The sequence below is a fragment of the Salmo salar genome, unplaced genomic scaffold, assembly GCF_965601325.2.
Source record: "Salmo salar unplaced genomic scaffold, fSalSal1 ptg000177l, whole genome shotgun sequence".
In the NCBI taxonomy this organism is placed as follows: Eukaryota; Metazoa; Chordata; class Actinopteri; order Salmoniformes; family Salmonidae; genus Salmo; species Salmo salar.
Genome location: NW_027675325.1, coordinates 52,271 through 113,218, shown reverse-complemented (window position 1 = coordinate 113,218; position 60,948 = coordinate 52,271). Strand labels below are relative to the sequence as shown.

Below are 60,948 nucleotides of genomic sequence, written 5' to 3'. Positions count from 1 at the left end.
TTTCAGGGTTCACTAGATAGGCATGTTGTTGGATCGGGGCCCAGTCCCCAATGTCATGCTCTGGTACATTTGGGTTGGCACATCTGAGAATGAACCCTGATATTTTAAAAGCAGGGCAACAATGTCAATATAATTGTACCAAAAATTGTCAGTTGGTTGCATGAATAAATATCATCAATAAGTCGATTACTAAATCTGATCATGAAATGTAAATATGAAATATTTGTTTGCATAGTCATATTTTCAACGTCTTATCAATGACATGTTGCTAGGTGGGATATCCCCAATGTCAAAACACAGTTTTAACGTGTCCTAATCAATAACCAATAAGCAGAAACAGTTGGGATATATTGAAAACCTAAACATAACATGTGCTATGAACACAAACATCTGCCACAATAATCATATTACTTAAACAAGCACCTTATAAACTGCACAAGCACCAAAAACACTGTTGTTTTGACAAGTAGCAATAAATCACTGATATCGATTAGGGGGGAAATCAGGTTGTTCGTGCTGTTGAAACTAACAACTAAAAAACACATGGAAATGGGAGATATATTTTACCTCACTGGTTAGAGGACAACCTGCAGAAGACAGTCAGCTACATTTTGGAGTGATGCATTTAAATGTAGGGGTCCCTAAACAAAGGAACACAACACTTATTTGTCATAACTCATCGATATCATGTTAAAATCATTTGTGTGACAGGAGGGCGATGAAGTTGCACGTCCTGTTAAAACGAACAGCTCAAAAAGCACACGGAATCTGGGAATAATGTGTACATCCCTGGTTAGAGGACAACTTGTAGAAAGCAGCTAGCTACATTTTGAAGTGTTGCATTTTGATTCAAGTGCGTCACCAACGTGGTAAGTGTAACACAGCTCTTTTTTTGTTAGTCACTTTTTGTTAAATCACATAAATAGTACTCTTCCATTTCAGAGTCTGGATTTTCCCCCTGAAACTAAAATCAATAGAACAAATATAATATTTAGGCAAATATTTAGGGTTCTACATTGTGACATCATTAAAATACTCCTACTACAATGTTCAAACATTCTACATTGTGACATTATTTCATTGATATCATGAAACAACTCCTTCATGTATTTTCTGATGTTTAATCAGAGATCTGTTATCAGAGTATCTCTTCCCACATTGATCACAGCTAGGAGATTTCTCTCCTGTGTGTGTTCTCTGATGTGATACTAGGCTGGTTAGCCAAGAAAATCTTGTCCCACATTGAGTACAGCTATATTGTTTCTCTCCTGTGTGTGTTCTCTGGTGTATAGTGAGATAGCTAGACGTAGAAAAACTCTTCCCACATTGAGTACAGCTATAAGGTTTCTCTCCTGTGTGTGTTCTCTGGTGTATAGTGAGATAGCTAGACGTAGAAAAACTCTTCCCACATTGAGTACAGCTATATGGTTTCTCTCCTGTATGAGTTCTCTGGTGTTTAGTGAGATAGCTAGACGTAGAAAAACTCTTCCCACATTGAGTACAGCTATATGGTTTCTCTCCTGTGTGTGTTCTCTGGTGTATAGTGAGATAGCTAGACGTAGAAAAACTCTTCCCACATTGAGTACAGCTATAAGGTTTCTCTCCTGTGTGTGTTCTCTGGTGTAATATCAGGCCGTCTGACCGAGTAAAACTATTCCCACATTGATTACAGCTATAAGGTTTCTCTCCTGTGTGTGTTTTCTGGTGCTTCTTCATATTGTGTGAAGTTGAGAATATTTTTCCACAATCTGAACAGTGGAAAGACTTCTCTCCTGTGTGTGTTTTCTGGTGTAGAGTCAGAGAGCCAGATGCAGCAAAACTCTTCCCACATTGGTTACAGCTATAAGGTTTCTCTCCTGTGTGTACTCGCTGGTGTTTAGTCAGATGGCAAGATGAAATATAAGTCTTCCCACATTGATCACAGCTATAAGGTTTCTCTCCTGTGTGTGTTCTCTGGTGTATTATCAGGCTGTCTGGCCGAGTAAAACTCTTCCCACATTGATTACAGCTATAAGGTTTCTCTCCTGTGTGTACTCGCTGGTGTCTACTCAGATGGCAAGATGAAATATAAGTCTTCCCACATTGATCACAGCTATAAGGTTTCTCTCCTGTGTGTGTTCTCTGGTGTGATAACAGGTTGCTTGACTGAGTAAAACTCTTACCACATTGATCACAGCTGTACGGTTTCTCTCCAGTGTGAATTCTCAGGTGTACTTTTAGTGCTTTTAAACTTGAGTAACTCTTCCCACAATCAAAACAGTGGTGAGATTTCTCTCCTGTGTGTGTTCGCTGGTGTATTTTAAGTTCTGATGAAGATTTGCAATGTTTTCCACAGTCAGAGCAGCAGATAGATTTCTTCCCTGTGGGTCTCTGCTGGTGTTTCTTGAGGTGATAGAATCTGGACAGACTCTTCTCTGACTCGTCAGCATCATGATGTTGAGGCTCCCCAGAGGATCCATGATAGTCACGTCTCTCTCCTGTGTGAACAAGTCAGACAGATAGTTAAAGGCTCACAACAGCAGAAATCCACTGAAAAAGGTGATGCCAACAGCGTAGCCATGATACTGTACAACAATTGACGTCTGTAATGAATGTTAAAATGACTTGACAATTGTCTTAAGACAGTCAAGTGAGCAACAATAGTCATATTTAGTCTTGTTTTCACATTAGTAGTAACTAGAAATAAGTAAAAGGTGTTGAACTCCTAAGCAGTGTGCCAGGCGACTTTTGTTCTCAAATATAGGCACCTTTCTGTGTTTGCTAAAATTGCGACAAGGGCGATGCTCACACAATTTGATTGCAGAAACACCTCCCTGCTAATGCAGAAACCGCTAGTTATGGATGTAGTATATCTGCCTGGAGCAAAAATGGTGAGCAAGTGGCCTAAGCTGTGCCATTAGAGATTCTGGGTTCGAGTCCAAGCTCTGTTGCAGCCGGCCGCGACCGGGAGGCCCATGGGGCGACGCACAATTGGCCCAGCGTCGTCCGGGTTAGGGGAGGGTTTGGCCGGCAGGGATATCCTTGTCTCATCGCGCACTAGCGACTCATGTGTCGGGCCGGGCGCAGTGCACACTGACCAGGTCGCCAGGTGTACGGTGTTTCCTCCGACACATTGGTGCTGCTGGCTTCCGGGTTGGATGGGCATTGTGTCAAGAAGCATCGCGGCTAGGTTGGGTTGTGTTTCGGAGGACGCATGGCTCTCGACCTTCGCCTCTCCAGAGTCCGTATGGGAGTTGCAGCAATGAGACAAGACTGTAAGTACCAATTGGGGAGAAAAAAGGGGTGAAAAAAAAAATATATTTAACAAATGGTGAGCAAAGATTAGTTTTCACAATGTATTCTGAATATTACAGCACTAGATCAGGAGTGTTACTCAAGGAAACTCACATTAAGCTCTGTGTCTATTCACTAATTCACCACCGTGGGGGAAACTCAGGGGAGTTCTCATAGGCTGACAGCAAAAATAGCCTCCATTTCCAGGTTGATTATGATTATTATTATCATCATTTGACACTACTTTGGATTATAATTGAAAGGCTCGTTTGAATGTCCTGATTTAATATAATATTTGTGTTATTGTCAAATGTACTACTTTATATTTAAAAACGACTTCAACCAGTAAAATGCTCATTGGCTAGTTTTCCATCAGCCTGACATCAGCCTGACAATGAGGTTTTGTCCACTAAGTGTATGCCAAAATGGTCTATAATCTCACCTAACAATAACATAGACCTACTGTAGGACCCATAACTTCACCTAACAACAACATAGACCTAGGACTATAAATCATTTAATATTTTAGGTGAAACAAGGAGACTAAAATGTCTTTGTCATGACAATTCATAACCTGATCACCAGATAATTTTGTGAATAATCCCACTAGGCTACTCTGTAATGTGTTGTCATTCTAAATGTCCTGAATAAAGGAAAATAGCTCTGTGTGTTGTACAATAGCCTATCCATCAAGGAACAGTTCTCTACACATTATGAGCTAAGTATCTCCGTTTCCAAACGGACTAACGAGACCCTACTGTAAATCAAGTAGACAATAACACATTATAAATATCGATTTGTTTGGGATGTTGGATCCAACGTGGAGCACGGCATAACTGTCTTTACCGGTGTAATGAATGAAGAACTACGTTTGACTGGCATGCAGAAAATGATTTCCTGGATCAGCTGATGATAGTTGAACATGTGACTGTAACTAAACAGCTACAGTATTAAGTATTATGTGTAATTATTGAAGAACCGCATTAATGACAGTATCCATTTGGGAGTTGTCAATAAAGTTAAGGTGACTCTCGGTTAGAACCATTGGATTTAGTAAACTGAAATGATTTAGGATTTCTGTGCCCATGAAAACTGTTTTCCCAGCGTAACATAAGGAGACACTAAATGTTACGTAGTTAGAGAGCATTTCGGAGATCTGAATATACAAAACAACTGTCCGACAGCAAGATCCAGTATTTAAGTTAAAGTTCATCATATGACAAGCATAACGTTATGACTATAACTACTGTTCCCTGAAGGAGGGAAACTAGGTACAACATACTATTAAATCCACACGTTATGACTATAACTACTGTTCCCTGAAGGAGGGAAACTAGGTACAACATACTATTAAATCCACTGGCTTACTGGTGTTCTTCCATGCCGTCCATGGGAGGGGTGCGTCACTTGAGTGGGTTGAGTCACTGACGTTGTCTTCCTGTCTGGGTTGGCGCCCCCCCTTGGGCTGTGCCGTGGCGGAGATCTTTGTGGGCTATACTCGGCATTGTCCCGGGATGGTATGTTGGTGGTTGGAGATATCCCTCTAGTGGTGTGGAGGCTGCGCTTTGGCAAAGTGGGTGGGGTAATATCCTACCTGTTTGGCCCTGTCCGGGGGTTTCATCAGATGGGGCCACAGTGTCTCCTGACCCCTCCTGTCTCAGCCTCCAGTATTTATGCTGCAGTAGTTTATGTGTTGGGGGGCTAGGGTCAGTCTGTCACATCTGGAGTATTTCTCTTGTCTTTTCCGGTGTCCTGTGTGAATTTAAATATGCTCTCTCTAATTCTCAGAGGACCTGAGCCCTAGGACCATGCCTCAGGACTACCTGGCTTGATGACTCCTTGCTGTCCCCAGTTCACCTGGCCGTGCTGCTGCTCCAGTTCAAACTATTCTGCCTGCAGCTATGGAACCCTGACCTGTTCACCGGAGGTGCTACCTGTCAAAGACCTGTTGTTTTCAACACTCTAGAGAGCAGGAGCGGTAGAGATACTCTCAAAGATCGGCTATGAAAAAGCCAACTGACACTTACTCTTGTGTTACTGACTTGTTGCACCCTCGACAACTACTATGATTATTATTATTTGACCATGCTGGTCATTTATGAACATTTGAACATCTTGGCCATGTGCTGTTATAATCTCCACCCGGCACAGCCAGAAGAGGACTGGCCACCCCTCATAGCCTGGTTCCTCTCTAGGTTTCTTCCTAGGTTTTGGCCTTTCTCTGGAGTTTTTGCTAGCCACCGTGCTTCTACACCTGCATTGCTTGCTGTTTGAGGTTTTAGGCTGGGTTTCTGTACAGCACTTTGTGATATCAGCTGATGTAAGAAATACATTTGATTTGATTTGTGACTATAATTACTGTTCCCTGAAGGAGGGAAACTAGGTACAACATACTATTAAATCCACACCTCGCTGGAAGCCCCGCATTCCACAGGTGATGAGCGTGAGACTCGGATATATTCCTTAACCTGTTAGGGCTAGGGGGCAGTATTGACACGGCTGGATAAAAAACATACCCGATTTAATCTGGTTACCACTCCTACCCAGTAACTAGAATATGCATATACTTATTACATATGGATAGAAAACACCCTAAATTTTCTAAAACTGTTTGAATGGTGTCTGTGAGTATAACAGAACTCAAATGGCAGGTCAAAACCTGAGAGATTCCTTTACAGGAAGTGGCCTGTCTGACCATTTGTTGAACTTCTTTTCCATCTCTATCATTTACTAAGGATCTCTGCTCTAACGTGACACTTCCCACGTCTTCCATAGGCTCTCAGAGCCCGGGAAAAAACAGAATGTCGTCATTCCAGCCCCAGGCTGAAACACATTATCGCCTTTCTCAAGTGGCCGATCAAGGGACACTGGGCTTATGCGCGTGACCCGACCGCCCCCGCCTTTGGGATTTTTTCCTCTGTTTGCCGAAAAGGAGATTCCCTGTCGGAATATTATCGCTTTTCTACGAGAAAAATGGCGTAAAAATTGATTTTAAACAGCGGTTGACATGCTTCGAAGTACGGTAATGGAATATTTAGAATTTTATTGTCACGAATTGCGCCATGCGCGCGACACTTCTTTACTATTTCGGATAGTGTCTGGAACGCACAAACAAAACGCCGCTATTCGGATATAACGATGGATTATTTTGGACCAAACCAACATTTGTTATTGAAGTAGCAGTCCTGGGTGTGCATTCTGACGAAGACAACAAAAGGTAATCAAACTTTTATAATAGTAAATATGATTATGGTGAGTGCTAAACTTGCCGGGTGTCTAAATAGCGAGCCCGTGATGCCTGGGCTATGTACTTAGAATATTGCAAAATGTGCTTTCACCAAAAAGCTATTTTAAAATCGGACATATCGAGTGCATAGAGGAGGTCTGTATCTATAATTATTAAAATAATTGTTATGCTTTTTGTGAACGTTTATCGTGAGTAATTTAGTAAAATGTTAGCGAATTCCCCGGAAGTTTGCGGGGGGTATGCTAGTTCTGAACGTCACATGCTAATGTAAAAAGCTGGTTTTTGATATAAATATGAACTTGATTGAACAAAACATGCATGTATTGTATAACATAATGTCCTAGGGTTGTCATCTGATGACGATCATCAAAGGTGAGTGCTGCATTTAGCTGTCTTCTGGGTTTTGGTGACATTATATGCTGGCTTGAAAAATGGGTGTCTGATTATTTCTGGCTTGGTACTCTGCTGACATAATCTAATGTTTTGCTTTCGTTGTAAAGCCTTTTTGAAATCGGACAGTGTGGTTAGATTAACGAGAGTCTTGTCTTTAAATAGCTGTAAAATAGTCATATGTTTGAGAAATTGAAGTAATAGGATTTTTAAGGTTTTGAAAATCGCGCCACAGGCTGCCAGTGGCTGTTACGTAGCGTCCCACCTAGCCCATAGAGGTTAAATGATTTAATCCTTAAATGTAATACCTCACTTCACCGACCCAGGAAGTGGAGGAGCCAAACAGGTGTTGTAACTCGTTCATAACTGGCACGCAGATCGGTAGAAATGGTAAGATAAATTGGCACTTCAAACGGAAATGGAAAAAGTTTGCCTATTTTACCGGAAACTTCAGGAGCATAACGTCAGAATTAACGAAGGCCAGCAGCAGGTGGGGAATTGGTTATTTTCTTCTGGTTATATTGACCTCTGGCTTCCTCAAGTAATTTGTTTGTGTTAATTATTTAATCAAATGCTTGAAGCATCAGTTCAATTCAAGTTCTGCACATACAGTTGATTTTATTAAACACATGGGGTGTGTCTATATGAACAAATACACGTCATAAAATTTCAACCAATCAATTGGTAGAAAGAATACAGTAGGTTGTATCTCTCTAGGTCATGCCAGTAGGTTACAGTAGGTTGTATCTCTCTAGGTCATGCCAGTAGGTTACAGTAGGTTGTAACGCTCTAGGTCATGCCAGTAGGTTACAGTAGGTTGTAACTCTCTAGGTCATGCCAGTAGGCTACAGTAGGTTGTATCTCTCTAGGTCATGCCAGTAGGTTACAGTAGGTTGTAACTCTCTAGGTCATGCCAGTAGGCTACAGTAGGTTGTATCTCTCTAGGTCATGCCAGTAGGTTACAGTAGGTTGAACCTCTCTAGGTCATGCCAGTAGGCTACAGTAGGTTGTATCTCTCTAGGTCATGCCAGTAGGTTACAGTAGGTTGTAACTCTCTAGGTCATGCCAGTAGGTTACAGTAGGTTGAACCTCTCTAGGTCATGCCAGTAGGTTACAGTAGGTTGTATCTCTCTAGGTCATGCCAGTAGGTTACAGTAGGTTGTATCTCTCTAGGTCATGCCAGTAGGCTACAGTAGGTTGTATCTCTCTAGGTCATGCCAGTAGGTTACAGTAGGTTGTATCTCTCTAGATCATGCCAGTAGGTTACAGTAGGTTGTAACTCTGTAGGTCATGCCAGTAGACTACAGTAGGTTGTATCTCTCTAGGTCATGCCAGTAGGTTACAGTAGGTTGTAACTCTCTAGATCATGCCAGTAGGTTACAGTAGGTTGTACCTCTCTAGATCATGCCAGTAGGTTACAGTAGGTTGTAACTGTCTAGGTCATGCCAGTAGGTTGTATCTCTCTAGGTCATGCCAGTAGGTTGTATCTCTCTAGGTCATGCCAGTAGGTTACAGTAGGTTGTAACTCTCTAGGTCATGCCAATAGGCTACAGTAGGTTGTATCTCTGTAGGTCATGCCAGTAGGTTGTATCTCTCTAGGTCATGCCAGTAGGTTACAGTAGGTTGTATCTCTCTAGATCATGCCAGTAGGCTACAGTAGGTTGTATCTCTCTAGGTCATGCCAGTAGGCTACAGTAGGTTGTATCTCTCTAGGTCATGCCAGTAGGCTACAGTAGGTTGTATCTCTCTAGGTCATGCCAGTAGGCTACAGTAAGTTGTAACTCTCTAGGTCATGCCAGTAGGTTACAGTAGGTTGTAACTCTCTAGGTCATGCCAGTAGGTTACAGTAGGTTGTAACTCTCTAGGTCATGCCAGTAGGTTGTATCTCTCTAGGTCATGCCAGTAGGTTACAGTAGGTTGTATCTCTGTAGGTCATGCCAGTAGGCTACAGTAGGTTGTATCTCTCTAGGTCATGCCAGTAGGCTACAGTAGGTTGTATCTCTCTAGGTCATGCCAGTAGGTTACAGTAGGTTGTATCTCTCTAGGTCATGCCAGTAGGTTGTATCTCTCTAGGTCATGCCAGTAGGTTACAGTAGGTTGTAACTCTCTAGGTCATGCCAGTAGGTTACAGTAGGTTGTACCTCTCTAGGTCATGCCAGTAGGCTACAGTAGGTTGTAACTCTCTAGGTCATGCCAGTAGATACAGTAGGTTGTATCTCTCAAGGTCATGCCAGTAGGTTACAGTAGGTTGTAACTCTCTAGGTCATGCCAGTAGGTTGTAACTCTCTAGGTCATGCCAGTAGGCTCCAGTAGGTTGTATCTCTCTAGGTCATGCCAGTAGGTTGTAACTCTCTAGGTCATGCCAGTAGGCTCCAGTAGGTTGTATCTCTCTAGGTCATGCCAGTAGGTTACAGTAGGTTGTATCTCTCTAGGTCATGCCAGTAGGTTGTAACTCTCTAGGTCATGCCAGTAGGCTCCAGTAGGTTGTATCTCTCTAGGTCATGCCAGTAGGTTACAGTAGGTTGTATCTCTCTAGGTCATGCCAGTAGGTTGTATCTCTCTAGGTCATGCCAGTAGGTTACAGTAGGTTGTAACTCTCTAGGTCATGCCAGTAGGTTACAGTAGGTTGTACCTCTCTAGGTCATGCCAGTAGGCTACAGTAGGTTGTAACTCTCTAGGTCATGCCAGTAGGTTACAGTAGGTTGTATCTCTCAAGGTCATGCCAGTAGGTTACAGTAGGTTGTAACTCTCTAGGTCATGCCAGTAGGTTGTAACTCTCTAGGTCATGCCAGTAGGCTCCAGTAGGTTGTATCTCTCTAGGTCATGCCAGTAGGTTACAGTAGGTTGTATCTCTCTAGGTCATGCCAGTAGGTTGTAACTCTCTAGGTCATGCCAGTAGGCTCCAGTAGGTTGGGTCTCTCTAGGTCATGCCAGTAGGCTACAGTATGTTGTAACTCTCTAGGTCATGCCAGTAGGTTACAGTAGGTTGTACCTCTCTAGGTCATGCCAGTAGGCTACAGTAGGTTGTATCCAAGTGGAAACAATTATCAACCCAATGTGGAAAGTGTTGAATTTGGTCAACAACAAAATGAATGGCTTATTTGCTACGTGAGGTTTACTTGATCTAACAGAAGTTTCGTAATGATTAAGTTGTTACGTGGACACGTGACATACCGACAACTTTGATAAAAACACTATAGGAGTTGTCTCCAGATTGCTATGCATATTCATGCTAGTAGCTTAGCATCTCTCTCCATTGAATACAGGTGGTTGACGACAACAACCCTCATAGAATATAAACAATAGATTACAATAATAAGATGTATCCACTAATCCAAAGACAGGATAGGTGGGAGATAGACAACCCACAGTGCAGCTTTGTGGACAACGACTCCCCTTGTCAGGACGGAGAGACATCTTGTCAGTATATCCATAATGTTTGGTGTAGCCAACCCAACTCTCACATGGCTCTATTGGGGGTCACGGTGTGTAGTAAAACATCACTACATTAAAAACACTACATGCCGTGGCCCCCAGTCTGCGGTCAGCAGATAGACCCTCCTCAAATATATATGTTAAGTCACTTTTTGGAAACGGAACGGAGAAAACAAGGGGTAGCTTGTCTCTACGTCGTCTGATTCTAGACATATCAGTCATCATCCCAGGACCCTCCGTTGAAGAGGTATTGACGAGCCAACTCCGAATATCCAAAGTTAAAAACTAATTGAAGGTGGTACTTACTGGTGTTAATCAGATCTCCTGTCTCCTCCTCTTCATCTTTCAATGTGACAGTAATCTCTCCTTCCTTCTTCACTCCAAAAACTGCATCCTCCTCCTCCTTCACTCTGAACGTGTCTTCCTCTTCTTTTACTGTAACATCCTCCTCTTCCTCTTCCTCCTCTTCTTTTACTGTAACATCCTCCTCCTCTTTCACTCTGAACGCGTCTTCCTCTTCTTTCACTGAAACGTCTTTCTCTTCTTCTTTCACGGTAACAGCCTCACCCTCTACTTAGTTTTGTATTGAAACAGCCTCCTCTTCCTCCTCCTCTTTGACGAGAGCTTCTTTCTCCGTCCAGCAGACCTCATCTTCTTTAGCAGGAGGAGAGTAGCTTAGTGAACGCATGGTCGGAGATGTTAGCTAGCTAGGCTAATGCTAACTTAACCAGCCCGCTAGCTGACTAATAACAACAACACCGTAAATATGAAATTAAATCGGATAACTAACTAGACGACAGTAGTGGGTTTAAAACACAGTGGCTAATATACACTAAAGCATCTAAAGAGCTTTATTGGTTTGGCTATTTTGTCTAGCAAGCTACCGAGGTGGCTGACTAACTGTTGTTGCTGTTGAACGAAGCGTTCCGTCCACTAGATTTTACGTCACACCAACAGCATTACCTTAAATTCCCACACCGCCATCTGCTGACTGGAGTGGGTAACGCAGTTGAGTAAAATGTATATTATAATGTTCAGACAAAAAGTTAAACGGTAGGAACTTCCTGAATTGGAATTACCCCTCTACACATGTACTGCACTGGAATTATCCCATTGGCTGGCAGAAACGTGCAGTTTCGTTTTTATTGGGCCATCAAAGCTGTGTCAGGGATTTTTGTGATTGGTTCCATTTCAGTCACATGTGCATAAGGGAGAGGTGGTGTCTGATGTCTGCAGGTCAATGCAACTGAGAAATATGATCCTTGTAATTATTCTCTGTGAATATCAGCAGTGGTAATGATTGTGAAATATGATCCTTGTAATTATTCTCTGTGAATATCAGCAGTGGTAATGATTGTGAAATATGATCCTTGTAATTATTCTCTGTGAATATCAGCAGTGGGAATGATTGTGAAATATGATCCTTGTAATTATTCTCTGTGAATATCAGCAGTGGTAATGATTGTGAAATATGATCCTTGTAATTATTCTCTGTGAATATCAGCAGTGGTAATGATTGTGAAATATGATCCTTGTAACTATTCTCTGTGAATATCAGCAGTGGTAATGATTGTGAAATATGATCCTTGTAATTATTCTCTGTGAATATCAGCAGTGGGAACAGTGAGAGACTAGTTGATTATAGACTAACAGTCTGAAGGACACAACTCATGTTATTCTGGTTAAACAGTGGGAGACTAGTTTATTATGGACTAACAGTCTGAAGGACACAACTCATGTTATTCTGGTTAAACAGTGGGAGACTAGTTGGACTAACATTTTGGACACACTTATTCCATTTTTTACATATTTTTTTTTAACTATTTTCTACATTGTACAATAATAGTGACAACAATAACACTATTGGCATTCTCTCAACCTGCTTCATGAGGAATTCATCAGGAATGCTTTTCCAACAGTCTTGAAGGAGTTCCAACATATGCTGAGCACTTGTTGGCTGCTTTTCCTTCTTTTCCTTCTCTGCGGTCCAACTCATCCCAAACCATCTCAATTGGGTTGAGGTCGGGTGATTGTGGAGGCCAGGTCATCTGATGCTACATATCGCTGTCCTTCTTGGTCAAATAGCCCTTACACAGCCTGGAGGTGTGTTGGGTCATTGTCCTGTTGAAAAACAAATGATAGTCACACTAAGTGCAAACCAGATGTGATGGAGTATCACTGCAGAAAGATTACAGGTAACTTATTAAATATTTTGTAGTCATGTTGGGCGAGTTGGAACCGGTGTTTTTCTGGATCAAACGCGCCAAATAAATTGACATTTTGGAGATATAACGACGGAATTAGTCGAACAAAAGGACCATTTGTGATGCTTATGTGACAAATTGGAGTGCAAACAAAAGAAGATCTTCAAAGGTAAGGCATGAATTATATCGTTGTTTCTGAGTTTTGTGTCGCGCCGGGCGGTCTGAAATATGATTGTCTGTGTTTGTTTGATGGGGTGCTGTCCTCAGATAATCGCATGGTTTGCTTTCACCGTAAAGCCTTTTTTGAAATATGACACCGTGGCTGGATTAACAAGAAGTCAAGCTTAAATTTGACATATTGCATGTGTATTTTCAAGAATGTTAAATATTTACAATTCTGTAGTTTGAATTTGGTGCCCTGCACTTCACTGGATGTTGGCCAGGTGGGAGGCTACCGTCCCACGTACCCTAGAGAGGTTTAAATAGCCATCACGTCAGCAAAGGGAATATGTTCCATCATCCATGTTTATTAACATTAGTTCAAATTGTCCACTCATATTGGTGTAATTTCTCACCCCTTTTGGCTGTATGAAAGTTAATTTCCCCTCAGACACACACATTTGTTCTTTGTTATTACCCGAGCCACTGCCTGTTCAGCCTGCTATCATCCAGAAGGCGAGGTCAGTACAGGTGCATCAAAGCAGGGACCGAGAGACAGAAGCTGTTTTTCAATCTCAAGGCCATCAGACTGTTAAATAGCATCACTAACACAGAGGCTGCTGCCTACAAACACAGACTTGAAATCATTAGTCACTTTAATAATGTTTACATATCTGGCATTACTCATCTCATATGTATATACTGTATTCTACACTATTCTACTGTATCTGTCTATGTATTACTCATCTCATATGTATATACTGTATTCTATCCTATTCTACTGTATCTGTCTATGTATTACTCATCTCATATGTATATACTGTATTCTACACTATTCTACTGTATCTTAGTCCATGTATTACTCATCTCATATGTATATACTGTATTCTATTCTACTGTATCTGTCTATGCAGCTCTGACATTGCTCGTCCATATATTTATATATTCTTATTCCATTACTTAGATTTGTGTGTATTAGGTATTTGTTGTGAAATTGTTAGATATTGCTGCACTGTGGGAACTAGGACAAGCATTTCGCTACACCCACAATAACATCTGCTGAACCCCTGTATGTGACCAATAAGATTTGATTTGTTATGAAGGTAATTTGTGTAGAATGTATTTTCCCCACTCATTCACCCCATCTCTTTACATTGCTTATGCATATTCAGTGGTCTGACTGCGTCCAGACTATGTCAAAGGCCCTTCCTGGTAGATCTGAACCTAATGCAGCTTGGAGTGATCGGTTGACAGAAGTCACATTCAGGTGCCAGGTGTAACTGAGGCCATAGATGCTCCATATCCATTACTTTGAGTGTTTTATATAATATGACTAAATGTGTTTCTGTGTTGCAGGGACAGTAAATAAATGGAACAGCAAGACCACAGAACATGACATAAGCAGAGCTGTGGGAGACCACCTCAAGCCCCTGGTAGAGCCGGGGGTGGTGTTTACCACTCCACCACGCCTTCAGCAGGCTGGAAAAGTGGGATTGATCTGGTTGATCCATTTGTTTGTTTCAGTTTGCAGTAGTTGAATCCTTTGACGTATTGTTGAATTAAACATTTATCTTCAACAAATGCACTGGGTTGGTTGAAAAGTGATACTAAACGTACATACCAGCACTATTTTGACATAGTGGGAGATATACTGAATTTATACTTTTTTCATAATAAGATGGACCAAGATACGTATTGGTTTAGCAAGAGTCTGTTGATTGTCAGTCATTGGGTTAATTTCTTTTGCAATATGTTCAAATCAAGCTTTATTTATACAGCACATTCCAGACATGGATGCTTCACAGGAAAAAATAATAAAACAATGAAAATAAACAGAAATATTTACCACAACAAACATAAGATTAACAACTGAAAGACGAATTAGCATTCTAAGGAAAACCCATTGATTAAAATATTAATTGGATGCAACATCCAACCCAAAATATAAGCATGTTTTTAGGAGGGGTTCTGAAAGACACTATGGGGGTGTCCACTAAAAGTTGACTAGTAACAACAACTGGGACCTAAAAGACACCCACCATGAGACCCACTAAATCTGCCCAAGAAGAGGAAAACAAAAGAAAAACCCACACCAAACTTAAAGACAGGAAGCAAACCAAAAAGGTGGAGCAACTAAAGGTGTTGACTCTCCACATGTATCAAGACAACTGGAGCACTGGGCCAGACACTCTTAAATAGAACCTGGACCAGCTCAGGTGAAACACCTTCCTACCAACGAGATGGACAAGCCAGCACAGGTGAAACACCTTCCCATATATTCCTTCCCTATATACACAATATACACAAACATCTCCCACAATAATCATATTACTTGTAATTTTTTAAACAAGCTCCTTAAACTGCACAAGCAGCAATAAATCACTGATATCGATTAGGGGGGAAATCAGGTTGTACGTGCTGTTGAAACTAACACAACTAAAAAACACATGGAAATGGGAGATATATTTTACCTCACTGGTTAGAGGACAACCAGCAGAAGACAGTCAGCTACATTTTGGAGTGATACATTTAAATGTAGGGGTCGCTAAACAAAGGAACACAACATTTATGTCATCACTCATCGATATCATGTTGAAATCAATTGTGTGAGAGGAGGGAGATGAGGTTGCACGTCCTGTTAAACTAACAGCTCAAAATCCACATGGAATATGGGAGTAATGTGTACATCCCTGGTTAGAGGACAATTTGTAGAAAACAGCTAGCTACATTTTGAAGTGTTGCATTTTGATTCCAGTGGGTCACCAACATGGTAAGTGTAACAGCTCTTTTTGTGTTAGTCACTTTTTGTTAAATCTCATAAATAGTAACTCTTCCATTTCAGAGCCTGGATTTTCCCCCTGAGGCTAATATCCATATCATGTTGAAATCAATAGAACAGGGGACAAACGCTCAGGGTTCTACATTGTGACATCATTAAAATACTCCTTCTACAATGTTTAAACATTCTACATTGTGAGATTATATCATTGATATCATGAAACAACTCATTCATGAATTTTCTGATGTTTGATCAGATGTCTTTTATCAGAGTATCTCTTGTTACATTGATCACAGCTATAAGGTTTCTCTCCTGTGTGTGTTCTCTGGTGTAGAGTCAGAGTGCTAGATGTAGTAAAACTCTTCCCACATTGATCACAGCTATAAGGTTTCTCTCCTGTGTGTGTTCTCTGGTGTTGAGTCAGAGTGCTAGATGCAGCAAACCTCTTCCCACATTGACCACAGCTATAAGGTTTTTCTCCCGTGTGTGTTCTTTGGTGTATCTTCAGTTCGCCAGATTGAACAAAACTCTTGCCACATCGAGTACAGCTATAGGGTTTCTCTCCTGTGTGTCTTCTCTGGTGCATCTTCAGTTCTCCAGATTGAACAAAACTCTTCCCACATTGAGTACAGCTATAGGGTTTCTCTCCTGTGTGTCTTCTTTGGTGTATCGTCAGATGGTTAGATTTTTAAAAAAACTTCCCACATCGAGTACAGCTATAGGGTTTCTCTCCTGTGTGTGTTCTCTGGTGAAGAGTCAGATTGCGCAAGCAAGTAAAACTCTTCCCACACTCATCACAGATATACGGTTTCTCTCCTGTGTGTATTCTCTGGTGTGATATCAGGCTGCTTCGATGAGTAAAACACTTCCCACATTGATCACAGCTAAAAGGTTTCTCTCCTGTGTGTGTTCTCTGGTGTAATTTCAGGCTGGTTGAACGAGTAAAACTCTTCCCACATTCATCACAGCTAGAAAGTTTCTCTCCTGTGTGTATTCTCTGGTGTGATATCAGGCTGCTTCGATGAGTAAAACTCTTCCCACATTGATCACAGCTAAAAGGTTTCTCTCCTGTGCGTGTTCTCTGGTGGAATTTCAGGCTGGTTGATTGAGTAAAACTCTTCCCACATTCATCACAGCTATATGGTTTCTCTCCTGTGTGTGTTCTCTGGTGTGTTATCAGGTTGCCTAGCTGAGTAAAACTCTTCCCACATTGATCACAGCTAAAAGATTTCTCTCCTGTGTGTGTTCTCTGGTGTAATTTCAGGCTGGTTGAACGAGTAAAACTCTTCCCACATTCATCACAGCTATAAGATTTCTCTCCTGTGTGTGTTCTTTGGTGTACAATAAGATGGCTAGATGTATCAAAACTCTTCCCACATTGAGTACAGCAATAAGCTTTCTCTACTGTGTGGCTTCTCCGATGAATTTTAATGCCTGATGAGGTGAATCTCTTCCCACAGTCAGAGAGGTTAATTATCTTCCCTGTGGGTCTCTGCTGGTGTTTCTTGAGGAGTTCTGATCTGGAGAGACTCTTCTCTGCCTCGTCAGCATCATGAGGTTGTTGAGGCTCCCCAGAGGATCCACGATAGTCACGTCTCTCTCCTGTGTGAACAACAAAGTCAGACAGATGATTAAAGGCCCACAACAGCGGTAATCCACTGTAAAAGGTGATGCTAACAGCAGAGCCATGATGTTGGACAACAATTGACGTCTGTAATGAATGTTAAAATTATTTGATATTTGCCTTAAAATGAGCAAGAAAAGTTATATTTTGTCTTGTTTTCACATTCGTAGTGACATTGATGATTGTAGGCTAGAAATAAGTTATTCATGTTGTTGAACCTCTAAGCAGTGTGCCAGACGACTTTTGGTCTCCAATATAGGCCCCTTTCTGTGTTTAATAAAATTGCGACACGAGGGCAATTTGATTGCAGAAACACCTCCCTGCTAATGAGGAAATCACTAGTTATGGATGTAGTATATCTGGTAATGAGGAAACCACTAGTTACGGATGTAGTATATCTGCCTGGAGCAAAAATGGTGAGCAAAGATTTTAGTTTTTCACGATGTATTCTGAATGTGAATGGGGGAAACTCAGGGGAGTAACCTCCATTTCCAGGTTGATGATGAGTTCATTTCACACTACTTTGAATTATAATTGTAAGACTCATTTGAATCTCCTGCTTAATATGTTTGTGTTATTGTCGCAAATCAACTGCTTTATACTTAAAAAAACACTTCAACCAGTAAAATGCTCTTTGGCTTTTCCATCAGCCTGACAATGAGGGTTTGTACACTCTTTGCCAAATTGGCCCATAACTTCACCTAACAACAATCATACCTATGTAATGAACGAAGAAGCACTTTGGTTGTTGTTGCATGACACACATAGTGTCCTCTAGGACCCATAACAATAACATAGACCTACTGTAGGACCCATAACAACAACATAGACCTACTGTAGGACCCATAACTTCACCTAAAAACATAGACCTACTGTAGGACCCATAACTTCACCTAACAATAACATAGACCTACTGTAGGACCCATAACTTCACCTAAAAACATAGACCTACTGTAGGACCCATAACTTCACCTATTAACAACATAGACCTACTGTAGGACCCATAACTTCACCTAACAACATAGACCTACTGTAGGACCCATAACTTCACCTAACAACATAGACCTACTGTAGGACCCATAACTTCACCTAACAACATAGACCTACTGTAGGACCCATAACTTCACCTAACAACATAGACCTACTGTAGGACCCATAACTTCACCTAACAACATAGACCTACTGTAGGACCCATAACTTCACCTAACAACATATACCTACTGTAGGACCCATAACTTCACCTAACAACATATACCTACTGTAGGACCCATAACTTCACCTAACAATAACATAGACCTACTGTAGGACCCATAACTTCACCTAACAATAACATAGACCTACTGTAGGACCCATAACTTCACCTAACAATAACATAGACCTACTGTAGGACCCATAACTTCACCTAACAACATATACCTACTGTAGGACCCATAACTTCACCTAACAACAACATAGACCTACTGTAGGACCCATAGCTTCACCTAACAACATAGACCTACTGTAGGACCCATAACATCACCTAACAATAACATAGACCTACCGTAGGACCCATAACTTCACCTAACAATAACATAGACCTACTGTAGGACCCATAACTTCACCTAATAACAACATAGACCTACTGTAGGACCCATAACTTCACCTAACAATAACATAGACCTACTGTAGGACCCATAACTTCACCTAACAACAACAGACCTACTGTAGGACCCATAACTTCACCTAACAATAACATAGACCTACTGTAGGACCCATAACTTCACCTAACAACAACATAGACCTACTGTAGGACCCATAACTTCACCTAACAATAACATAGACCTACTGTAGGACCCATAACTTCACCTAACAATAACATAGACCTACTGTAGGACCCATAACTACACCTAACAACATATACCTACTGTAGGACCCATAACTTCACCTAACAATAACATAGACCTACTGTAGGACCCATAACTTCACCTAACAATAACATAGACCTACTGTAGGACCCATCATTTATTTTTTTATTTCACCAGGTAGGCTAGTTGAGAACAAGTTCTCATTTGCAACTGCGACCTGGCCAAGATAAAGCATAGCAATTCGACCCATACAACAACACAGAGTTACACATGGAATAAACAAAACATACAGTCAATAATACAGTAGAACAAAAGAAAACAAAAAGTCTATATACAGTGAGTGCAAATGAGGTAAGTTAAGACAATAAATAGACCATGGTGGTCAAATAATTACAATAAAGCAATTAAACACTGGAATGGTAGATGTGCAGAAGATTAATGTGCAAGTAGAGATACTGGGGTGCAAAGGAGCAAGATAAATAAATAAACACAGTATGGGGATGAGGTAGGTAGATAGATGGGCTGTTTACAGATGGGCTATGTACAGGTGCAGTGATCTGTGAGCTGCTCTGACAGCTGGTGCTTAAAGCTAGTGAGGGAGATATGAGTCTCCAGCTTCAGAGATTTTTGCAGTTCGTTCAAGTCATTGGCAGCAGAGAACTGTAAGGAAAGACGACCAAAGGAGGAATTGGCTTTGGGGGTGACCAGTGAGATATACCTGCTGGAGCGCATGCTACGAGTGGGTGCTGCTATGGTGACCAGTGAGCTGAGATAAGGCGGGGCTTTACCTAGCAGAGACTTGTAGATAACCTGTAGCCAGTGGGTTTGGCAACGAGTATTAAGCGAAGGCCAGCCAACGAGAGCGTACAGGTCGCAGTGGTGGGTAGTATATGGGGCTTTGGTGACAAAACGGATGGCACTGTGATAGACTGCATCCAGTTTGTTGAGTAGAGTGTTGGAGGCTATTTTATAGATGACATCGCCGAAGTCGAGGATCGGTAGGATGGTCAGTTTTACGAGGGTGTGTTTGGCAGCGTGAGTGAAGGATGCTTTGTTGCGATATAGGACGCCGATTCTAGATTTAATTTTGGATTGGAGATGCTTAATGTGAGTCTGGAAGGAGAGTTTACAGTCTAACCAGACACCCAGGTATTTGTAGTTGTTCACGTATTCTAAGTCAGAGCCGTCCAGAGTAGTGATGCTGGACGGGCGGGCAGGTGCAGGCAGCGATCGGTTGAATAGCATGCATTTAGTTTTACTTGCGTTTTTTTTTACATAGATGGCAATAAAAGTTACTTTTAGATTTGTATAATTTTCATTTAGATAGAATGTAGATTAATCACAGGCAATGATTTTGAGATACTATTATAAATGAAATGAAACTGTTCCAGTAAAATGTACATATGAAAATCACAACTGGCACACAGATTGGTAGAAATGGTCAGATAACTTGCCACTCAGCTGATGTAAGAAGGGCTATATAAATACATTTGATTTGATGATGGAATATTTGATTATTTTGACTGCCAGAGCGAGTCTACCTCTGAAAATAACATACAGTCCTTGGACCTTGAGGAGTAACGGGGGCAGCAATCAGCAGTAGAAACAATAACAAAGCGTACTCCCTGCCCGTTTCAGTAAAAAGCTGAGGGATGGAGCTGGAGAAATGTAACCATCCATGATATCAACATTATAGTTTTAACCATGTTTTGAGGATATACAGTGTTTGTTAATATTTCCTGACAAACATTGGAGTAAAAAAATGCTTATATTTTGGGTTCTGATGGGGTACGACAGTTGAACTAAGCTCATGAGGCATTTATAAGTGAATTCTTCAAGAAACAGATGGGTACATATCATTAATGTATAAGTCCCAAAATGGATGTAACAACTGCTGATTGCCCCTTTAAGAGAACATCTTGGGCTAATCTAATAGGAGATATTGAGGACTACAGTATTTCAGGCATTGTCATTGGATGCATTTGATCAATTGTTAACGTTTTGTTGATGGTCCACTCTTGATGTTCTACACGTTACAGTGTAGCTTCAGCCATTCCTACAGAACAACATTAAAGTGTAGAACCCCTTTACTGCATATTGGTTCAACGACTGCAGAGACGGTACTTACTGGTGTTAAACAGATCTCCAACCTCCTCTTCTTCCTCCAATGTGACAGTCATCTCCCCCTCCTCCCCTTTCACTCCAAAAACTGAATCCTCCTCTTTCTCTGCCGCCTCTTCTTTTACAGTAACATCCTCCTCCTCTTTCACTCTGAACGCGTCTTCCTCTTCTTTCACTGTAACGTCTTTCTCTTCTTCTTTCACTGTAACAGCTTCACCCTCTACTTGTTTTTGTATTGTAACATCCTTCTCTTCCTCCTCCTCTTTCACAAGAGTTTCTTCCTCCGTCCAGCAGACCTCCGCTTCTTTAGCAGGAGGAGAGTAGCTTAGTGAACTCATGGTCGGTATGTTAGCTAGTTAGCATTAGCGACTAGCTTAGTTCTAAGCTAACTTAGCAAACCAGCTAGCTGACAAACAACGTAAATATATCATTAAATGGGCCAACAAGTACATACGACAGAAGTGTGTTTAATACACAGCGACTAATATACACCAAACCAGTGTAAAGAGCGTGAATGTTGTAGCTATGTTTGCTAGAAAGCTACCGAGGTGTCTGACTAGTTGTTGTTGTTGAAGGAGCGTCCCGTCCACTAGATTATACGTCACACTGGCAGCATCGCCTGAACCTAAAAGACGCACATCGCCATCTGCTGACTGTACTGGGCAACGCAGTTGAGGAACCAAACGTTTATTTTTAATTTATTTCATAAACGTTAAATATTATACTAAGTCGTTCAAAGAGAAGCATGTGTTGATTGTTTTAAATTCTCACTCATTAAAAACGAATCAAACTTTACACCCACTACATATTTGCATTGAACCATACTTCTGACATGGATCATTTTGACCCCAGAGGCATATCTTTTATCATAGCCAAAATGTAGTTTATTCAATTCTTAATGACTTTGTCAATCAACTTGTTCTTAATAAATCTAAATCATGGTTTAGTGTTTCTGTATCAATATGGACTTTTAACAAATTCAAATCCTTTGGAGTCATTTTGACCCCAGCCAAAAGCACCTTTGATAAATAGGACGTTTATTTCAAATCAAAATCACATTTTATTGGTCACATCACATGTTGAGCAGATGTTATTGCAGGTGTAGCAAAATGCTTGTGTTTCTAGCTCCGACAGTGCAGTAATATCTAACAAATAATATCTAACAATTTGACAACATATACCCAATACACAAATCTAAGTATTTGAATCTAGGTTTCTCTGTAGATATGACAAATCTGTTGTTCTGCCCCTGAACAAGGCAGTTCTGTTCATAGGCTGTCATTGAAAATAAGAATTTGTTCTTAACTGACTTGCCTAGTTAAATAAAGGTTAACATGTTTTGTTGTTGAAAACTCTACACAATCCCAAAGCAGGTTTTTAGACATTTTTACAAATGTACTTAAGTATTCAGACCCTTTGCTATGAGACTCAAAATTGAGTTCAGATGCATCCTGATTCCATTAATCATCCTTGAGATGTTTCTACAACTTGATTGGAGTCCACCTGTGGTAAATTAAATTGGTTGGACATGATTTAGAAAGGCACACACCTCTCTATATAAGGTTCACAGTGCATGTCAGAGCAAAAACCAAGCCATGAGGTCAAAGGAATTGTCCATAGAGCTCTGAGACAGGATTGTGTCAAGGCACAGATCTGGGGAAAGGTACCAAAAAATGTCTGCAAGAACACAGTGGCCTCCATCATTCTGAAATGGAAGAAGTTTGGAACCACCAAGACTCTTCCTAGAGCTGGCCGCCCGGCCAAACTGAGCAATCGGGGGAGAAGGGCCTTGGTCAGGGAGGGGACCAAGAATCCGATGGTCACTCTGACAGAGCTCCAGAGTTACTCTGTGGAGATGGGAGAACCTTCCAGAAGGACCATCATCTCTGCAGCACTCCACCAATCAGGCCTTTATGGTAGAGAGGACAGACAGAAGCCACTCCTCAGTAAAAGGCACATGACAGCCCACTTGGAGTTTGCCAAAAGGCACCTAAAGGACTCTGAGACCATGAGAAACAAGATTCTCTGGTCTGATTAAACCAAGATTGAACTCTTTGGCCTGAATGCCATGTGTCACGTCTGGAGGAAAATTGGCACCATCCCTACGGTGAAGCATGGTGGTGGCAGCATCATGCTGTGGGGATGTGTTTCAGCAGCAGTGCAAATTGTCCACTGATATTGGTATAACTTCTCACCCCTTTTGGCTGTATGAAAGTTAATTTCCCCTCAGACACACATTTGTTCTTTGATATTATGAAGGTCATTTGTGTAGAATGTACTTTTCCCCACCTCTTTATTTTTTTTTCAAGAGAAAAACTGCTGATGCACATTTCTAAATGACACCTTGTCTATTCTTCTATTCTAACTCTCAACAGTAAGTTTAGACCCCGACTGATTTAAATATATATATATATATTATTTATTACAAACAACACAAGGAAGGGGTAACATTAAAGTATTAGAACATGAAGGACAAACAATACAGCATCAAGACACTATCAAACATGTATCAGTCTGTCCACAACAGAGCCATCCTTATGTGTGAGGGTGCATGTGCATGATAGTGATATATACAGCAGAGCCATCCTTATGTGTGAGGGTGCGTGTGCATGATAGTGATATATACAACAGAGCCATCCTTATGTGTGAGGGTGCGTGTGCATGATAGTGATATATACAACAGAGCCATCCTTATGTGTGAGGGTGTGTGTGCATGATAGTGATATATACAACAGAGCCATCCTTATGTGTGAGGGTGCGTGTGCATGATAGTGATATATACAACAGAGCCATCCTTATGTGTGAGGGTGCGTGTGCATGATAGTGGTATATACAGCAGAGCCATCCTTATGTGTGAGGGTGCGTGGGCATGATAGTGATATATACAACAGAGCCATCCTTATGTGTGAGGATGCGTGTGCATGATAGTGATATATACAACAGAGCCATCCTTATGTGTGAGGGTGCGTGTGCATGATAGTGATATATACAACAGAGCCATCCTTATGTGTGAGGGTGCGTGTGCATGATAGTGATATATACAACAGAGCCATCCTTATGTGTGAGGGTGCGTGTGCATGATAGTGATATATACAACAGAGCCATCCTTATGTGTGAGGGTGCGTGTGCATGATAGTGATATATACAACAGAGCCATCCTTATGTGTGAGGGTGCGTGGGCATGATAGTGATATATACAACAGAGCCATCCTTATGTGTGAGGGTGCGTGGGCATGATAGTGATATATACAACAGAGCCATCCTTATGTGTGAGGGTGCGTGTGCATGATAGTGATATATACAACAGAGCCATCCTTATGTGTGAGGGTGCGTGTGCGTCCCCACAGTTCCCCAATAGCTGTCCCTCAACCTTCCAAGATCCCCCCACAGTTCCCCAATAGCTGTCCCTCAACCCTCCAATATCTCCCCACAGTTCCCCAATAGCTGTCCCTCAACCCTCCAAGATCCCCCCACAGTTCCCCAATAGCTGTTCCTCAACCCTCCAAGATCCCCCCACAGTTCCCCAATAGCTGTTCCTCAACCCTCCATGATCCCCCCACAGTTCCCCAATAGCTGTTCCTCAACCCTCCAAGATCCCCCCACAGCTCCCCAATAGCTGTCCCTCAAACCTCCAAGATCCCCCCACAGTTCCCCAATAGCTGTCCCTCAACTCTCCAAGATCCCCCCACAGTTCCCCAATAGCTGTTCCTCAACCCTCCATGATCCCCCCCACAGTTCCCCAATAGCTGTTCCTCAACCCTCCAAGATCCCCCCACAGTTCCCCAATCGCTGTTCCTCAACCCTCCAAGATCCCCCCACAGTTCCCCAATAGCTGTTCCTCAACCCTCCAAGATCCCCCCACAGTTCCCCAATAGCTGTTCCTCAACCCTCCAAGATCCCCCCACAGTTCCCCAATAGCTGTCCCTCAACCCTCCAAGATCCCCCCACAGTTCCCCAATAGCTGTCCCTCTACCCACCAAGATCCCCCCCACAGTTCCCCAATAGCTGTTCCTTAACCCTCCAAGATCCCCCCACAGTTCCCCAATAGCTGTCCCTCAACCCTCCAAGATCCCCCCACAGTTCACCAATAGCTGTTCCTCAACCCTCCAAGATCCCCCCCACAGTTCCACAATAGCTGTCCCTCAACCCTCCAAGATCCCCCCACAGTTCCCCAATAGCTGTTCCTCAACCCTCCATGATCCCCCCACAGTTCCCCAATAGCTGTCCCTCAACCATTCGAGACCCCTCCCACAGTCCCCCAATAGCTGTCCCTCTACCCACCAAGATCCCCCCCACAGTTCCCCAATAGCTGTTCCTTAACCCTCCAAGATCCCCCCACAGTTCCCCAATAGCTGTCCCTCAACCCTCCAAGATCCCCCCACAGTTCACCAATAGCTGTTCCTCAACCCTCCAAGATCCCCCCACAGTTCCCCAATAGCTGTTCCTCAACCCTCCAAGATCCCCCCCACAGTTCCACAATAGCTGTCCCTCAACCCTCCAAGATCCCCCCACAGTTCCCCAATAGCTGTTCCTCAACCCTCCATGATCCCCCCACAGTTCCCCAATAGCTGTCCCTCAACCATTCGAGACCCCTCCCACAGTCCCCCCTAATAAAAAGACAATTGATTCCATTCCCCACCTCCAAGAACCCCCACAATGCACCAACAACCAAGAGAATGAACTAAAGAGAGAAAAGGAAAAGATAGAAGAAAACAGCAAACAACACAATGCAACAACAATAAAAAGTATATTTAAACAAAGGACATCAAGGACAACTGAAATCATAACAGCAATGCCAACTGTATATGTTTTTGTGCATGTCTGGCTCTATTACATGTATGTGTGTGTTCTTGTATGTGTTTATTTGAATGGGAGTGTGTGTATATGCATGTGTTCCAACACCTGCACGGCATCAGCCTCAGGCAAACCGGCATTAGTTGTAAAAACACTGCCACTTAGTGTCATTCAAATGTACTTTTTATTATGTTTTATTTTGACTTAAAAAAATCAAATAAACTTGTATCTTTTGACCATCATTCTATCTCCTATCATCTATCTACCATGAGGTAGTCACCTGGAATGCATTTCCATTTACAGGTGTGCCTTGTTAAATGTTCATTTGTGGAATTTCTTTCTTTCTTAATGCATTTGAGCCAATCAGTTGTGTTGTGACAAGGTAGGGGTGCTATACAGAAGATAGCCCTATTTGCTGAAAGACCAAGTCTATATTATGGCAAGAACAGCTCAAATAAGCAAAAAGAAATGACAGTCCATCATTACTTTAACACATGAAGGTCAGTCAATACGGAAACTTTCAAAAACTTTGAATGAATCTTCAAGTGCAGTCACAAAAACCATCCATCGCTATGATGAAGCTGGCTCTCATGAGGATTGCCACAGGAAAGGAAGACCCAGAGTTACTTCTGCTGCAGAAGATAAGTTCATTAGAGTTAACTGTGAAGACAACAACTATGCCTATGAGATGGTTTGGGATGAATCGGACCGCAGAGTGAAGGAAATGCAGCCAACAATTGCTCAGCATATGTGGGAACTCCTTCAAGACTGTTGGAAAAGCATTCCAGGTGAAGCTGGTTGAGAGAATGCAAAGAGTGTGCAAAGCTGTAATCAAGGCAAAGGGTGGCTACTTTGAAGAATTTCAAATATATTTTGATTTGTTTAACACTATTTTGGTTACTACATGATTCCATGTGAGTTACTTCATAGTTGTGTTGTCTTCACTATTATTGTACATTTTTTACATTTACATTTTAGTTATTTAGCAGAAGCTCTTATCCAGAGCAACTTACAGTAGTGAATGCATTTTTTTTTGTACTGGCCCCCCCGTGGGAATCTAACCCACAACCCTGGCGTTGCACACACCATGCTCTACCAACTGAGCCACAGGGAAGGCCAACTTAGACAACAGTTAAAATAAAGAAAAAACATTGAATTTGTAGGTGTGTCCAAACAATTGACCGGTACTGAATATGCATTGTGGAGGAGAACTGATCTTAGATCTGTACAAAGGCATAACATCTACAGCAGGAACAACTGTCTGTGTTAAAAAGGCCCAGCTGGATTGAATTGAGCTATTTAAAATGACATATTTGAATGTCAAATGATTTGTTCTGTTTGTCAATACAAGACAGGGCCTGTGGAGGCTTGGCCTATTAGTGGTAGATTTGGGGGAGAATTTGAGTTGGAATAGTGATAGATTTTTGGAGGGACCCTTGTCACTACAGCCAATCAGTGAGCAGCGTCCCTTCCCCCACACCGTAGGCAGTTCTGTTACTCACAACACTTCCCCTGCTTTCCTCAACAATGGAAAATCCCACTGAACTAAAGCCTTGCCATTTCACATCTTTTTTAAAAGATTGGGGAATTTTTTACAATTAGGAAATAATATTTCATGTTTTACTCGTACCTCAGCCAGCATTGTGAATGGTTAGGAAATAATATGTCATGTTTTACTAGTACCTCAGCCAGCATTGTGAATGGTTAGGAAATAATATGTCATGTTTTACTAGTACCTCAGCCAGCATTGTGAATGGTTAGGAAATAATATGTCATGTTTTACTTGTACCTCAGCCAGCATTGTGAATGGTTAGGAAATAATATGTCATGTTTTACTCGTACCTCAGCCAGCATTGTGACTGGTGTCTGATGCGGTGACATACTAGACCATGGCAGTAAATCTAATACTTAGGTGTTTTTAGTCATGCATGAAAGGTCTGGGGTGGTTCTGTGGTTATAAGTTACTGACCTTGGAATACATTTCTGGCCATGCTGGCAGGGTCTGAATCAAACCCATGTCCACCTGGTACACTGACAGGGTCTGAATCAAACCCAATGTCCACCTGGTACACTGACAGGGTCTGAATCAAACCCAATGTCCACCTGGTACACTGACAGGGTCTGAATCAACCCAATGTCCACCTGGTACACTGACAGGGTCTGAATCAACCCAATGTCCACCTGGTACACTGGCAGGGTCTGAATCAAACCCAATGTCCACCTGGTACACTGACAGGGTCTGAATCAAACCCAATGTCCACCTGGTACACTGACAGGGTCTGAATCAACCCAATGTCACACTGGTACACTGACAGGGTCTGAATCAAACCCAATGTCCACCTGGTACACTGGCAGGGTCTGAATCAAACCCAATGTCCACCTGGTACACTGGCAGGGTCTGAATCAAACCCAATGTCCACCTGGTACACTGACAGGGTCTGAATCAAACCCAATGTCCACCTGGTACACTGACAGGGTCTGAATCAAACCCAATGTCCACCTGGTACACTGACAGGGTCTGAATCAAACCCAATGTCCACCTGGTACACTGACAGGGTCTGAATCAAACTAATGTCCACCTGGTACACTGACAGGGTCTGAATCAACCCAATGTCCACCTGGTACACTGACAGGGTCTGAATCAAACCCAATGTCCACCTGGTACACTGACAGGGTCTGAATCAACCCAATGTCCACCTGGTACACTGACAGGGTCTGAATCAACCCAATGTCCACCTGGTACACTGACAGGGTCTGAATCAACCCAATGTCCACCTGGTACACTGGCAGGGTCTGAATCAACCCAATGTCCACCTGGTACACTGACAGGGTCTGAATCAACCCAATGTCCACCTGGTACACTGACAGGGTCTGAATCAACCCAATGTCCACCTGGTACACTGACAGGGTCTGAATCAACCCAATGTCCACCTGGTACACTGGCAGGGTCTGAATCAACCCAATGTCCACCTGGTACACTGCCAGGGTCTGAATCAACCCAATGTCCACCTGGTACACAGACAGGGTCTGAATCAACCCAATGTCCACCTGGTACACTGACAGGGTCTGAATCAACCCAATGTCCACCTGGTACACTGACAGGGTCTGAATCAACCCAATGTCCACCTGGTACACTGACAGGGTCTGAATTAAACCCAATGTCCACCTGGTACACTGACAGGGTCTGAATCAACCCAATGTCCACCTGGTACACTGACAGGGTCTGAATCAACCCAATGTCCACCTGGTACACTGACAGGGTCTGAATCAACCCAATGTCCACCTGGTACACTGACAGGGTCTGAATCAACCCAATGTCCACCTGGTACACTGGCAGGGCCTGAATCAAACCCAATGTCCACCTGGTACACTGACAGGGTCTGAATCAAACCCAATGTCCACCTGGTACACTGGCAGGGTCTGAATCAACCCAATGTCCACCTGGTACACTGGTAGGGTCTGAATCAACCCAATGTTAAGGGGAGGGAAGATTGGTCAAGAGGGTGATGATTATTGTTGTTCTACTGCCTGATTGTTATGCAACAACACTGTTTACAAAAGCTTTGTTAAATCAGCACAACAGTTTTCAGCTGTGCTAACATAATTGCAAAAGGGTTTTTCTAATGATCAATTAGCCTTTTAAAATGATAAACTTGGATTAGCTAACACAACGTGGCATTGGAACACAGGAGTGATGGTTGCTGATAATGGGCCTCTGTACGCCTATGTAGATGTTCCATAAACAATCAGCTGTTTCCAGCTACAATAGTCATTTACAACATTAACAATGTCTACACTGTATTTCAGATCAATTTGATGTTATTTTAATGGACAAAAAAAGTGTTTTTCTTTCAAAAACAAGAACATTTCTAAGTGACTCCAACCTTTTGAACGGAGTGTTAATCATTTTAGAATAAGGCTGTAATGTAACAAAATGTGGAAAAAGTGAAGGGGTCTGAATACTTTCCGAATGCACTGTATTGTTACACCATGTAGGAGCAGTATAGACCTAGTCTGTTCATTATATACATCTACATGATGTATTGTTACACCATGTAGCAGCAGTATGGAGGTACAGTGGGGGACAAAATTGTTGACACCCTTGATAAAGATGAGCAAAAACAACTCTATAAAATAAAGAATTCAAATACTTCTATGTAAAAAAAAGGGTGAATTATATTATTGTATGCTGAAACAATTGCTCAGAGAAAGAGATTTAGTTGAACATGTTATTCTCAAAAGGTAAGGGTCTGAATTACTGCCACCCATGTTTTCAATACTCCAGCACCCTCCCCTTGGGAGGAAAACGACACTGAAATGTTTTATGAGATTAGAGTACACATTGGGTGGGATCTTAGACCCTTCCTCCATACAGAATCTCTCCAGGTCTTTGATTTATTTTGTCTGCGCTTATGGACTGCCCTGTTCAATTCAAACCACAGGTTTTCAATGGAGTTCAAGTCCGAAGACTGAGATGGCCATTGAAAATGTTGATTTTGTGCTCAATTAACCATTTCTTCTTGGATGTTGATGTGTCTTGCTGGAAGATCCACTTATGGCCAAGTTTCAGCCTCCTAGCAGAGAGGTAACCAGGTTTTGGGCTAAAATATCCTGGTAGTGGGTAAAGTTTATTTATTTATTTTATACAGTAATTTTTTCTCATCTTTATCAAGGGTATCAATAACTAGGTGCTTATTTTGATATGTAGTTATTTGACTGAATCAGAAATACAGATGTGGAGTAGATGTAGAGTTTGTTTAAAATTCTCATAAAAAAATCTTAACTAATCAAACAACACTTGTTGCTCTTTGTACGTGTTGATATAATATTAATATTTAATGGAGAGGAAAAAAACGTTTCCCTAAACTGCTTTATAATATTATAATTCAATGAAGAATAAAAATAGTTTTCCCTCCTCAACTGCGTTTCCTCCCTCCAGACAGCAGATGGCGATATGTGTCTTTCAGGCGATGTTTCTAGTGTGACGTATAATCTAGTGGACGGAACGCTTCTTCAACAACTGCAGCCACCTCGGTAGCTCGCTAGCCGACAAAGTCTGAACATTCAAGTTCTTTAGACACTTTCCCGGTTTAACTGTAACTGTGATTTAAACATACTTATGTGTAAACAACTAGCTACCCCATTTAATGTAATATTTACGTTGTAAGTCAACTATCTGGCTGGTTAAGTTAGCACTAGCCTAGCTAGCTAACATCCCCGACCATGCGCTCACTAAGCTACTCTCCTCCTGCTAAAGAAGAGGTCTGCTGGACGGAGAAAGAAGCTCTCGTGAAAGAGGAGGAGGAAGAGGAGGCTGTTACAATACAAAAACAAGTAGAGGGTGAGGCTGTTACCGTGAAAGAAGAAGAGAAAGACGTTTCAGTGAAAGAAGAGGAAGACGCCTTCAGAGTGAAAGAGGAGGAGGATGTTACTGTGAAAGAAAAGGAGGAAGATGCAGTTTTTGGAGTGAAAGATGAAGAGGGGGAGATTACTGTCACATTAGAGGAGGACGAAGAAGAGAAGACTGGAGAACTGATTAACACTAGTAAATACAGTGAGTACTATCTAATAAAACAGGGACATTGATCTGATTAACACCAGTAAATACAGTGAGTACTATCTAATAAAACAGGGACATTGATCTGGTTAACACCAGTAAATACAGTGAGTACTATCTAATAAAACAGGGACATTGATCTGATTAACACCAGTAAATACAGTGAGTACTATCTAATAAAACAGGGACATTGATCTGATTAACACCAGTAAATACAGTGATTACTATCTAATAAAACAGGGACATTGATCTGATTAACACCAGTAAATACACTGAGTACTATCTAATAAAACAGGGACATTGATCTGGTTAACACCAGTAAATACAGTGAGTACTATCTAATAAAACAGGGACATTGATCTGATTAACACCAGTAAATACAGTGAGTACTATCTTATAAAACAGGGACACAAACTCTGCAGTTGTTGAACTAATGTGTGATTTTTAAAAGGGCATTCTACACTTGAATATATTTTTGTACAGTATGAATTGTCCATGAAGTCCTCCAGGGATTTTTAAACTTTTCCTGTTGAAAAGTGATATATAAATACAGTAAAGTATAAACACACTAATGGGAAACAAATAAATGTTTTGAGCAAAATAGTGTTTTTTTTAACAACTGCAAACTAGAAGGAGTGAGTGATGTCATAGTAAGGCCTTCAAGGAGTTGGCTTGATGGGAAGTCGTGATGTCATCCAATAGGAGGCTGATCTTCATGTGAATATTCATTATTCTTTTTAAAATCCTTCCTGTTCTGTCAAGTTGGTTGTTGATCATTGCTAGAAAGCCATTTTCAAGTCTTGCCATAGACTTTCAAGACGATTTAAGTCCAAACTGTAACTAGGCCACTCAGGAACATTCAATGTCATCTTGGTAAGCTCCTCCAGTGTAGATTTGGCCTTGTGGTTTAGGTTATTGTCCTGTTAGGACAGTTTTTTGTATTCAGATCTCTGAAATGCTCTCTAACTACGTAACATTTAGTGTCTCCTTATGTTACGCTGGGGAAACAGTTTTCATGGGCACAGAAATCCTAAATCATTTCAGAGTTTGCTAAATCCAATGGTTCTAACCAAGAGTCACCTTAACTTTATTGACAACACCCAAATAGATACTGTCATTAACGTCGTTCTTCAATAATTACACATAATTCTTAATACTGTAGCTGTTTATTTACAGTCACATGTTCAACTATCATCAGCTGATCCACGAAATCATTTTCTGAATGACAGTCACATGACAAACATCACGACATGCAACAACAACCAAAGTGCTTCTTCATTCATTACTCTGGTAAAGACAGTTATGCCGTGCTCCACGTTGGATCCAACATCCCAAACAAATCGATGTTTATAATGTGTTACTGTCTGGCTGATTTACAGTAGGGTCTCATTACTCTGTTTGTGCACAGAGATACACTCCACGTTGGATCCAACATCCCTACTTTGCTCATAATGTGTAGAGAACTGTTCCTTGATGGATAGGCTATTGTACAACACACAGAGCTATTTTCCTATATTCAGGACATTTAGAATGACAACACATTACAGAGTAGCCTAGTGGGATTATTCACAAAATTATCTGGTGATCAGGTTATGAAACGTCACGACAGACATTTTAGTGTCCATGTTTCACCTGAAATATTAAATGATTTATAGTCCTACGTCTATGTCGTTGTTAGATAAAGTTATGGGTCCTACAGTAGGTCTATGTTATTGTTAGGTGAAGTTATGGGTCCTACAGTAGGTCTATGTTATTGTTAGGTGAAGTTATGGGCCAATTTGTTAAACACTTAGTGTACAAACCCTCATTGTCAGGCTGATGTTAAAGCTAGCCAAAGAGCATTTTACTGGTTGAAGTGTTTTTTAAGTGTAAAGCAGTTGATTTGCGACAATAACACAAACATATTAAGCAGGAGGTTCAAACGAGCTTTACAATTATAATCCAAAAGTAATGTGAAATGCACTCATATGCAACCTGTAAATGGAGGCTATTTTTGCTGTCAGCCTATGAGAACTCTCCTGAGTTTTCCCCCACAGTGCTGAATTAGTGAATAGACAGAACTTAATGTGAGTTTACTTGAGTAGCACTCCTGATCTTGTCCTGATAGTGCGCTGTAATATTCAGAATACATTGTGAAAAACGATCATCTTCGCTCACCATTTTTGCTCCAGGCAGATATACTACATCCATAACTAGTGGTTTCCTCATTACCAGATATACTACATCCATAACTAGTGGTTTCCTCATTACCAGATATACTACATCCATAACTAGTGGTTTCCTCATGACCAGATATACTACATCCATAACTAGTGGTTTCCTCATTAGCAGATATACTACATCCATAACTAGTGGTTTCCTCATTACCAGATATACTACATCCATAACTAGTGGTTTCCTCATTACCAGATATACTACATCCATAACTAGTGGTTTCCTCATTAGCAGATATACTACATCCATAACTAGTAGTTTCCTCATTACCAGATATACTACATCCATAACTAGTGGTTTCCTCATTAGAATGGAGGAGTTTCTACAACCAAATTGCGTGTGCATCGCTGCAATTTTAGCAAACACAGAAAGGGGCCTATATTGGAGGCCAAAAGTCATCTGGCACACTGCTTAGGTCTTGACTGTCTTAAGATAGTCTTGTCAAATGTTGTACAACTTCATGGGTACGCTCTGGACATCACCCTTTACCTCAAATAAACAGTGGATTACTGCTGTTGTGGGCCTTTAACCATCTGTCTGACTTTGTTGTTCACACAGGAGAGAGACGTGACTATCGTGGATCCTCTGGGGCGCCTCAACAACCTCATGATGCTGACAGGGCAGAGAAGAATCTCTCCACATCAGAACTCCTCAAGAAACACCTGCAGAGACCCACAGGGAAGAAATCTTACTTCTGCTCTGACTGTGGGAAAAGATTCAACTCCTCAGTAAAACTTAAAATACATCAAAGAATTCACACTGAAGAGAAACCTTTTGGCTGTACTCAATGTGGGAAGAGTTATGCCCTGTCAGGTAGCCTGATATCACATCAGAGAACACACACAGGAGAGAAACCTTTTAGCTGTACTCAGTGTGGGAAGAGTTTTGTTAATTCTAGCTGTCTGAAGAGACACCAGATAACACACACAGGAGAGAAAGCTTTTAGCTGTAATCAATGTGGAAAGAGTTATAGAGAGTCAGGTAGCCTGAAATCACATCAGAGAACACACACAGGAGAGAAACCTTTTAGCTGTAATCAATGTGGGAAGAGTTTTACCCAGTCAAGAAACCTGATATCACATCAGAGAACACACACAGGAGAGAAACCTTTTAGCTGTAATCAATGTGGGAAGAGTTTTACCCAGTCAAGAAACCTGATATCACATCAGAGAACACACACAGGAGAGAAACCTTTTAGCTGTAATCAATGTGGGAAGAGTTTTACCCAGTCAGGTAGCCTGATATCACATCAGAGAACACACACAGGAGAGAAACCTTTTAGCTGTAATCAATGTGGAAGGAGTTATGCCCTGTTAGGTAGCCTGACAGCACATCAGAGAACACACACAGGAGAGAAACCTTTTAGCTGTACTCAATGTGGGAAGAGTTTTTTTCGTTCTAGCTGTCTGAAGAGACACCAGAAAACACACACAGGAGAGAAATCTTTTAGCTGTAATCAATGTGGAAAGAGTTATACCCAGTCAAGAAGCCTGATATCACATCAGAGAACACACACAGGAGAGAAACGAGAGAAACCATATAGCTGTACTCAATGTGGGAAGAGTTTTTTTCGTTCTAGCAGTCTGAAGGTACACCATAGAACACACACAGGAGAGAAATCATATAGCTGTACTCAATGTGGGAAGAGTTTTTTTTGTTCTAGCAGTCTGAAGGTACACCATAGAACACACAGGAGAGAAATCATATAGCTGTACTCAATGTGGGAAGAGTTTTTTTCGTTCTAGCCATCTGAAGATACACCATAGAACACACACAGGAGAGAAACCATATAGCTGTACTCAATGTGGGAAGAGTTTTTTTTGTTCTAGCAGTCTGAAGGTACACCATAGAACACACACAGGAGAGAAATCATATAGCTGTACTCAATGTGGGAAGAGTTTTTTTCGTTCTAGCCATCTGAAGAGACACCATAGAACACACACAGGAGAGAAACCTTTTAGCTGTGATCAATGTGGGAAGAGTTTTACTACATCTAGCAGTCTGACTAAACACCAGAGAACACACACAGGAGAGAAATCTTATGGCTGTGATCAGTGTTACAAGAGATACTTTGATAAAAGATCTCTGATCAAACATCAGAAAATACATGAAGGAGTTGTTCCATGATATCAATGAATTAATGTCACAATGTAGAATGTTTTAACATTGTAGTAGGAGTATTTTAATGATGTCACAATGTAGAATGTTTTAACATTGTAGTAGGAGTATTTTAATGATGTCACAATGTAGAACCCTAAACGTTTGTCCCCTGTTCTATTGATTTCAACATGATATGGATATTAGCCTCAGGGGGAAAATCCAGACTCTGAATTGGAAGAGTTACTATTTATGAGATTTAACAAAAAGTGACAAAAAAAATGTATTACACTTACCATGTTGGTGACCCACTTGAATCAAAATGCAACACTTCGAAATGTTTAGGTTTTCAATATATCACCAACTGTTTCTGCTTATTGGTTATTGATTTGGACACGTTAAAACTGTGTTTTGACATTGCACTATTCTCATTTAGCAAAATGTCATTGAAAAGACGTTGAAAATAAGACTATGCCCGACATCCAATATATGTTCGTTGTAGTTGAAAGTGAAAGTTGAAAAGAGGTCTTTTCTGGTCGTTTTTTCAATGACTTGAAAACAGCTTCATTTCAACGTACTTGCAGCCTATACACATGGACGCAGTATAATAAATTGGTCTATAATCAATTTTATTAACAATCCTACATCACTCCAGTATTTATTTACAACATTCAAGTGCTAATTGTCTTTATTCCACTACTGAAGAAGCATGACTCAAATGACCTCATATTTATAAAATAAAAAAGTACATTTTTTTTTTAATGAAATATATGCATTCACTACTGTACGTCGCTCTGGATTATTGTCATTATCTATTTACAAAGGGCTGTACATTTGGTTTTGATATTTCATATTTACAATTCATGTAATACTTATTCATGCAACCAACTGACAATTTTTGGGTACAATTATATTCACATTGTTATCCTGCTTTTAGAATATCAGGGTTCATTCTCAGATGTGCCAACCCAAATGTACTAGAACATGACATTGGGGACTGGGCCCCGATCCAACAACATGCCTATCTAGTGAACCCTGAATAGAGAGAGAAGCTCTGCAGTGAGGTGGAAAGTTACTATGGATATTGCAGGAGTTTCCTCTTGAAATCAGACATGTCAGTGGTGAGGACAACTTGGTTGCTGATTGTCTCAAGGGTGGGCAGTTAAAAAGTTTTGTGTTTAGACAGTGCGTTGCCATGGATCACAATGTATTTTGACTGCACGTTTTTCTGTATTGGAGATGAGTTTTGTTTGGGCTCATTCCAAGGGGACGAGTGTTCTAGAAGCTAGTGAGTTTTAGGAAGAAGTGAGTTCTAGAAGCCAGTGAGTTTTAGGAAGACGAGAGTTCTAGAAGCTAGTGGGATTTAGGAAGACGAGAGTTCTAGAAGCTAGTGAGTTTTAGGAAGACGAGAGTTCTAGAAGCTAGTGAGTTTTAGGAAGACGAGAGTTCTAGAAGCTAGTGAGTTTTAGGAAGACGAGTGTTCTAGAAGCTAGTGGGATTTAGGAAGACGAGTGTTCTAGAAGCTAGTGAGTTTTAGGATTCTATAGAAAGAAAAAGGAGAAACAAATAATACTATTGTATATTATTATTTAGAAATACGTGTTTTTTTCTTGTTTTTAATTGTTGACAGCCAGTAGACACCATGTTTATATTGGTGAAGGTGAAGCATTGTAGTTGATTATAATGAGAAATGGAAGTTGTTTTCTGTTGGTGGTGAGCAAACTATAGGATATATTTGTTGTCTTAAAGGGGAAGTTGTTACAGGCTTTGGTTTTGAGGTTTTTCCATTTATGTTTTGAGGTTGGACGTTAGCACGTCTAGCTCGTTAGCACGTCTAGCTCGTCAGCTCGTCTAGCTCGTTAGCCCGTCTAGCTCGTTAGCACGTCTAGCTCGTTAGCCCGTCTAGCTCGTTAGCCCGTCTAGCTCGTTAGCCCGTCTAGCTCGTTAGCACGTAGGACGCACTGACTGGTGTCACCTCGTTAGTCAGTATGTGTTACACCTGTGCTGGCTTGTCCATCTCGTTAGTGGGAAGGTGTTTCACCTGAGCTGGTCCAGGTTCTATTTAAGAGTGTCTGGCCCAGTGCTCCAGTTGTCTTGATACATGTGGAGAGTCAACACCTTTAGTTGCTCCACCTTTTTGGTTTACTTCCTGTCTTTAAGTTTGGTGTGGGTTTTTCTTTTGTTTTCCTCTTCTTGGGCAGATTTAGTGGGTCTCATGGTGGGTGTCTTTTAGGTCCCAGTTGTTGTTACTAGTCAACTTCCAGTGGACACCCCCATAGTGTCTTTCAGAGCCCCTCCTAAAAAACAAGCTTATATTTTGGGTTGGATGTTGCATCCAATTAATATTTTAATCAATGGATTTTCCTTAGAATGCTAATTCGTCTTTCAGTTGTTAATCTTATGTAGGTTGTGGTAAATATTTCTGTTTATTTTCATTGTTTTATTATTTTTTCCTGTGAAGCATCCATGTCTGAAATGTGCTGTATAAATAAAGCTTGATTTGAACATATTGCAAAAGAAATTAACCCAATGACTGACAATCAACAGACTCTTGCAAAACCAATACGTATCTTGGTCCATCTTATTATGAAAAAAGTATAAATTCATTATATTTCCCACTATGTCAAAATAGTGCTGGTATGTACGTTTAGTATCACTTTTCAACCAACCCAGTGCATTTGTTGAAGATAAATGTTTAATTCAACAATATGTCAAAGGATTCAACTACTGGAAACGGACACAAACAAATGGATCAACCAGATCAATCCCACTTTTCCAGCCTGCTGAAGGCGTGGTGGAGTGGTAAACACCACCCCCGGCTCTACCAGGGGCTTGAGGTGGTCTCCCACAGCTCTGCTTATGTCATGTTCTGTGGCCTTGCTGTTCCATTTCTTGACTGTCCCTGCAACACAGAAAGAAATGCATTTAGTCATATTATATAAACCACTCAAAGTAATGGATATGGAGCATCTATGGCCTCAGTTACACCTGGCACCTAAATGTGACTTCTGTCATCCGATCACTCCCAGCTGCATTAGGTTCAGATCTACCAGGATGGGCCTTTGACACAGTCAGGCCACTGATTATGCATCAGCAATGTAAAGAGATGGGGTGAATGAGGGGAAAAGTACATTTGACACAAATGACCTTCATAATAAATCAAATGTTGTTGGTCACATACAGGTGTTCAGCAGATGTTATTGCAGGTGTAGTGAAATGCTTGTCCTTCTAGTTCCCACAGTGCAGGAATATCTAACAATTAATATCTAACAATTTCACAACAAATACCTAATACACACAAATCTAAGGTAAGGAATGGAATTAGGAATATATAAATATATGGATAAACAATGTCAGAGCACCATAGACTGAGATACAGTTTATACATATGAGATGAGAAATGATATGCAAACATTATTAAAGTGACTAGTGTTCCATTTATTAAAGTGGCCAATGATGTCAAGTCTATATGTAGGCTGCAGCCTCTCTGTGCTGTTTAACAGTCTGATGGCCTTGAGATAGAAGCTGTTTTTCTGTCTTTCGGTCTCAGCTTTGATGCACCTGTACTGACCTCGCCTTCTGGATGATAGTGTGATGAAAGTGTAGAGCTGCTGTCTATGCTGTCTGACTAAATCACTATTTTAGTAGTTCATTAAAGTAAATAAGGCTTTATGACTGCTGAATACCAACTATCAATCACTTAGATCATGTATTTTCAGGTAGAGATACATCCTTGGGACGTCCCTAGCCCGTTGAAGTTGACATTTAAAATGGTTAAGGTTAGGGGTTAAGGTTAGGGTTTAGGGTAGGGATGTCCCAAGGATCCCAGATAGCATTGACCATTGTGCATTCTTCTGTCTCTTTTACATAGCAGGTGATGGGTTCTGACTTCTGAACTTGAAAATATTAAATATCTTTATTATGTGAAATTGAATGAAACAATAATGTATGTTGATGGTCATATAATGTACAATATTCCATGATGTTTCTATATGATAACAATAGAGTAATATATTTAATATGATGTACAATATTCCATGATGTTTCTATATGATAACAATAGAGTAATATATTTAATATGATGTACAATATTCCATGATGTTTCTATATGATAACAATAGAGTAATATATTTAATATGATGTACAATATTCCATGATGTTTCTATATGATAACAATAGAGTAATATATTTAATATGATGTACAATATTCCATGATGTTTCTATATGATAACAATACAGTAATATATTTAATATGTCATATATTTTTTAACAATTTCACTAATTCATTTTAATTAACTTAATCATTATGACACACCCCTCTCTATTGTCATTGGTTGCACTAATTGCACTGTTTGTCTACATAACCTGGTTCAAGTATTCATGACATCACCCTGAGGAAGGCACAATGATGCTGAAACGTTGGTAAATACCCATTCAATTGCTGGGAGTTTATACATGGAGTGTGCGACTTTATTTATTTTGATAGTTTATAGTTTATTCGCCGTTAGTCAGCACCTCCACACAAACTATTTTTCTGGGTGTGCGCCAGCTCATGTTTTTTAACCTGTTAGGGGTAGGGGGCAGTATTTACACGGCCGGATAAAAAACGTCCCTGATTTAATCTGGTTATTACTGCTGCCCAGAAACTAGAATATGCATATAATTGGCTTTGGATAGAAAACACCCTAAAGTTTCTAAAACTGTTTGAATGGTGTCTGTGAGTATAACAGAACTCATATGGCAGGCAAAAACCTGAGAAGATTCTGCACAGGAAGTGCCCTCTCTGACCATTCCTTGGGCTTCTTGACTCTCTTTATTGAAAACTTAGGATCTTTGCTGTAAAGTGACACTTCCTACGGCTCCCATAGGCTCTCAGAACTCGGGAAAAATCTGAATGATGTCTTTGCAGCCCCTGGCTGAAAAACATTAGCGCCTTTGGTAAGTGGTCTATCAGAGGACAATGAGACTGAGGCGCGTGCACGAGGCGACCACATGTTTTTATTTTCTCTGTCTTTGAACTAAAACACGGTTTCCCGGTCGGAATATTATCGCTTTTTTACGAGAAAAATGGCATCAAAATTGATTTTAAACAGCGGTTGACATGCTTTGAAGTACGGTAATGGAATATTTAGAAATGTTTTGTCACGAAACGCGTCGGGCGCATCACCCTTATTTACCCTTCGGATAGTGTCTTGAACGCACGAACAAAACGCCGCTATTTGGATATAACTATGGATTATTTTGAACCAAACCAACATTTGTTATTGAAGTAGAAGTCCTGGGAGTGCATTCTGACGAAGAACAGCAAAGGTAATAACATTTTTCTTATAGTAAATCTGACTTTGGTGAGGGCTAAACTTGGTGGGTGTCTAAATAGCTAGCCCTGTGATGCTGGGCTATCTACTCAGAATATTGCAAAATGTGCTTTCACCGAAAAGCTATTTTAAAATCGGACATATCGAGTGCATAAAGGAATTCTGTATCTATAATTCTTAAAATAATTGTTATGTTTTTTGTGAATGTTTATCGTGAGTAATTTAGTAAATTCACCGGAAGTGTTCGGTGGGAATGCTAGTTCTGAACGTCACATGCTAATGTAAAAAGCTGTTTTTTGATATAAATATGAACTTGATTGAACAAAACATGCATGTATTGTATAACATAATGTCCTAGGATTGTCATCTGATGAAGATCATCAAAGGTTAGTGCTGCATTTAGCTGTGGTTTGGGTTTATGTGACATTATATGCTAGCTTGAAAAATGGGTGTCTGATTATTTCTGGCTGGGTACTCCGCTGACATAATCTAATGTTTTGCTTTCGTTGTAAAGCCTTTTTGAAATCGGACAGTGTGGTTAGATTAACGAGAGTCTTGTCTTTAAAATGGTGTAAAATAGTCATATGTTTGAGAAATTGAAGTAATAGCATTTCTAAGGTATTTGAATATCGCGCCACGGGATTACACTGGCTGTTGCGTAGCCCAGAGAGGTTTTTTAAGGGTAGGTAACAACACACCCGCCACGCTGATCCTCAACACAGGGGCCCCTCTGGGGTGCTGCTCAGTCTCCTCCTGTACTCCCTGTTCACTCATGACTGCACGGCCAGGCACGACTCCAACACCATCATTAAGTTTGCCCATGCCACAATAGTGGTAGGCCTGATCACCAACAACGATGAGACAGCCTGTAGGGAGGAGGTCAGAGACCTGGCCGTGTGGTGCAAGGAAAACAACCTCTCCCTCAACGTGATCAAGACAAAGGAGATGATTGTGGACGACAGGAAAAGGAAGACAGAGCACGCCCCCATTCTCATCGACGGGGCTGTAGTGGAGCAGGTTGAGAGCTTCAAGTTCCTTGGTGTCCACATCACTAACAAACTATCATGGTCCAAGCACACCAAGATAATCGTGAAGAGGGCACGACAAAACCTATTCCTCCTCAGGAGACTGAAAAGATTTAGCATGGGTCCTCAGATCCTCAAAAGGTTCTACAGCTGCACCATCGAGAGCATCCTGACTGGTTGCATCCCTGCCTGGTATGGCAACTGCTCTGCCTCCGACCGCAAGGCACTACAGAGGGTAGTGCGTACAGCCCAGTACATCACTGGGGCCAAGCTCCCTGCCATCCAAGACCTCTTTACCAGGCGGTGTCAGAGGAAGGCCCCCCCCCCCCCCCCACACTCTCTGTTATCATCTATGCATAGTCACTTTAATAACTCTACCTACATGTACATATTCACCGTCTCACCTCATACTCTATTGGAGCAGCAGCAGCTGACTGCCCAGTTCAACATCAGTTCACCGTCTCACCTCATACTGTATTGGAGCAGCAGCAGCTGACTGCCCAGCTCAACATCAGTTCACCGTCTCACCTCATACTGTATTGGAGCAGCAGCAGCTGACTGCCCAGTTCAACATCAGTTCACCGTCTCACCTCATACTGTATTGGAGCAGCAGCAGCTGACTGCCCGGTTCAACATCAGTTCACGTCTCACCTCATACTGTATTGGAGCAGCAGCAGCTGACTGCCCAGTTCAACATCAGTTCACCGTCTCACCTCATACTGTATTGGAGCAGCAGCAGCTGACTGCCCGGTTCAACATCAGTTCACCGTCTCACCTCATACTGTATTGGAGCAGCAGCAGCTGACTGCCCGGTTCAACATCAGTTCACCGTCTCACCTCATACTGTATTGGAGCAGTAGCAGCTGACTGCCCAGTTCAACATCAGTTCACCGTCTCACCTCATACTGTATTGGAGCAGCAGCAGCTGACTGCCCGGTTCAACATCAGTTCACCGTCTCACCTCATACTGTATTGGAGCAGCAGCAGCTGACTGCCCGGTTCAACATCAGTTCACCGTCTCACCTCATACTGTATTGGAGCAGCAGCAGCTGACTGCCCGGTTCACCGTCTCACCTCATACTGTATTGGAGCAGCAGCAGCTGACTGCCCGGTTCAACATCAGTTCACCGTCTCACCTATACTGTATTGGAGCAGCAGCAGCTGACTGCCCAGTTCACCGTCTCACCTCATACTGTATTGGAGCAGCAGCAGCTGACTTGATCGTTGATACTAATCATCATGTTTGAATCTGAGAGTAAATAGAGCCGACTACACTCTAAAAATGAAGGGTTCAACTGGAGTTGTTCTCAGATCCCCTAAGAACCGTAGGGTTCTTGGTCAATGAAAAACAGCCCCAAAAGGTTCTTCAAAGAACTTGTTAGAAGGTGGGTTCATCGAGGAACCTCCGTTGTTGCTGGACTTCTTCCGGGAACTTCGCAATTACAACTGAAAACGATGGTGACAAGTTTGGATGCGACAATAGTTAAAAAGGTTAAGTTGGGTTGATGTTTGGCTCTGAATATGTCTCGAAATAATTTATTATAATAATATAACATACTAATAATAGTTTTCTGTGAATATCTTCCATAACGTTACTATAGTTAATGAACGTAAATATTAGAAAGCCGGGTTTGACCGTCGGCGTTGTATGAGCTACAGTACAGTACCGTTAGCTAGCTAGCTAACGTTATGTCCTAACTAGGCACAACTAGGTTTGGATTATTTCCTCAACTATATTCATTCCCATATATTGTATATCGTTTCCATGAAGACAATATGGCTTTACACTCATTAACGTAAGTTTCCAATCTAGAGCAGTTCTCACTTTTGTGATAATGAATTAGCTAATGTTAGCTTCGTTAACTAACTAACTAACTAAACTCCCCCCCAACTCCTCTCATACCAGGAAGAACCCCCCCCCCCCCCCCCCATTTCAAATGTAGATTTACATGTATTTGAAATATAGTACCCGGACGGAGAAAATCCAATAAGCGTTTTATAGTTACATTGTTAGGGTAACTTACCCTAAAGTGGACACACTCCCATCAGTTTCTGAGACAACTGCTCAGACTTTGTAGACAGTTTAATAATGCTTAAACCTCATCTTTATCAAATGATCCATTAAAGATACCAACTCAAAGCCTACGTTCGTCTACATATGGGTTGTTTAAATTATATTCCCAGTATTACTTCATCAAATCTCTAGTAATCATTATACACACATACAATTCATCATATTTTCATATATTCACAGAATCCATATAAAACGTAAGAAATTCTCAGGTAGTCACGACAACCATTCCATTTGCTTTTTCAGGGACTCTCCACAGCAACGAAGCAGCTCTCCAAACATCCTCCCAGCGGAACAAAAAATAAACTTTAGTTTCCCAGACAATGACCATGGGATCCTCAACGGTTCTCTAACCTCCCAGAGACCACGGCAAAATCAAGCCTCCCAGGAACTATAGACCTTCCGCTGCTTTCTAAAATATCATCCCCCTCTCAATACCACCCTGTGATCTTCTATGATGGGCAGTGAAGGAACGGAACCCCAAGATAACGTTATAATAAAGCTTATTATCCACATGTCAATCATCTGATTAAGCATATTTCTATATGAGGAACTATAGATCTCTAGGAGGAACTATAGATCTCTAGGAGGAACTATAGATCTCTAGGAGGAACTATAGATCTCTAGGAGGAACTATAGATCTCTAGGAGGAACTATAGACCTCTAGGAGGAACTATAGACCTCTAGGAGGAACTATAGACCTCTAGGAGGAACTATAGATCTCTAGGAGGAACTATAGATCTCTAGGAGGAACTATAGATCTCTAGGAGGAACTATAGATCTCTAGGAGGAACTATAGATCTCTGTTACTATCCAAACATCAGATTATGACTCAATCACACAACTCTCATACCACAGTTACACAACTCTCATACCACAGTCACAACTCTCATATCACAGTCACACAACTCTCATATCAGAAAATATGAAATGGCGTCCAGGTTTAAAACAATTACAGGTGCACCTTACTATCTTGTACTATATCATAAATGGTCTTAACTAGTAAACACAGATTCTAGTTGTCATCTCGTTCACACAGATTCTAGTTGTCATCTCGTTCACACAGATTCTAGTTGTCATCTCGTTCACACAGATTCTAGTTGTCATCTCGTTCACACAGATTCTAGTTGTCATCTCGTTCACACAGATTCTAGTTGTCATCTCGTTCACACAGATTCTAGTTGTCATCTCGTTCACACAGATTCTAGATATTTAACGCTAAATGACCGAACCCAGGGCATACCTGGCAGCACGTTTAAAATCATTGGAATTCACCACTTCTGAGAGTCACACAGACACTTTTCAGAATGAGGTCCTTCTTCCAATAGAGTTTAACCAGGTACCGTGTTTCACACAGAACCCACAGTCACCCTGGCCCCTCACCCCTACAGACCAATCCCCACTGTGATCAATTCAGTGTCAGGACAGCTCTAGGTCGCCCGCAACCGACCAATGATAGGTGTCTGAGTCGACTGACTCTCAGATCATCCTCCACTGACTCGGCCCTGTTTACGCCTCCAAGGTGCCCCCTCACACAGGAATACACACTCAGAGCCTCCTGACTGGGCCCTGTTTACACCTCCACACAGGAATACACACTCAGAGCCTACTGACTGGGCCCTGTTTACACCTCCACACAGGAATACACACTCAGAGCCTCCTGACTGGGCCCTGTTTACACCTCCACACAGGAATACACACTCAGAGCCTACTGACTGGGCCCTGTTTACACCTCCACACAGGAATACACACTCAGAGCCTACTGACTGGGCCCTGTTTACACCTCCACACAGGAACACACACTCAGAGCCTACTGACTGGGCCCTGTTTACACCTCCACACAGGAACACACACTCAGAGCCTCCTGACTGGGCCCTGTTTACACCTCTACACAGGAATACACACTCAGAGCCTCCTGACTGGGCCCTGTTTACACCTCCACACAGGAATACACACTCAGAGCCTACTGACTGGGCCCTGTTTACACCTCCACACAGGAATACACACTCAGAGCCTACTGACTGGGCCCTGTTTACACCTCCACACAGGAACACACACTCAGAGCCTCCTGACTGGGCCCTGTTTACACCTCCACACAGGAACACACACTCAGAGCCTCCTGACTGGGCCCTGTTTACACCTCCACACAGGAATACACACTCAGAGCCTACTGACTGGGCCCTGTTTACACCTCCACACAGGAACACACACTCAGAGCCTACTGACTGGGCCCTGTTTACACCTCTACACAGGAATACACACTCAGAGCCTCCTGACTGGGCCCTGTTTACACCTCTACACAGGAATACACACTCAGAGCCTACTGACTGGGCCCTGTTTACACCTCTACACAGGAATACACACTCAGAGCCTACTGACTGGGCCCTGTTTACACCTCCACACAGGAATACACACTCAGAGCCTACTGACTGGGCCCTGTTTACACCTCCACACAGGAATACACACTCAGAGCCTACTGACTGGGCCCTGTTTACACCTCTACACAGGAATACACACTCAGAGCCTCCTGACTGGGCCCTGTTTACACCTCCACACAGGAATACACACTCAGAGCCTACTGACTGGGCCCTGTTTACACCTCCACACAGGAATACACACTCAGAGCCTCCTGACTGGGCCCTGTTTACACCTCCACACAGGAATACACACTCAGAGCCTCCTGACTGGGCCCTGTTTACACCTCCACACAGGAATACACACTCAGAGCCTACTGACTGGGCCCTGTTTACACCTCCACACAGGAATACACACTCAGAGCCTACTGACTGGGCCCTGTTTACACCTCCACACAGGAATACACACTCAGAGCCTCCTGACTGGGCCCTGTTTACACCTCCACACAGGAATACACACTCAGAGCCTACTGACTGGGCCCTGTTTACACCTCCACACAGGAATACACACTCAGAGCCTACTGACTGGGCCCTGTTTACACCTCTACACAGGAATACACACTCAGAGCCTCCTGACTGGGCCCTGTTTACACCTCTACACAGGAATACACACTCAGAGCCTACTGACTGGGCCCTGTTTACACCTCCACACAGGAATACACACTCAGAGCCTACTGACTGGGCCCTGTTTACACCTCCACACAGGAATACACACTCAGAGCCTACTGACTGGGCCCTGTTTACACCTCCACACAGGAATACACACTCAGAGCCTACTGACTGGGCCCTGTTTACACCTCCACACAGGAATACACACTCAGAGCCTACTGACTGGGCCCTGTTTACACCTCCACACAGGAATACACACTCAGAGCCTACTGACTGGGCCCTGTTTACACCTCCACACAGGAATACACACTCAGAGCCTACTGACTGGGCCCTGTTTACACCTCTACACAGGAATACACACTCAGAGCCTCCTGACTGGGCCCTGTTTACACCTCTACACAGGAATACACACTCAGAGCCTACTGACTGGGCCCTGTTTACACCTCCACACAGGAATACACACTCAGAGCCTACTGACTGGGCCCTGTTTACACCTCCACACAGGAATACACACTCAGAGCCTACTGACTGGGCCCTGTTTACACCTCCACACAGGAATACACACTCAGAGCCTACTGACTGGGCCCTGTTTACACCTCCACACAGGAATACACACTCAGAGCCTACTGACTGGGCCCTGTTTACACCTCCACACAGGAATACACACTCAGAGCCTACTGACTGGGCCCTGTTTACACCTCCACACAGGAATACACACTCAGAGCCTACTGACTGGGCCCTGTTTACACCTCCACACAGGAATACACACTCAGAGCCTACTGACTGGGCCCTGTTTACACCTCCACACAGGAATACACACTCAGAGCCTCCTGACTGGGCCCTGTTTACACCTCCACACAGGAATACACACTCAGAGCCTCCTGACTGGGCCCTGTTTACACCTCCACACAGGAATACACACTCAGAGCCTCCTGACTGGGCCCTGTTTACACCTCCACACAGGAATACACACTCAGAGCCTACTGACTGGGCCCTGTTTACACCTCCACACAGGAATACACACTCAGAGCCTACTGACTGGGCCCTGTTTACACCTCCACACAGGAATACACACTCAGAGCCTACTGACTGGGCCCTGTTTACACCTCCACACAGGAATACACACTCAGAGCCTACTGACTGGGCCCTGTTTACACCTCCACACAGGAATACACACTCAGAGCCTACTGACTGGGCCCTGTTTACACCTCCACACAGGAATACACACTCAGAGCCTCCTGACTGGGCCCTGTTTACACCTCCACACAGGAATACACACTCAGAGCCTACTGACTGGGCCCTGTTTACACCTCCACACAGGAATACACACTCAGAGCCTACTGACTGGGCCCTGTTTACACCTCCACACAGGAATACACACTCAGAGCCTCCTGACTGGGCCCTGTTTACACCTCCACACAGGAATACACACTCAGAGCCTACTGACTGGGCCCTGTTTACACCTCCACACAGGAATACACACTCAGAGCCTACTGACTGGGCCCTGTTTACACCTCCACACAGGAATACACACTCAGAGCCTACTGACTGGGCCCTGTTTACACCTCCACACAGGAACACACACTCAGAGCCTACTGACTGGGCCCTGTTTACACCTCCACACAGGAATACACACTCAGAGCCTACTGACTGGGCCCTGTTTACACCTCCACACAGGAATACACACTCAGAGCCTCCTGACTGGGCCCTGTTTACACCTCCACACAGGAATACACACTCAGAGCCTCCTGACTGGGCCCTGTTTACACCTCCACACAGCAATACACACTCAGAGCCTACTGACTGGGCCCTGTTTACACCTCCACACAGGAATACACACTCAGAGCCTCCTGACTGGGCCCTGTTTACACCTCCACACAGGAATACACACTCAGAGCCTACTGACTGGGCCCTGTTTACACCTCCACACAGGAATACACACTCAGAGCCTCCTGACTGGGCCCTGTTTACACCTCCACACAGGAATACACACTCAGAGCCTACTGACTGGGCCCTGTTTACACCTCCACACAGGAATACACACTCAGAGCCTCCTGACTGGGCCCTGTTTACACCTCCACACAGGAATACACACTCAGAGCCTTCTGACTGGGCCCTGTTTACACCTCCACACAGGAATACACACTCAGAGCCTACTGACTGGGCCCTGTTTACACCTCCACACAGGAATACACACTCAGAGCCTACTGACTGGGCCCTGTTTACACCTCCACACAGGAATACACACTCAGAGCCTACTGACTGGGCCCTGTTTACACCTCTACACAGGAATACACACTCAGAGCCTACTGACTGGGCCCTGTTTACACCTCCACACAGGAATACACACTCAGAGCCTACGAGGATTTTCTAAAAACTCCACTTAACGTGTTTTGCTCACCTCTTTATTTTTTTAAAACTACGTTCGAGATGTGGTATCCACTCGGCTCGCTGCCTCTCAGATCAAAGGTGGGTCCATCTGCTCCGTTCCTGAAGTGTGGTCTCCCTGAGATCCCAAGTTAGAGGGATCCCTGGTGCACCATTTACCCAGGTCATCAGGAGCGGTCACCAAGTGAAGATTCACATCCCCATCGCCAAATGTGGTGGTTCATTTCTTTAATATCAAATGAGAGAAACTTATCACACAAGTCAGAGTTATTCTTAAACTAAATCTTTATTCACTTATAAGGGAGCAGGTCAATACAACACACATATAAAGTCAATCAATTGGGTGCCCTATGATAATGATGGCTGGTGGAACAATCACCCCCAGATGATTCGTTGAGAGATGAATCAACCCCAGATGATTCGTTGAGAGCCATGAGACAAAAGTACAAAGGTCTTTTACAGCCAAGATACACCCCTTTCAACCTACATGACCAACAACAGATGTATAGAACGGGTCACAAGGTTAACATTTGTATGAAAGATACTTATAATTCTCAGCAGACAGTATCTGCTGTAAAAACAGTACTCTTTGTGTAGAGACCAGGGTCTGGCCCTGAGGTCATCTCTCCCTGGTACCATATAGAACAGAAACATTAACTCATGTTCTGGAATGCAGTCTCTTTAGGTTTTATCACCCAAAAGACATTGTAAATCTCCTGTCAGTGTTTTCTCCCAGAGGCCCATCCTCAGTAGAACACAGACACAATAGTTCTAAGAACCCTCTATTCTGTTGCATAAAACAACCATTTGATGCAATAAAAGTATAATAACATAATCTTGCAGTTTTGCTCTCAGTGTCCACAAAAGAAAAACACACACCAAACTTAAATACAGGAAGTAAACCAAAAAGGTGGAGCAACTAAAGGTGTTGACTCTCCACATGTATCAAGACAACTGGAGCACTGGGCCAGACACTCTTAAATAGAACCTGGACCAGCTCAGGTGAAACACCTTCCCACTAACGAGATGGACAAGCCAGCACAGGTGTAACACATACTGACTAACGAGGTGACACCAATCAGTGCGTCCTATGTGCTAACGAGCTAGACGTGCTAACGAGCTAGACGTGGTAACGAGCAAGACGTGCTAACGAGCTAGACGTGCTAACGAGCTAGACGAGCTAACGAGCTAGACGTGCTAACGAGCTAGACGAGCTAACGAGCTAGACGTGCTAACGAGCTAGACGTGCTAACGAGCTAGACGAGCTAAAGTCCAACCTCAAAACATAAATGGAAAAACCAAAGCCTGTAACACCTTCCCCCTTAAGACAACAAATATATCCTATATTTCTTTTGGACAAGTTTGCTCACCACCAACAGAAAACAACTTAATTTCCCAATATAATCAACTACAATGCTTCACCTATAATCAATTGTTCTCCTTTTTCTTTCTATAGAATCCTAAATCCCACTAGCTTCTAGAACTCTCGTCTTCCTAAATCCCACTAGATTCTAGAACCCTCCTCTTCCTAAAACTCACTAGCTTCTAGAACTCTCGTCTTCCTAAATCCCACTAGATTCTAGAACTCTCGTCTTCCTAAAACTCACTAGATTCTAGAACTCTCGTCTCCTTGGAACGAGCCCAAACAAAACTCATCTCCAATACGGAAAAACGTGCAGTCAAAATAAATAAAGATCCATAGCAACGCACTAGCTAAACGCAAAACACAAATCTTATATCCATTTGGGGGGAAATCAGGTTGAACCTGCTCTTCAAACTAACACAACAAAACAAAAAACACATGGAAATGGAGATATATTTTACCTCACTGGTTAGAGGACAACCTGCAGAAGACAGTCAGCTACATTTTGGAGTGATGCATTTAAATTTAGGGGTCCCTAAACAAAGGAACACAACACTTATTTGTCATAACTCATCGATATCATGTTGAAATCAATTGTGCAGAGAGGAGGGAGATGAGGTTGCACGTCCTGTTAAAACTAACAGCTCAAAAATCACACAGAATCTGGGAATAATGTGTACATCCCTGGTTAGAGGACAATTTGTAGAAAACAGCTAGTTACATTTTGAAGTGTTGCATTGTGATTCCTGTGCGTCACCAACGTGGTAAGTGTAACAGAACTCCTTTTGTGTTAGTCACTTTTAGGGTTCTACATTGTGACATCATTAAAATACTCCTACTACAATGTTTAAACATTCTACATTGTGACATCATTAAAATACTCCTTCTACAATGTTAAAACATTCTACATTGTGACATTATTTCATTGATATCATGAAACAACTCCATGTATTTTCTGATGTTTGATCAGAGGCCTTTTATCAGAGTATCTCTTGTCACATTGACCACAGCCAAAATATTTCTCTCCTGTGTGTGTTCTCTTGTGTTGAGTCAGATGTGCAGATCGACCAAAACTCTTCCCACATTTATAAGGTTTCTCTCCTGTGTGTGTTCTCTGGTGTAGAGTCAGAGAGCCAGATTGACTAAAACTCTTCCCACATTGATCACAGCTACAAGGTTTCTCTCCTGTGTGTGTTCTCTGGTGTAGAGTCAGAGAGCCAGATTGACTAAAACTCTTCCCACATTGATCACAGCTACAAGGTTTCTCTCCTGTGTGTGTTCTCTGGTGTAGAGTCAGAGAGCCAGATTGACTAAAACTCTTCCCACATTGATCACAGCTATAAGGTTTCTCTCCTGTGTGTCTTCTCTGGTGTACAGTCAGAATGCTTGACCTAGTAAAACTCCTCCCACATTGATCACAGCTAAAAGGTTTCTCTCCTGTGTGTGTTCTCTGGTGTGAAGTCAGAGAGCCAGATGTAGTAAAACTCTTCCCACATTGACCACAGATATAATGTTTCTCTCCAGTGTGTATTCTCTGGTGTGATATCAGGCTGCTTGACTGAGTAAAACTCTTCCCACATTGACCACAGCTATAAGGTTTCTCTCCTGTGTGTGTTCTCTGAGCAGCAGTGAGGTCTCTTCCCTGTGGGTCTTTGCAGGTGTTTATTGAGGTGTTCTAATGTGGAGAGACTCTTCTCTGCCTCTTCAGCATCACGAGGTTGTTGAGGCTCCCCAGAGGATCCACGATAGTTAAGTATCTCTCCTGTGTGAACAACAAAGTCAGACAGATGGTTAAAGGCCCACAACAGCGGTAATCCACTGTAAAAGGTGATGCCAACAGCGGAGCCATGATGTTGGACAACAATTGACATCTGTAATGAATGTAAAAATTATTTGACAATTGTCTTAAAATGAGCAAGAATAGTCATATTTTGTCTTGTTTTCACATTAGTAGTAACATCGATGATTGTAGGCTAGAAATAAATTATTAGAGTTGTTGAAACTCTAAGCAGTGTGCCAGACGACTTTTGGTCTCCAATATAGGCCCTTTCTGTGTTTGCTAAAATTGCGGCACGAGGGCAAAGCACACAATTTGGTTGCAGAAACTCATCCCTGCTAATGAGGAAACCACTAGTTATGGATGTAGTATATCTGGTAATGAGGAAACCACTAGTTATGGATGTAGTATATCTGCTAATGAGGAAACCACTAGTTATGGATGTAGTATATCTGCTAATGAGGAAACCACTAGTTATGGATGTAGTATATCTGGTAATGAGGAAACCGCTAGTTATGGATGTAGTATATCTGGTAATGAGGAACCCACTAGTTACGGATGTAGTATATCTGCTAATGAGGAAACCACTAGTTATGGATGTAGTATATCTGGTAATGAGGAAACCACTAGTTATGGATGTAGTATATCTGGTAATGAGGAAACCACTAGTTATGGATGTAGTATATCTGGTAATGAGGAAACCACTAGTTATGGATGTAGTATATCTGGTAATGAGGAAACCACTAGTTATGGATGTAGTATATCTGGTAATGAGGAAACCAATAGTTATGGATGTAGTATATCTGGTAATGAGGAAACCACTAGTTATGGATGTAGTATATCTGCTAATGAGGAAACCACTAGTTATGGATGTAGTATATCTGGTAATGAGGAAACCACTAGTTATGGATGTAGTATATCTGCTAATGAGGAAACCACTAGTTATGGATGTAGTATATCTGCTGAGGAAACCACTAGTTATGGATGTAGTATATCTGGTAATGAGGAAATCACTAGTTATGGATGTAGTATATCTGCTAATGAGGAAACCACTAGTTATGGATGTAGTATATCTGGTAATGAGGAAACCACTAGTTATGGATGTAGTGTATCTGCTAATGAGGAAACCACTAGTTATGGATGTAGTATATATGGTAATGAGGAAACCACTAGTTATGGATGTAGTATATCTGGTAATGAGGAAACCACTAGTTATGGATGTAGTATATCTGGTAATGAGGAAACCACTAGTTATGGATGTAGTATATCTGGTAATGAGGAAACCAATAGTTATGGATGTAGTATATCTGGTAATGAGGAAACCACTAGTTATGGATGTAGTATATCTGCTAATGAGGAAACCACTAGTTATGGATGTAGTATATCTGGTAATGAGGAAACCACTAGTTATGGATGTAGTATATCTGCTAATGAGGAAACCACTAGTTATGGATGTAGTATATCTGCTAATGAGGAAACCACTAGTTATGGATGTAGTATATCTGCTAATGAGGAAACCACTAGTTATGGATGTAGTATATCTGCTAATGAGGAAACCACTAGTTATGGATGTAGTATATCTGCTAATGAGGAAACCACTAGTTATGGATGTAGTATATTTGGTAATGAGGAAACCACTAGTTATGGATGTAGTATATCTGGTAATGAGGAAACCACTAGTTATGGATGTAGTATATCTGGTAATGAGGAAACCACTAGTTATGGATGTAGTATATCTGGTAATGAGGAAACCACTAGTTATGGATGTAGTATATCTGATAATGAGGAAACCACTAGTTATGGATGTAGTATATCTGGTAATGAGGAAACCACTAGTTATGGATGTAGTATATCTGGTAATGAGGAAACCACTAGTTATGGATGTAGTATATCTGGTAATGAGGAAACCACTAGTTATGGATGTAGTATATCTGCTAATGAGGAAACCACTAGTTATGGATGTAGTATATCTGCTAATGAGGAAACCACTAGTTATGGATGTAGTATATCTGGTAATGAGGAAACCACTAGTTATGGATGTACTATATCTGGTAATGAGGAACCCACTAGTTATGGATGTAGTATATCTGCTAATGAGGAAACCACTAGTTATGGATGTAGTATATCTGGTAATGAGGAAACCACTAGTTATGGATGTAGTATATATGCCTGGAGCAAAAAATAGTGAGCAAAGATTTTAGTTTTCACAATGTATTCTGAATAATACAGCGCAAGATCAGGAGTGCTACTCAAGGAAACTCACATTAAGCTCTGTGTCTATTCACTAATTCACCACCGTGGGGGAAAACTCAGGGGAGTTCTCATAGGCTGACAGTAAAAATAGCCTCCATTTACAGGTTGCTTATGAGTGCATTTCACATTAAATATGGATTATAATTGTAAGACTCGCTTGAATCACCTGCTTAATATGTTTGTGTTATTGTCGCATATCAACTGATTTATACTTAAAAAACACTTCAACCAGTAAAATGCTCTTTGGCTTTTCCATCAGCCTGACAATGAGGGTTTGTACACTAAGTGTTTAACAAATTGGCCCATAACTTCACCTAACAATAACATAGACCTACTGTAGGACCCATAACTTCACCTAACAACAACACAGACCTACTGTAGGACCCATAACTTCACCTAACAACAACATAGACCTACTGTAGGACCCATAACTTCACCTAACAATAACGTAGACCTACTGTAAGACCCATAACTTCACCTAACAATAACATAGACCTAGGACTATAAATCATTTAATATTTCAGGTGAAACATGGAAACTAAAATGTCTTTGTCATGACATTTCATAACCTGATCACCAGATAATTTTGTGAATAATCCCACTAGGCTACTCTGTAATGTGTTGTCATTCTAAATGTCCTGAATAAAGGAAAATAGCTCTGTGTGTTGTACAGTAGCCTATCCATCAAGGAACAGATCTCTACACATTATGAGCTAAGTATCTCTGTGTCCAAACAGACTAACGAGACCCTACTGTAAATCAAGCAGACAATAACACATTATAAACATCAATTTGTTAGGGATGTTGGATCCAACATGGAGAACGGCATAACTGTCTTTACCAGAGTAATGAATGAAAAAGCACTTTGGTTGTTGTTGCATGTCCTGATGTTTGTCATGTGACTGTCATTCAGAAAATGATTTCCTGGATCAGCTGATGATAGTTGAACATGTGACTGTAACTAAACAGCTACAGTATTAAGAATTATGTGTAATTATTGAAGAACGACGTTAATGACAGTATCCATTTGGGTGTTGTCAATAAAGTTAAGGTGACTCGGTTAGAACCATTGGATTTAGCAAACTCTGAAATGATTTAGGATTTCTGTGCCCATGAAAACTGTTTTTCCAGCGTAACATAAGGAGACACTAAATGTTACGTAGTTAGAGAGCATTTCAGAGATCTGAATACAAAAAACTGTCCTAACAGGACAATAACCTAAACCACAAGGCCAAATCTACACTGGAGGAGCTTACCAAGATGACATTGAATGTTCCTGAGTGGCCTAGTTACAGTTTGGACTTAAATCGTCTTGAAAGTCAATGGCAAGACTTGAAAACGGCTTTCTAGCAATGATCAACAACCAACTTGACAGAACAGGAAGGATTTTAAAAAGAATAATGAATATTCACATGAAGATCAGTCTCCTATTGGATGACATCACGACTTCCCATCAAGCCAACTCCTTGGAGGCCTTACTATGACATCACTCACTCCTTCTAGTTTGCAGTTGTTAAAAAAACACTATTTTGCTCAAAACATTTATTTGTTTCCCTTTAGTGTGTTTATAATTTACTGTATTTATATCACTTTTCAACAGGAAAAGTTTAAAAATCCCTGGAGGACTTCATGGACAATTCATACAGTACAAAAACATATTCAAGTGTAGAATGCCCTTTTAAAAATCACACATTAGTTCAACAACTGCAGAGTTTGTGTCCCTGTTTTATAAGATAGCACTCACTGTATTTACTGGTGTTAATGAGATCAATGTCCCTGTTTTATTAGATAGTACTCACTGTATTTACTGGTGTTAATCAGATCAATGCCCCTGTTTTATTAGATAGTACTCACTGTATTTACTGGTGTTAATCAGATCAATGTCCCTGTTTTATAAGATAGTACTCACTGTATTTACTGGTGTTAATCAGATCAATGTCCCTGTTTTATTAGATAGTACTCACTGTATTTACTGGTGTTAATCAGATCAATGTCCCTGTTTTATTAGATAGTATTCACTGTATTTACTGGTGTTAATCAGATCAATGTTCCTGTTTTATTAGATAGTCCTCACTGTATTTACTGGTGTTAATCAGATCAATGTCCCTGTTTTATTAGATAGTACTCACTGTATTTACTGGTGTTAATCAGATCAATGTCCCTGTTTTATTAGATAGTACTCACTGTATTTACTGGTGTTAATCAGTTCTCCAGTCTTCTCTTCTTCGTCCTCCTCTAATGTGACAGTAATCTCCCCCTCTTCATCCTTCATTCCAAAAACGTTTTCATTTTCTTTCACTTCCTCCTCTTCCTTCACAGTAACATCCTCCTCCTCTTTCACTCTGAACGCGTCTTCCTCTTCTTTCACTGAAACGTCTTTCTCTTCTTCTTTCACGGTAACAGCCTCACCCTCTACTTCTTGTTTTACTGTGACATCCTCCTCTTCCTTCTCCTCTTTCACGACAACGTTCAGCCCCAGAGCTTCTTTCTCCGTCCAACAGACCTCCTCTTTAGCAGGAGGAGAGTAGCTTAGTGAGCGCATGGTCGGGGATGTTAGCTAGCTAGGCTAGTGCTAACTTAACCAGCCAGATAGTTGCAACGTAAATATTAAATTAAATGGGGTAGCTAGTTGTTTACACATAAGTATGTTTAAATCACAGTTGCAATTAAACCTGGAAAGTGTCTAAAGAACTTGAATGTTCAGACTTTGTTGGCTAGCGAGCTACCGAGGTGGCTGCATTTGTTGAAGAAGCGTTCCGTCCACTAGATTATACGTCACACTAGAAACATCGCCTGAAAGACACATATCGCCATCTGCTGTCTGGAGGGAGGAAACGCAGTTGAGGAGGGAAAACTATTTTTATTCTTCATTGAATTATAATATTATAAAGCAGTTTAGGGAAACGTTTTTTTTCTCTCCATTAAATATGAATATTATATCAACAAGTACAAAGAGCAACAAGTGTTTGATTAGTTCAGTTTTTTATGAGAATTTAAAACAAACTCTACATCTACTCCACAGTATTTGATCCCCTGCTGATTTTGTACATTTTCCCACTTACAAAGAAATGATCAGTCTATAATTTAATAGTAGGTTTATTTGAACAGTGAGAGACAGAATAACAACAAAAAATGCATGTCAAAAATGTTATAAAATTATTTGCATTTTAGTGAGGGAAATAAGTATTTGACCCCCTCTCAATCAGAAAGATTTCTGGCTCCCAGGTGTCTTTTATACAGGCAACGAGCTGAGATTAGGAGCACACTCTTAAAGGGAGTGCTTCTAACTGAAGAGGGATAATTCCAGTGCAGTCAGGGGCGGAAATCCCAAGGGGGGGGACGGGGGGGACACGACTCCCCCATCCTGGGAAAAATATGATTTGTCCCCCCAATATATCACTGAAACATAACTATGTAATTTAAATAATATTAATAATACGCAATGAAAGCAATTGTGCTGATTATAGACACTTAATAGCGCATTTTTAAGTTTCAAAAGATTGCGACCCCCCACCCTTTGCCTCACAATGGTTTGATCCACTGCCAGTTCCTTAGTTGGCAAGGTAACAGAGGGGTCGTGTCTACTGTCTGAAAGGCACTCAATGCACGTAACTGACGTGAGGTTCATCCAGTCAATCGCGCACACACACTAGCTGAATATGCAGAGCTAGTGCGCAAATATTAACTATTAAGCTAGCTAGTACCTATTCCATTTATGTGGCGTCGTCAAAGATGGAATCTTTGCTATCGTCAATTTATTCCAAGATCAGCATGCAGATGATGTAAGTTAGTGCTTCGAAGTCCCTGTGATAAGGTTAGCGATAAACTGAAGTTTAAACTTAACTGAACTACACTCTCTTCTACCATTGTCTTAACTATATTTAATGGTCTCGTTGCAAAAGCTAAATTGTCGCAAGGGAACTTTTATTTATTTATTTTACTTCACCTTTATTTAACCCGGGTAGCAAAGATTATAGCAAACACCACTGAAACTGAATTGGTGCTCGCTTGCTTTGCAAATTCAGCTATTGTTGGAAGCCAGCAAATATGAAACAAACTATTAAAATTACAAAAGGTTGCAGCATATGTTGTGTAAATGGTGAACTCATACAGCTGTCAACTCTTGTCACTGCAATCCGTTTCACATTTGCTATCTACCTTTTAGATCGAAGCCCAAATAGAATGATAGAAGATGATAGAAGCCCATCTCCTACTGTAAATAACCTACACACTGTGTGTGTGTGTAGCCAGCCAGCCAGCCAGCCAGGTAGAAAAATGGCAGAAAAATAAAAGACGGACATCAGAGTATTTTTCAGTACACCAAAACGCATAGTAAGATCCCTAGTAGCCTAATATCTCAAAGACTAGTTGATAAAAAGTTCATAAGAAAGAAATGAAATTCTAATGGAAATGTTTCACAATGATGTCATTAAGCAGAGCAGGCAACAGATGGCACACAGACAGCAGAGTTGGGGACAGATATGCAGGGACAGACTGGCAGGGAGTCTCAGGTAAGTTTGTTGAGTCTTTGTTTGGCAACATTATGAAAGGTTCTCAATTTTTTGGACTAGTAAAATAGGAACATAATTGGAAAATGCCATGGATACCCCCACTCTCAACTTAAACTGGTGACTGAACTAAGATTTGTTAAAGGCAATGGTATTGCTGTTGTGATTAGTTGTGTAGTTTTGGGTACCGGTAGTTAGGAGTACGGCAAACACCTTATTTCTTTGGTTCCTCAATATACATTTACCATATTACAATGTAGGCTATGTGTTACAGCACTACTTTTGGTGTCCCCCTCAGGAATTGCTCTTGAGAAAATGTCATGTAATTGTACCCTGAGTGCAGTACATGTATAGAGAGATAATTCCAGTGCAGTACATGTGTAAAGGGTGTAGAGGGATAATTCCAGTGCAGTACATGTGTAAAGGGTGTAGAGGGATAATCCCAGTGCAGTACATGTGTAAAGGGATAATCCCAGTGCAGTACATGTGTAAAGGGTGTTGAGGGATAATTCCAGTGCAGTACATGTGTAAAGGGTGTAGAGGGATAATTCCAGTGCAGTACATGTGTAAAGGGATAATCCCAGTGCAGTACATGTGTAAAGGGTGTTGAGGGATAATTCCAGTGCAGTACATGTGTAAAGGGTGTAGAGGGATAATTCCAGTGCAGTACATGTGTAAAGGGTGTAGAGGGATAATCCCAGTGCAGTACATGTGTAAAGGGATAATCCCAGTGCAGTACATGTGTAAAGGGTGTTGAGGGATAATCCCAGTGCAGTACATGTGTAAAGGGATAATCCCAGTGCAGTACATGTGTAAAGGGTGTTGAGGGATAATCCCAGTGCAGTACATGTGTAAAGGGTGTTGAGGGATAATTCCAGTGCAGTACATGTGTAAAGGGTGTAGAGGGATAATTCCAGTGCAGTACATGTGTAAAGGGTGTTGAGGGATAATCCCAGTACAGTACATGTGTAAAGGGTGTAGAGGGATAATCCCAGTACAGTACATGTGTAAAGGGTGTTGAGGGATAGTTCCAGTACAGTACATGTGTAAAGGGTGTAGAGGGATAATCCCAGTGCAGTACATGTGTAAAGGGTGTTGAGGGATAATCCCAGTGCAGTACATGTGTAAAGGGTGTAGAGGGATTATTCCAGTGCAGTACATGTGTAAAGGGTGTTGAGGGATAATTCCAGTGCAGTACATGTGTAAAGGGTGTTGAGGGATAATCCCAGTGCAGTACATGTGTAAAGGGTGTTGAGGGATAATTCCAGTGCAGTACATGTGTAAAGGGTGTAGAGGGATAATCCCAGTGCAGTACATGTGTAAAGGGTGTTGAGGGATAATCCCAGTGCAGTACATGTGTAAAGGGTGTAGAGGGATAATTCCAGTGCAGTACATGTGTAAAGGGTGTTGAGGGATAATCCCAGTGCAGTACATGTGTAAAGGGTGTAGAGGGATAATCCCAGTGCAGTACATGTGTAAAGGGTGTT

General features: G+C 41.7%; 2 protein-coding genes and 1 pseudogene across 2 annotated transcripts; 1 reads left to right on the top strand and 2 right to left on the bottom strand.

Annotated features, from left to right (window-relative positions):
• Positions 1 to 715: 715 nt before the first annotated feature.
• Positions 716 to 10,919, bottom strand: LOC145867056 (uncharacterized; the record flags this gene model as incomplete). Its single annotated transcript, XM_082971101.1, has 2 exons — positions 716 to 2,477; positions 10,652 to 10,919. Coding segments are annotated over 2 exons (1,659 nt in total), but the record flags the coding sequence as incomplete, so codon positions are not given.
• A 3,538-nt stretch (positions 10,920 to 14,457) lies between these two features.
• LOC145867055 (uncharacterized) lies at positions 14,458 to 30,139 on the bottom strand (annotated as a pseudogene).
• A 3,962-nt stretch (positions 30,140 to 34,101) lies between these two features.
• Positions 34,102 to 35,410, top strand: LOC145867054 (uncharacterized). The gene is made up of 2 exons (XM_082971100.1): positions 34,102 to 34,105; positions 34,200 to 35,410. Exons 1-2 carry the CDS (start codon positions 34,102 to 34,104, stop codon positions 35,348 to 35,350), a joined length of 1,155 nt encoding a protein of 384 aa, XP_082827226.1. The 3' UTR covers positions 35,351 to 35,410.
• The last annotated feature ends 25,538 nt before the right edge of the window (positions 35,411 to 60,948 follow it).